Source organism: Chionomys nivalis, chromosome 8 (assembly GCF_950005125.1).
Source record: "Chionomys nivalis chromosome 8, mChiNiv1.1, whole genome shotgun sequence".
Lineage (NCBI taxonomy): Eukaryota > Metazoa > Chordata > Mammalia > Rodentia > Cricetidae > Chionomys > Chionomys nivalis.
In genome coordinates, this window is record NC_080093.1 from 87,226,121 (window position 1) to 87,286,000 (window position 59,880).

The 59,880-nt window shown below is 39.8% G+C and overlaps 1 protein-coding gene and 1 non-coding gene across 2 annotated transcripts; both read right to left on the reverse strand.

Annotated features, from left to right (window-relative positions):
• Positions 1–311: 311 nt before the first annotated feature.
• On the reverse strand, positions 312–42,409 carry Ipo7 (importin 7). Its single transcript, XM_057777607.1, has 25 exons — positions 42,176–42,409; positions 33,986–34,067; positions 31,067–31,220; positions 29,621–29,779; positions 24,487–24,643; positions 22,852–22,941; positions 20,462–20,556; positions 20,269–20,353; positions 17,303–17,437; positions 16,534–16,633; positions 15,834–15,910; positions 15,567–15,683; positions 13,420–13,509; positions 12,864–13,029; positions 12,548–12,708; positions 11,590–11,718; positions 9,948–10,014; positions 9,743–9,868; positions 9,104–9,201; positions 7,811–7,906; positions 7,117–7,337; positions 6,826–7,031; positions 5,681–5,887; positions 2,904–3,020; positions 312–2,275 (listed from the first exon to the last, which is right to left on the reverse strand). The coding sequence occupies exons 1-25, from the start codon at positions 42,257–42,259 to the stop codon at positions 2,178–2,180; spliced, it is 3,117 nt and encodes a 1,038-aa protein (XP_057633590.1). The 5' UTR covers positions 42,260–42,409; the 3' UTR covers positions 312–2,177.
• On the reverse strand, positions 13,119–13,302 carry LOC130880829 (small nucleolar RNA SNORA23). The gene has a single exon (XR_009057634.1). It is a non-coding gene; the product is annotated as a small nucleolar RNA SNORA23 (small nucleolar RNA).
• Positions 42,410–59,880: the final 17,471 nt, after the last annotated feature.

Here is a 59,880-nt window from a genome sequence, read left to right on the forward strand (position 1 = left end):
TCTGTCTGGCTCTACTTTCAGAGTGCTGACAGTTTTTCGAGACCGGGTTTCTCTGTAGCTTGGAGCCTGTCCTGGAACTAACTCTTCTGGACCAGGCTGGCCTTGAACTCACAGAGATCCACCTGCCTCTGCCTCCCGAGTGCTGGGATTAAAGGCGTGCGCAACCACCGCCCGACCTAACAGTAAATGTTCTTAAAGATATGCCAGTACATCTTCTTGAAATAAAAGCCTCGCCGAATGAGAATTTTCATTCTGTGTATGGGACTAACTAAAACCTTTATTAGATACGGTTTTCCGGTAACCTGGATCAATTCAAAGATCAGTGAAGTCTGAAAATTTAAAAATAGATATTAGGGTGCAAAACATAAAAGAATGTTAATATTCAGTATCCCCCCCTGTATTCAATGTTGCATAAATGTAACTACTCCATTTTTATTTTATTGATTTTATAGAATAGTGACATTTCCTTAAGCAACCTAGGGTATACACTTGGTGCCCAACTATGAGACAGTAATAGAAGCACACTCGAATAAGTTTGTACCGACACATTTAGATATCTTTTTCTGTTGGCCAAGACTTTAGTATTAAATTAAAAAATACATTCACTCCTTCAGAGTTAAAATAGAAAACCTAACAGTGCCAACATTAGTGGCTTAAACATTGGTATACAAGAAAAACACAACACCAAAGGGTTTTCTTAATTATGCATTTTAAATATCAATATGTGCATTTCATTTGTACAGTTTATAAATTTTGTTTTAGACAACAGTATGTAGTAGTTTTGAATCCACTGAGATGTTGCTTTCAATTTGAAATATTGTGTATACATGTATATAAAAAATAATCCAATGTATGAGTCATCTGACAGATGTTTAAGATCAGTAAAGGCTTATCATTGAACATGCATTTAGGAAGAGAGGGGAGAAGCCCACCTCGCTACCCTGTTGTTGCTGGCTTGTTTCTGCAGTGGTATCAATAGTGGTTTTTAGAGGGAACCATGTGCCTTCTGTCTACAGTTAGGATAAAGATACCATAATCAAGACAGATAGAAGAGATGAGGAAAGGGGAATGGGCAGGTATTAGTATTAAGTACATTTTGCACTCTTTCTGGTACAGGATAAAAACAGGTCAATGGGGACAGGATTAATTAGGAATAAATTGCAATCAGATCAAGACATAATTGCCGAATTAAGTTCTTTTAATAGATTGCATATATAGATGTTTAGCCATACTCTAGATCAACTCTTTAAGAGTAGAATTTTTATATCCAATTTACATGCTTCAGATATCACCTTTGTTACATAAGGTCTGTATCCAAATGTCCACTTGTACACTGAGAGCTTTAAGGAACCAAAAGGACAGAGGGAGTTGCCATTTTTAGCAGCAATGAAACATCACTAACCCCTTTTTACATACCGAATTCAAGTCACTACCAGAGGTGAGTGCACCACAAAGTCACCAGATACAAAATTGCTAGTTCATTTTTAAATTAATAATTAACCTGAAATCACCCGCCCCCCCCCCACCCCATTACATCCCTTTTTTTATAAACAGCAAACAGTTTTGCTTTTATACATAGGCTAGCAGGCTTGTTTCAATATGAAAGTGCTAATTCATTTACAGATTTTAAAATCAGTTATGTAGTGCTACAATAAATGTCCAATCTACATAGGAACAATCTGATGAATGAAAATGATAAAGACTGAATAAGGCTATCTGATTACCTTATCTTATTTACACATAAAGGATACCCAATGGTAAGGAAGAGACAGAAATCGGACAAATACTTAGAGGTGTAAGAATTACATCTACCTTTGAACTTTATACTGTAAATGAGACATTTTAAATAGTCCTGTAGCCCATGCCTATTTTTTTCCTCAGAAAAAGAAAAGCTGCCTTCATGACATCCCCTCGTTTCAGAATTCCACAGTGTCTCTTGAAGCTTCAGAGTCAGGATCTTACTTTCTTCAAAAAATAAAGAAAATAGCCCCCCAAGTTAACCCCTCCCCAGATCCCTCTAGTTTCTCGTCCAGCGCCAGGTCACATGATCAGCTCCCACCTCCTGGGGTTTCTGTCCATCTATCAGTTAGTAGACAACATGAGCCGGCTCTGGAACCACTACTAGGAGGAACACGAGCTCTTCACTACACTCACACAGCAGGAAATAAAGTGGAAACTCAATTCATCCCTGGTGCCGGGCCTCCAAAATTGAAAGAACTTGGCACAACTGGAGCGCTGAATTTGTATCCTCCATGTTTTTCGATCATTTTGGATTCTAGAAAAGAAGGAAGTGAAGCATTAATGGCCATCGGACCACTTACTGCTTTGGGGAAAAGAAACTGCCAATACCCAGTAACAGATACGTGTACTATGTAAGCTGCATCTAGACTTCTTAGCCAATTTTGATTTACAAAAAAAAAAGCTTTATATTATTTTTCATTGTACCAATCATTAAATCTTAAAAAGGAACAAACCTATCTAATGAGTGAAATGCTGAAATGTTTAAAGATGAAATGTCTGATTTCACTGACAACACAAAATTTGAGATCAATACTATCCATTGCTGGACAGTGGCAGCGCACACCTTCAATCCCAGCACTTGGGAGGCAGAGGCAGGCGGATCTCTGTGAGTTCGAGGCCAGCCTGGTCTACAACAGCTAGTTCCGGGACAGGCTAAAAAGCCAGAGAAACCCTGTCTCGACCCCACCCCCCAAATTACCCAAAATTTAAGCAATTGTATTAAGCTACTACACACTAAGTGTAGTCTAAAGTTATTCTTAAAACAATTCAGTGTGCACACCTCTAGCTGACATACCTTTACACAATGTTAAATCCCTTTACATGAATGAAAAGCTATATGAAGTCATTAATTGCATCAGAGGAAGTTAGGTTAACTAACATACCATGGGCTGCTCTTCTTTGATCAGCCAGAGTTGCTATATCCTGCAACTGTTTCCTTTGTTCTTCATTAAGACCATGAGTCAAAGCCTGATACCAAACAGGATTACGATTTTGAATAGCTGTACAGGGAATAAAAGAGGGTGAATGAAGAACATTAGATATGATAATAACCAATTTTATTTATCTCAAATAATATAGGTCTAGATAACGCATCTAAGAAATAAGGTTTCCCTGGCATTATAGCCCAAGCTTTTAATCCCAGCATGGAGACAGAGACAGGCAGATCTCTGAGTTCCAGACCAGCCTGATTCCCAGGTGTAGTTTAAAAGTTTGAGTCTCATCAATTTTTAACAAGTAACAAATCTGATAGACATCAGAAATAAAGCTAAACTAATTTCCACAAAAGATTTTAAAACCAGGGGCTGGATAGATGGCTCAGTGGTTAAGAGCATTGCTGCTCTTCCAAAGGTCCTGAGTTCAATTCCTGGCAACCACATGGTGGCTCACAACCATCGGGTGCCCTCTTCTAGCCTGCAGAATACTGTATACATTATAAATAAATACTTTTTAAAAAAAGATTTTAAAACCATACGCATTAATCATGTATGATAAAACAGCCTTACAAATACATTCTGTATTTAATGCTTTCCTAACTCAAATCCTGGGATGGGATGTAACTTGGTAATAGAAAACCCTTAACTACCATGGAGACCTTGGATCCAAGCCCTAGGCATGTTATAAACAAACCACACAAATGGATATATATGTGCAAGAAAGGTGACTTTTTCTTAATACATGATTAAATTATAGAAACCATAATTTTTTATTTTATAGACTAAACAGTGAATTTTTAATGTATAAAAAAATTTCTCCAAAATGTCACAAAAATCAAGCTATCACAGGGTTTACAATATATTTAACTCCAGTTCTAGGTGATTTGATGTCTATGGCCTCCACAGGCACATGAATTCACATGTACATGCCCCTACACAAACACACCCACAAATAATTCACAATAAAATTAAAAAATTTTAACACAAAATCATCATTTCTTAATTTTAAGAAAAAAATACTGTACCAAGACATAAAAATAGAATGCTCATATTTTTCAAATATTTGGTTGTTGCGATCCCAAAACTTGTAAGAAAGAGGCAAATGAATCAAAAGTTGAGGGTATTCCTCAGCAACGTAGGTTAGGCAAGGCTTAATTAACCACATAAAACGCTATCTCAAAAACAGTAGGGAAAAGGCAGTAGGGAAAAGGGTCAGCATTGCTTGTGCAGATGATCTGGATTAGGGAGGAAGAAACAGGCAGATCAATGTCAGTCAGGCAAGACCCTGTCTGGCAAGGGGTGGGGGGAGGGGAAGAGAAAGGGCTCTAAACTGATTCATGTATTAGGTATTATTTTTCTTTTTTTAAGGGGGCAGGACTAACATTCAATACATGATTTTCTGTTTTACTGTTAAATCTATGGATAGGTCCTGTAACTGGCATGTTTATCTCTACAAAATAAAACCCCATGAACAGCGAAAGTAAGCAATACTAGCACCAATTAGTTCTTAATACTATAAAGTTCAAATAGTATCAATGGCCTGTACCAAACTGCAGTCAACCTCATGTCGTTATACATGTCTGCAATCTACACGATGGAAGACTGAAGCAAGAGGACCAAAAGTTTAAGGCCAGCCTGCACTGCATTTGTTTGTTTTTGCTTTTCCAAGACTAAGGCTCGGCCTGTGTAACAGCAGTGGCTGTCTTAGAACTTGTAGAGGCTGGGAGGTATGAATCTACCTCCCATGAATCTGGGAGGAGGACCTACCTCCTAAAGTGCTGGGATTAAAGGCATGATTCACTAAGCCTATCCCCTTTAATTTTTTTTTTCCCCTCTTAAAGACCTGGTTTTTAAAGAGGTTGTGAAACCATAAAGTTGGCTGTGCAGTTAAGTGCTTTGAACTGCTCTGCCAGGACTTGGGTCTAGTTCTCAGCACTCATGTAAGGTGGGACACAACCACCTCTAACTCCAGTTTCAGGCGCTCCAATGGCCATTTCTGTACTCTGAAGGCACCTGCATTTACATTCTCACACATATACTGAAGAAAACAAAACAAACAAACAAACAAACAAACAAAAAACTAAGACAAAAGGGCAAAGAAACCCAAATAAATTATGGCAGTGCACACCTTTAATCCCAGCACCTGGGAGGTCAGAGTCAAGTAGATCTGAGTTCAAGGCCAGCCTGGACTTGTAGAACTCGTTCCAGGATAGCTATGGTTCAAAAACCACAAAACAAAAACAAAAAACAAACGAAATTTTGTTTTCTTGAGACAAGGTTTCTCTGAGTAACAGCTCTGGCTGTCCTAGAACTCGCTCTGTAGACCAGGCTGGCCTCGAACTCACTAAGTTCTGCTTGCATCTGTCTCCCAGGTGCTGGGATTAAAGGTGTGCGCCATCACTGCCTGAAGAAAAAAGAATTTAACTCTGTAATTTATGAAACACAATTTGCTGATAATGTATATCTTTCAAATGTACATTAAATGTAGCAACAGAATGAATAAATAAAAGAAGAAGCCAGACATGGTAGTACACACGAGAGGCACAGTGGTACATTTATATGGTCTGCGTAGTAAGTGTCCATCTCCAAAAAAGGAGGGAAAATACTCACACTCAAAAGAAACAAGTATTTTCTACTGCTTTGCCAGGTGAGTGTCTCTTGTCTAAGGGTTAGACACCACAAGAGCAGATCTGTTTAATGAAATATTAATTTAGAAGTTGGCTTACTTTGAAATATAGCTTTAAATATCTGATACTCATCAACAGGGTTGTCTTCATCATCGATGATTGTGGAATAGCCTTCCAGAGCAGTCTCCTCAGCATCATCTTCTTCCCAATCTTCATCATCTCCATCTTCACCTGCTTGCTTAGCAAGAATTTCCAAATATTCCTGCCCATCTTCATCAATATCATCTTCATCACTCCCTAGTTCTTCTGCCAAGACAATTATTTATACAATGAAAAACTCTGTTACTCAGCAAGATGACAACTACTTCAACACTCCTAGATGTCCAGTAAAACCAACTGAAATCAACTGATAAATAAAAGTATTGTTTTATTGAGATAGGGCCTCTCGACAAGCTCAGCCTGGTCTTACAGTATCATGCTCCAACCTATTAACTGCTGAGACTGCAGGTGTGTGTGACAACACCTGGCTCTTTTCTATATCCAAATACAGGTGACAAAAGAAGGGAAATAACTGCCTCATCTCCCAGAGATTACTGTTCCCATGTGCTATATGAGCATACTGAATGGTTTTCTCTTATACTCCATGTTAAAAATCCCAACCCTGGGGAATGAAAGCAAGAAGCAGAGTTCCAGGCCATCATAGGCTACAGAGTAAAAACGTTGTGCACGTTGGGCAAACATTCTACCAACTGACTTACATCCTCAGTTCATCTTCCTAAACTCTTAAGTGAACTAAATATACTCAGCATCTTCATTCCATTTAGTATAATTTGGCTAAACAACACATGCCTTTCTGCCAAGGACAGAAGCTTTTAGGTTTATCTTTTTCAAAAAATATGGTCTATTTTTTTTCAATATTTACAAAAAATATGGGCAGTGGCGGCGGATCTCTGTGAGTTCGAGACCAGCCTGGTCTACAAGAGCTAGTTCCAGGACAGGCTCCAAAAACCAGAGAAACCCTGTCTCGAAAAACCAAAAAAAAAAAAAAGGAGGTCTCCTTAGCTCAGGCAGTCCTTCAGTGAGAGAACACAACAGCTGTTACAGCCTATTAGGCACTGGGTACTATCTATACCTGGCTTTCCCGTGAGTGAATCTAAAACCATTTGGTTATGATCCAATGATGAAGAATTCTATGATGACTTTAAGCAGACACGTTTTGTTTCCACACACCACAAATCCCTTACCAGTTTCATCATCGTCTTCGGCCTCATCGTCGTCATCACTGTCATTTTCATGTTCTGCATGGCAGGCATATGCTCTTTTTAATCCATTAAATAAAAGGATAAATGCTGGCAAAATCTGTCCTGAAACCTGATTTAAAACCTGTGGTATTTGTTCCATATCAATAAGAGCACACAAGCCCAAAACGCACATCTTCCTGTCATGAAGCCTAAAAACGTAAGTAAAAATGGCAATTACACTATATTTTATTTTAAGTAGAATCTGTGATAAAGTTATAATTTATTATCACTTACCCCAGGAAACAGTCAACGTCATTAAGCCATTGTGTAATAAAATGATTTGTAACTGGTTCAACATTATTAGGGAAGCGAAGATTTTCTAAAGTATTAAGCAGTAGATGTGGATTATAATACAATGCTGCAATTGCAACCTGCAGGCACATTGTTCGGAGTTCACTTGTCTTGACCTCTCTCGTCAGTCTCTCTAAAGCTGCTTCCACGAATAATGGAATACACTGTAAAGAGAGATTACAAGATCTTCCAAGATTGTAATAGCATCCTCTCTAGCTTATTATATTAATTTATTCATTACTTTAACTGAACCTTCTAACCCTAAAGGGGACATCTAAAGATGATGAGTTGAAGCACTTTGAATTGTTAAAAAGTACTTTCATGGAAAATCTAATTTTAAAGAAAAGCAAGTCTTCACTGACCTGTGAAAACCTCTGAATCCTAGATTGAGGGTCTTCCCACTTAAAATGACTGGTAATGCAGTCACTGAACCAAACTATGAAAGCTCTTTATCCAAAGCTAATTTACATGAAAATATACACATTAAATATACAGTAATTACATGTAACCTCAACATTTAACGATGTTGGCCATCCAGGTTATAGCTATGTGCAGAATGTACATGCCCCAAAGGCATTTAAATGTACCACAAGAACCAGCACTCCAAAGCCTCAGGCAGAAAATCAGCATAACCAACCTGATCGATGCCACGCCCTTTGCACTGCAGAATGATGACCTCTAATAACTTTGCTGCATGACACTCTGCATCTTCTCCTGCAACTCCAGTAAGAACCTGATCAACACAAAATACAAATGGCAAGAAGGCTTTGTGAAACATTTTAATCAGAGAAATAACTTCCCTCTATGTATCTACAGTTCTACTTTTCATGAACAATTGCGTGTTCACCATAAAAGGAATAGATGCTATTTGTGGGTAATAGCCTACCCTTCTGGCACCCTATTTTTTAAGGTAAAAGCACATGTTCTGAATTCTTATCTTCTAGCATGTTAACCAACACTAAGTTCTCTCATAGAGGTATAAGCTAGAACACTAACTTTTCTCAAGGACATCTGGCTCTTCTATAAAGAACAAACAAAATCTACCACACCCCAAGTGTGGTAGCACATGCCTGTCATTAAAAGTCCTAGAGAAGCAGGGCGGTGGTGGTGCACGCCTTTAATCCCAGCACTCGGGAGGCAGAGGCAAGCGGATCTCTGTGAGTTCGAGACCAGACTGGTCTACAAGAGCTAGTTCCAGGACAGGCTCCAAAGCCACAGAGAAACCCTGTCTCAAAAAACCAAAAAAAAAAAAAAAAAAAAAAAAAAAAAAAAAAAAAAAAAAAGTAGTCCTAGAGAGACAATGGCAGCAGGATGAGCAGTTTTAGACTGGTCTGACACCAAACTTAAGCGTGCGCGCACGCGCGCGCACACACATACACACACACACACACACAAACGATATAGCATAGTTTTGGTTAGGTTTTTGGGTTTTTGTTTGTTTGTCTGAAGGCGGTGCCTTACCATGTAACTCTGGCTAGCCTGGAATTCGCTTTATATGTGAGGGTAACCTCTAACAGTGCTAGAATTAAAGCAGTATGCTACCATTCTCAGTCTGAAATCACCAAGCATTCTTTTTTGTAAACATTTCTAAAGTCAGATGTTTAAGAAATCCCAGGTTCAAAATATTTTGTCTGTTTATCTACCCAGAATCAAGTGTTCTATAACTGAACTGTTATTTCAACACACCCAAAAACATTTCATTCCAATTTTTTGGTCTCAAACTTACTATGTACCCCATAACCTTGAACTCCCAACCTTCTTATATTAACCCACAACTTGAGTAATCATGCCCTTCTATGAAAGAATTTGTTACTTTAATTAAAGCCCTTAATTGATCAATGTGTTCTGTGTTCGGCACAATCTAGGAGCATGTGTATCTTTATCATTTTAGTGTAACATGGTCATGTACCTAGTATTAAAAGGGGCTTACCTTTTTACACATACTATATATCATCTCAAGATACTTGGTATCAGATAGAAGCGTGTCTGTATCAACTGTTACATAGTTATGCAGAAGAGGCATCATGTCTATAGTTAAAAGAAAAAAAGAAAATCAATTTGTACATCATTTACCTGTGGTAATACCCCTCTGCCCACAAGGAAGAATCTCCTATATCACAGGCTAACCTCAAACTAGCTAGGTAGATAATGATGACTTTGAATCTCTATCTACCTGCACCCGTATACTGGTACAGATAAGTACCACGGCACTGGGCTTATACATATTTATAATAAAAAGACTTAATCTTTAATTTAAAGGCAAACCTGTCACGATTATGACTCGATAATAATCGTGCCAAACCTGGCACGATAATAAGTAATTATTATCAATTACTTTAAAAAGAATTCCTTTGCATTAAACAAAATACATACACATACTTACTTCCATTAATTTTGACAATTATGAGGCCCGTGTTTTAAAAAGCAAACATTAATAATAACACAACAATTAATACCCACATGCTATTCTTGGGCATTAATTGTTACTGACGTGTTCAAATTATAAATTATTAGGTAATCATAATGGGGTAGAGGAATAGTAAATATTTTCATGCTGATTTAACCTTACCTGTAAAGTAATCAAAGCCATCTTGCTGAAAAACCTCAAATACAAGGGGGAGTAACTGCCACATCTGTGGAGACACTTGTTGACATGTCAGACTATGTGCCAAAGAGAAGATCTCCTCATAGAATTCTAGAAGAGAATTATCAAGTTGTCAAGACATGCTTACTCATTCTAAATAATGTAAAAATGGTGAAATCAGGCATAATACCTAAGACATGCTGTTGTAAAACGGTCCCAATGACTTGTAAGCAGATTCCCTCAAGCTGCTGGGTTATCTAAAAAAGAAAAAAAAATTCTAAGCAATGTCACATTTTTCTAAAAAAGCACTTTGAATCTATTCTGAAACAACACACATAAAATTACGAACAAGTCTAACAAGGAGAAAAATAAGAAACCACTTGCTTATTTATAAAAAATGGCATAATGGGAAAATACTATAAAATCTTTTTGAGTATGTTGATTACACTCAGTCCAGACAAAACTAAAAAGTCACTGGTTAATTTATATAAAATTGTCTGAAAGAATGCAGTGTTCATCAATGCCAGTAATTCTGGTTGGGCCATTTCCCCATTTTTTCCTATGTTTTCTAAGAGTGGTCCTTACTTAAGTAGGACCTCAAACTGAGTAGCCTTGGCTGGATTAGAACTCACTACGTAGACTACACAAACCTCAAATTCAAAGATCCACCTGTTTCTGCCAGGTTTAATGCATGTTAGCATGCAACAGCTAACAGGCATCTGAAAATATTACTTGTAGATGACCTATATCACCTGTATAAATATCCACATATAATTATCAATACCAAATTCATGTCAGTGCCTGTGGGAAAAGAAGCAGGGTTGAAATTATTGCTAGCTAAGCATGGTGGTAGTCTAGAGTCTAAGAAGATGGAAAGAATATGTAAAACCAGCACAGGCTGTATATACAACGATTTTCAAGTCATTATGGGGTACACACACAGTAAGACCTTATCTCCCAAAAACATGACGTAACCTTTGAGGGATTCTATTTCCTCTATTCACTAGCACTATTTGTGCTAGGCTATAGCTCAATAGCACAGCAATTGCTTAGCACAGAAGAAGCTCTGCCTTGAAGCCAACACCAGAAAACTGATGAAATAAAAAAACTGGCTTCTGATGGACAATAAAATCCAAAGGAAACATGATGAAAATGCTAAAACATTATAAATTTGGGTAAAATCAGTTAGTTATATTTTTATGTTTTAAATAATTCAAGCTTTAATATTCACGATTATTTCTCCTTACATTTCAAAAAGTTAGCAGGTAAAAAGGATGAAGATAATGGTAAAATCAGAAGAATGTTTTATACCTACGTTGTATTTTGTGTTTATCTATGTCCAGGAACTGCACTCAGGCCATCAGCCTTGGAGACAAGGACTCTCCCTGCGAATCATCTCTCCAGTCCAAAAACACCTCCAAGTGAAACTAGTGTATGTTTTCAAAGAAATCACCATATGCTGACTTTAATAAAAATTACCTGCTTCAAAACAATCTGTGTGTAATCTTTTTTTTTTTTTTTTAGTTTTTCGAGACAGGGTTTCTTTGTAGCTTTGGAGCCTGTCCTGGAACTAGCTCTTGTAGACCAGGCTGGCCTTGAACTCACAGAGATCCACCTGCCTCTGCCTCCCGAGTGCTGGGATTAAAGGTGTGCGCCACCACCGCCCAGCTCTGTGTGTAATCTATAACTTAATAACATTTGTATGGTATCAATTTTAACCTTGAAGCCAGAAGTAATTAAGTGATCAAATAAAAGCAGGTGAAACGGCTTTATAACATCCCATAAAATGTGTGCAGCATGAGTCTTTTTCTATTTACTTGTTGACTTTTTACCTCTTTATGATCTTCAACCACACTCAGAAGTGTGTCGATTGTATTTAGAATGCCCATAGCAGTGACGGCTTTGTCATCACTTCCTTCCTCATCTGGCCCAGTCTGGATTACTTGGTTAAATGTCATTGCCTACAATAAAGAGAATGAAATGTATTCAATGTTTTGATTAGAATACTGGGAGAAGAGTGAGGACACAACAGAGAAAGTAGCAGGCAGGCCTCAAAACTTTCTGCCATAGTACTTGGGGATGGCATACTGACACTGTAAGGATAATGACGCAAGATACACAATTTGCTTATCATTAATATTCTTGGTGCCAAAGGACTAAATGACACTGAGTCCAGTGCCAGCCCCAGCAACTTAGGAGATCGTTTCTTTGACTATGCCCAAATACAGGTAAATTAAATCACCAGGGTGCTGATTAGCCTAAAAACACAATTCAGTGTAGGAATGTTTTGATTTCAAATATGTCTGTGGAACATCTGCATGCCTGGCGCCTGCTCACACAGGCCAGAAGAGGGCATCAATGCTGTGGAACTGGGGCTGTACACAGTTCTTAGGCAACATGGAGGTGCTGAAAGTTGAGCCCAGGTCCCCTGGGAGGACAAAAATTGCTATACCTGTTCTGAATACTCAGAAAAGCCCAAAAGATCTGAAACAAACACACCTAAGAGGCTGCAGTGCGACAAAACAAGGATGAATCCCAGGCACGCTACGTTTAGCTCTGGCAAGTAACTCGATTTTTTTTTAACTTCACAATCTTTCTTTATAAAGTAGAAGAGTTATTTCAACTAGAACCATGTAAGAAATAAATGAGGTAAATATTTGTCAAGGGCTTTAGAACATGTTATATAGAACATTTGCATTTAGGAAAAGCAAGACCTTGTGACAAACTACAGGACTCATAGAGCAAGCTAAATTAACATCTTTGCAATAGGAACAGGTTCAAACAACATACCAGATGCTGTGTCATTTCTACAGCAATAGGAGTAACTTCTTCACTATATTCACAGATCATTTTCTGAATTACATTTGTAAGGTCATCATTTTCTGTTTCTCTTATAATATGAAGAAGAGCCTGCATTACAGGTCTGATAAATGGAGTGATGTATTCTTTAGCTGTAATAGAGAGGGGAAAGGAACTTAAACAGGTAAGTAATAAGTTGAATACAAAAAGAGAAAACCCGAAGTGCTTTCACAGATTTTATCAAGCTAGTTCCTAGAATTCTGCTTTGCAGTTATGTAACGGTATCTATGACATACAAACCACTTACCTTTTTCTTGATTGCTTATCAATACTTGCAGAGCAATGGCAGCTTCCACTTTCACAGGCATTTCTCGGTCATCAATCAGACATCTTCTTGTCAGCTCTAAAGCTGTTTGGAGGTTCTGATCACTTTTGAACTTCACTTCACAAAAATAGTGAAGTACCCAGCAAGCCTTTAAATACAGGGGGAAGGGATGGATGCGTGTGTGTGACTATAAACATCTTATAATAGATTTCCCAAAAACAAGCTCTTCCCAGAGTTTTGTGTCTGGGAATTTGGAGGCTGGCCAGTGGGAGATGTGTTCAAGCACACAACACTAAACCAGTACTATGATCCCATGTTACTCTTTGGCTGCACAGTCTTTGTGTGGATAGCAAGATCTGAATGCAAAACACAGACAGACACTGCTACCAGACATAGATGACAACTATGCACACAGTACTACAGCAGCCAGGTAAGACTCACAGAACTGAGACATGTTTTCAAGACAAAGTTTCAATTTTTAATCATTCTTTACAAGACATACAAATAAATACATCAAATATACAACTTTACAACTTACTCTTGCTCTCATGTAGCCTAGCTCACTGCTGAAGAGAGGAAATACATGATTCTGCAACATGTATTCCATTTGATCTTTGTAGATCTTTTTCTGTAAATACAAAAAAGTATCTCAAAAAGTTGTCTGAACACTGTTTCAAGTTGCAAACACACATATTATCAAAAAGTACTAATAGCCGGGCGGTGGTGGCGCACGCCTTTAATCCCAGCACTTGGGAGGCAGAGGCAGGCGGATCTCTGTGAGTTCGAGACCAGCCTGGTCTACAAGAGCTAGTTCCAGGACAGGCTCCAAAACCACAGAGAAACCCTGTCTCGAAAAAAAAAAAAAAAAAAAAAAACAAAACAAAAAAAAAAAAGTACTAATAAAAAGACATAAATTTATTATCCTCCCTAAATCTCATGATACACAACTTACTCATTTTTATACTGTGACTATCTTTTCCTCTGAGACAGGCCCTCAGTATGTATCTAAGTCTGCCGCATGAGTCACGATCCTACTGCCTCCTTTTACTCTTTCCCCACTCCCAGCAAGTCCCCGCAATTATGTTTTAGAATTCCCTAATTAGAAAGCAACCACACCAAGTTTCAATGGAACCTTGTCTGCTAAGAAACTTAGGAGGTTAGAAAAATAGCTTAGTTGGCACAACACATTCAGTAAAACTATTAAGACAATTTTGAGTATAAAAGGAAGCCACAACGACCTATACTTGAGACTCCAGTACACACACGCACGAACGAACACACACACACACGAAACAGTTTATCTTCAATTCAAAAGAAAAATGTTTAAGGAGCACATGAAAACATGAAAAGATTTTCATTGTCATTTTATCAGTCACGACAGACATACCATTCAAGAGAGATGTCACATCACATAAGATGGCTCCAGTCAAAAAACTACGTTGTAGCCTGTTGTGGCGGCCTACACCTCTAAGACTGCCCCTGGGATGCTAAAGTTCACCACCACTGAACCTGGTTCATGTTAGCCTGCGATGGCTATAATGATAAAGAAAGTGAGCACTGGAAACAATAGCGAGTAAACACTGGGAACCTCAGCATTTGAGGGGGCTGGGACTAAAGTGCCTCATGTTTGAGGTTGGTCCTAAATATCAAGAACATCAAAACCAAAAACTAATGATCAATGATAAACATGTGGCGGAAATTAAAGCATTCATATGCTGCTGATGCTAAAATGTAGCAGCCATTTTGTATAACCCTCTTAAATCATAAGGAGCAATTTAGACTCCTAGAAAATGCAAAACAGATACCCTACACTAACTTGTAAAGGGATGTTTGCCAGCACCATGGTTCAGAATAGAAAGGTAGAACCATAAATAATGTATATTAACTGAAACATAGACAAGGAAAATGCAATATTAACATTCAATCCAGTATTTGGTGCCACGAAATAAGCATGGCCACATGCTAGATGAGAAACCTTTAAAACATTACACTAAATCCAAATGCCAGTCAAAGAACACATAACACCCTTCAGTTTGTATGAAAGGCCCAAAATAAACTCATAGAAATGTAGGCTCAGCACTAGGAGACAAGGCATGAAACGGGGAAAGACTTCTATTATAGATATGTGATTTCTTTCTTTTCTTTTATTCATTTCTTGCTTCTGTAAAATAGGGTCCTGAGATTTATGTTGTAGACCTGGCTGGACTTGAACTCACAAAGATCTGCCTGCCTTTGCTTCCGCTTCCCACAGGTGGGATTAAAGGCAAGACAGGATTTCTTTTGTGGTGATGAAAATGCCTTGAAATGAGATAGATGCAGTACTGTGACTATACCGCGAGTTACATGCTCTTAGAATGTTTAGTATTTATTTACAGTATGTTTGCCACAGTGCTACGTGCATGTCAGATGACAATTTCCAGGATTTAATTCTCTCCTACCATGTGAGCCCCAAAGATTGAACTGTCAGATTTGGTGGTTACCAGCTGTAGTTAAATACTTCCCGTAACCCACATCAGCAGGTTCTAACTCTAGCTTCAGTTATCCAACAATGACTTCTGGTCTCTGCAGGTGAGTATTGCACACATTTGTTACACAAGACAGGAAATCTATATTAATAGAAATGATTAATTATATATAAATGTATTATTACAAATATATCAGACTCTTTCGCACACAAAGGAATACCTTCAGAAGTATTTCAGCTAAAGAGCCAATCATATGCAAGGCTCCATCTTTTTTACGAGGATCAGCATTTGGTTCAGTAAGAATCTGGTAGCAAAATCCCATAGTCTTTTGCAGTACCTGAATAAAAGACATCAACACTTTATAGACTAACCAATGGTTCTTGACGAACACACTGACAAAAATAACACATGATTAACATTGAAAAATGAAATATATTTGACAAAAATTGAAACTAATAAAGCAAATGTTATCTATCTGATAACTCACCTCTTTCCTTTTACTACAGGCAGTGAACAAAAGTGTCTGTGCAGCAGTAGTAGGAGAAATGAAATCTTCAAACACATCTAGAGAATAAATGTAAGAAGAAAATTTAGAGGAAATAATAGTTTTCACTTTGTTTTGTAATAGGTCCCCAAATCTTTCAGGAATCCCAGGCTGGCCTTGAATTCCTTATCCTCTTTCCTCAAACTCCCAAATATGAGGATTAACGACATGGAATATGGTGCCTAGCTTACTAATTTTCTTGGCAAAATACATATTCCGTAGTTTATGAACTATGTTCTGTAAAAACAAAGCCCTGGACTTAGATGTGGAGGTGCAAACCTCTAATTCCAGTACCAAAGAGGCTGAAGTAGGAGCATCTTGGGCTCAGGGTCAGCCCCACAGCAGTGCCACATGCGCTTATTCCCAGTGCTCAGGAGGCAGAGGCAGATGCATTTGAAGCCACCAGGTATGTGGTGGTCGTTAGAGGAGGAGATCCCGTGACTCCTCAGGTCATCAGCCTTGGCAGCAAGCACTGGACCTGAGTCATCTTTGTGGACCCTCTTGTTTGTGAGACAGTATCTTACGTAGTTCAAACTGGCCTCAGATTGGTCATGCAACTGGGGGTAACCTTCCTTTTTCCTTCCTAATTTTGAGATTACAGGCCTGCACCACCAAACACACAAAACAAGATAAATTTTCTTACCAAACTTCATGCGTATATATTCATAAGGGTCTTCTTGCCAGAGTTCCTCATCAGCATCTGTATAGCACATCAATGGAAAAATAACATCTTGGATAATGCCCTGCAATTTAAAAGTTAAGAAAAGTAACAGCCTTCAGCTTTCAAATTTAACCTGTCCAATCAGCTTAAGTAGCAAAACAAACTAATTATATATAAAATTTTACAAGCTACAGTAATTTATTTATTTATTTTTAAGTCAACATCCAAGCCACATCTACTTATAAAGATTACACAGAGACACATGTCTACATAGATGGCAGTTATGTAGCTCAGCGATGCTGAGCCTGACCAGCAAGCAGCGCAGGGCCAATCTATAGCACCCCACAAGGCAGAAAAAAAAAAAACAAGCAAAGAAAAAGACAAGCAAATTTTAGAACTCTAAAAGCTAATAAATTAACAAAATAGCAATGTGATGAAATAGTCTCTTGCTAAGTTCAAATCACATGACTAAAATATTAACTGAAATCCAATGGCCAAAGCTTAAATTTTAGCTTGAAATATGAGTTTGAAACTGAAATATAGCAGGAAATTCATAAACTATCTCTCATTTGTCAGAGTTCTCTTCTTTTTCTGCTGCACTATCCAAATAATTACCACTCACACTAGGTAACAAAACTCAGCAATTATTCAACCTTTATGGCAATTAATGTATTTCTATTACAACTGCTAAAAAAGCAAAACCAATCAATCAACAAAACAAAAAAGCCATTCCAGAGAAAAAAATCATTACTTGTATATGAGGTTTCAGGTTCTTCCAGGTGAGAGCATGGGAAACTCCTTGATTAATATAATTCAGTGTCTGCTGTAAAACTCGAGGAGCCATATATTGTTTCTCTTTGTACTGATATAACACTTTCAATAAAACCTTTATAAAAAAGAAAGTTCAATCAAAAAGTCATATAAAATTTAACCAGAAGCTAATAAAAATACAGGTCTGGCCTACCCCGCCCCCCCCCCCCCAGACACAGACAGACAGACACACACACACACACACACACACACACCACTTGGTCTTTTAAAAAGACACTTAAAATTTGTGTGGAGAACTACATTAACTTGCCAGGCGGTGGTGGCACACACCTTTAATCCCAGCACTCAGGAGGCAGAGGCAGGTGGATCTGTGAGTTTGAGCCCAGTCTGGTTACAAGAGCTAGTTCCTGGACATGCACCAAAGCTACACCAAGAAAGCCTGTCTTGAAAAACTATAGGTAGGTAAACAGGTAGGTAGGTAGGCAGGTAGGCAGATAGGTAGGTAGGTAGACAGATAGATAAATGGATGGCACAGTGAGATGGTTCTGGGTTAAAGACACTTGCCACCAAGCCAGACAACCTTAATTATAACATTGGAACTGGCAAATTGTCCTCTGACCTTCACATGCATACAATGTAATAATGCACACTCCTATACACATGTACATGTCAAAACAAATTAAATACAATAAAATAATAAACCGAAGTAAGACTGAGACAAAGGCCTGGTGTCTAGCTAAGTAAACAAGACAAACCCTATGCTACCTACTCAACATACCAACTACACTACTGAGATAGTCCTAGGCCTGATTTCCTTTTATTAAGCCTTACTAAGTTTGTCACCTACTATTTACAATTAACAGATCCAGTTCAACCTGATATTTTAAAATACTGAATTGCAAAGTGAGAGACCCTTTCAGAGGCTCTGAAAGATAAAGGAAAGCTACTGTAAAATATTGTAATATTATCTATTTTACTAAGCCTTACTTTTTAGCCCTACCTGTTACTAAATTATGTACAAAGGAGTAAGTCTATGTGTATCATAGACTCACAGATACATATACTTAAAGTGTCTACAGTAGAAAAGAGAAGCCTGAAGTTCAGGCATGGTAAGGTCCCATGACAAGAAAGCTTAAATGGGAATGCAGGCCACAACACAAGGCAGTTTCTGGTAGGTGTTGTTAGCCAATTTCATTCTATCCCTATATTTATTCTTTGACTTGGAAGCTTCACTGAGAGAACACTATGCTCTGACCCAAATCTCTTAATAGGATCTCCAGCTAAATGTCATGAACAAGTCAGTTTCCGCTGGAGGCTTCAATTTGTCAATATTTCCTTTTTCCCCTGTCCACCATTTGGTAAATTCATTCATTAAAAACTGAAAATTGCCTGGGCAGTGGTGGTGCATGCCTTTAATTCAAGTACTCCAGGACAGTCAGAATTGTTACACAGAGAAATCCTGTCTTTAAAAAACAAACAAACAAAACAACAAAAACAAAAAAAACAAACCCACAACACCAACATCCTAAGCCCTGAAAATATGGCTATCTTAGATCATTTCCTGAAACAGTACAAAATAGCCGAACCCCTCAAATTCTTTAGGCCAAAACTGTTTGAAAACTGCTACAAGGAGCCAGGCGGTGGTGGCGCACGCCTTTAATCCCAGCACTTGGGAGGCAGAGGCAGGCAGATCTCTGTGAGTTCGAGACCAGCCTGGTCTACAAGAGCTAGTTCCAGGGCTGGAGAGGTGGCTCAGTGGTTAAGAGCATTGCCTGCTCTTCCAAAGGTCCTGAGTTCAATTCCCGGCAACCACATGGTGGCTCACAACAATCTGTAATGAGGTCTGGTGCCCTCTTCTGGCCTGCAGACACACACACAGACAGAATATTGTATATATATATAATAAATAAATAAATAAATAAATAAATAAATAAATAAATAAATAAATATTAAAAAAAAAAAAAGAGCTAGTTCCAAGACAGGCTCCAAAAACCACAGAGAAAAACCAAAAAAAAAAAAAAAAAACAACAACAACAACAACAAAAAAAAACCAACTGCTACAAGGGTCAAACACATGGTCTTTAGAAGAATAACTTTAAGCCATACAAGTTTTGACAAACCTGTAAATCCCAGAATTAAGGAGATGGGGGGAAAAGGATTAGAATTTTCAAAAGCTTTTTGAAAAGTAGAGCTGGAGGCAGGCACAGACACACACCAATAGTCCTGGTGCTCCAGAGACAGAAGCCAGTCAGGGTTACACGATAAAACTGTCTTTAAAAGAAAAAGAAAAGTAAAGAAAAGAAAAGGGAAAAGAAAGGGGAAAGGAAAGAGTAAAGAGGAAAGGAAAGGAAACAAGAAGCTTGAAATGGTGGTCCATGCTTTTAATTCCAAACTTCAAGAGGCAGGGGCAGGCAGATCACTTAATGGTCAGCCTGCTCTACAGAGAAAGAAGATCAGGACAGTCAGGACAGAGAAACTATTTTGAGAAACAAACAAGAAAACAAAAACAAATAGCAGCAGCAGCAACAACAAACATGCGACTAGAGAGCCATGTTGGTTAAGAGCAACAGCTACTTAGACAAAGCACTCACGTGTTGGCACACAACCAGTTGCAGGGTATCTGACACTCTCTTCAAGCCTCTAAGGCAGTAGGTCCACCTTCCTCATCTGCAGCCCTTTAATACAGTTCCTCATGTGTGGTAACCCCAACCATAAAGTTTTCATTGCTAATTCTAAGTGCAATTTTGCTACTGTTATGGATCATAATGCAATTACCTGATATTCAAACCCCATGAAAAGGTTATAACTCTAAAGGGATCTCAACCCACAGGGCACAGGAATGTTCAAATGGTTCACAATGCATGCCGAATACCCATTAACATAAAATGAATCTGTTCAGCAATTCAAACAAAAGTGGCATGTTTCTACCTAAATGTTAAAACTTACTTGCTGGACACCAACAGCAAATGCCTTCAGAAAGACTTCAGCAAATTCATTATACTCCTTAGAAACATTCCCAGGGCTTCCATATCTATATAAACATAAAGGTACCCATTATTTCTTTATAATGCTTTACATATATATTCATTATAGCAAAAGCTTGGAAAAAAATAAATTGCTACATATGGACAAGACATACCTTTCAAAAAGTCTTGCTAGAATATGTAAGGCCCACTTCTTACATTTCCACCAGGGCAACTCTGGCCTATCATCTTCTTCAACTTGAAGTGTTTCCTTTAAAGAGACATTTATTTAATAATATTGAGAGACTATAATTTTGAAAGAACTTTATTCATCAAGTAAGAATAGACTCAATCGGGGGTGGAGAGATGGCTCAGAGGTTAAAAGCATTGCCTGCTCTTCCAAAGGTCCTGAGTTCAATTCCCAGCAACCACATGGTGGCTCACAACCATCTGTAATGGGGTCTGGTGCCCTCTTCTGGCCTGCAGGCATACACACAGACAGAATATCACATACAGAATAAATAAATAAATATTTTTTTTTTTTTAAAAAGAAAAGATAGACTCAATCATAACGGAAAAGAATCTAGCATTCAAGCCGGGTGGTGACGCACCCTTTAATCCCAGCACTCGGGAGGCAGGGGCAGGCGGATCTCTGTGAGTTCAAGGCCAGCCTGGTCTACAAGAGCTAGTTCCAGGACAGGAACCAAAAAAAGCTACAGAGAAACCCTGTCTCAAAAATCCAAAAAAAAAAGAAGAAAAAAAAAAAAAAAGAAAAAGAAAAAGAATCTAGCATTCAAAATCAAAGTAATGATTAATAACAAAAATTTTAAAAGAAAGAGCTAGATTAAGACATTCATGACATTTTTTTAAAAGTTTACAACGTGAGAATACAGAACTGAAACCTTCATCCACCGCCACTGAGAATAATGCCAAATCAGGTGCAAGTCACTATGGAAGTTACTATTAATAAAGTCAAACATTCAGCCGGGCGGTGGTGGCACACACCTTTAATCCCAGCACTTGGGAGGCAGAGGCAGGCGGATCTCTGTGAGTTCGAGACCAGCCTGGTCTACAGAGCTAGTTCCAGGACAGGCTCCAAAACCACAGAGAAACCCTGTCTCGAAAAACCAAAACAGTCAAACATTCAGCCATCAGCCATTCTATCGTTCCATATTTATGAAAGAGTAAAAGCATGTGACTATGTGGGGATAATGGGAGAAGGTAGAAGGGGATGGGAGAAGGGAGGGGAGCAGAGAAAAATATATAACTCAATAAAAAAAAAGCACGTAACTGAAAATAGCGATTCATAAACACTTTCATGGACAATCTCAAAGCACACCACTTGAGTATCCTCATCAGCATGGTACAAAGGGTACTATGTGGCAGAGAAAATATACAAATCACACCAAACATGAACAAATATCCTAAATATATTCGGCAAAAGAAATTACAAGCAAGAATATTAATTCTAAATTAACTCTAAATTTAACCACCACAAGGCTAAATTTTTTAAACAAACTGAATATTTAAATTAGAGCAGATGTAGTTGCATTTGTGCTTAGTAAACTGAGTTCTATTCCTAGCACTTGGAAAAATACAAAATTAACCAAAATAACAAGAATGTGATCTCATTCATCCCATTAATAATAGTATTACTCTGTCATAATTAAATACCCTAATGTAGAAGTTTAAAATAAAATTCAAGATTGTTACAGGTAAGGTGCATGAATACTTAAATGTCACCAAGTATTTAACAACCTATTTAATCCCAACCTGCTAGAGAAAATAAGATTAGTAGAAATAATATAACTGTAAAAATCGCCATGTTTAACAGTATAAAAATACAGTTGGATGGCTCTTAATGTATTAAAATACCAAAGTTATATACTTCAAAAGGGTAACTTCTTTGGTGTAAGATTTGTGTATCAGGCTGGAGACATGGCTCAGTGGTTAAGAGCACTTGAGGACCCAGGACCACTTCTAAGCACCATGATCTCTAATAGTCTATAGTGTCCTCCTCTATTGGCATGAAGCATGCATGTGGTACAGAGACATAAATTCAAACAAAATAGTCATACATCAAATTTTTTAAAAAAATAAAAATACACCAGTAAGTCTGCGTTTTTAAAATTATACAAAGCACAAAATTTGGCAACTTAGCAAATTACATTCTTGCTCTGTTCAAGGCCACCTGTCAGATTACTAGGTTACACTCTAATTAATGGGAAGAAAAAAATGGAGCCAGGAGTGTGGGAGCACCCCTTTAAACTCATCACTTGGCAGGCAGAGGAAGGCGGATCTCTGAGTTCTGAGGTCAGTCTGATCTACTTCCAAAACAGTCAGGGCTACAAAAAGAAATCCTGTCTCAAAAAACCAAAGAGAGAACTGAAAGCAGCTTATTTTTCTAGAAATAGCCCTTTGAGCAATAAGGAAACAGAAGAGCTGGTTATGGTGGTACACTAGGGAGGCAGAGGAAGTCAGCCTGGTGTACAGAGTGAATTCCAGGACAACCAGGACTATAAAGAAAAAACTTGTCTCCAGAGAGAAGAAACACAAAAGAACTTACATTAGGTACATCCCTATTCACAACCGTCTTCAAAATTTCCACCCATTCTGTCAGATTCTGTTGGTTTATCAGCTCCAGTGGGAGTGTATACTAAAAAAAAAAAAATCAACAATGAGTATTTTCAAAGTTCCAAGTGCCATTTCTTTGTTCTCTACGATACCTTTCAGTTCCCTCAGTCACCATTTCTACATCAGTACATAGACTAATTTCCTTAGGGAAAGCTCAACAATTCCTGGTTGGGTCGACCACAAGTGTGCACCAACACGACTCACTGACTTATGAATAAAGAATAAAGAAAGTTTTAATAATTTAAGCAGGGAGTGGTCCTGGTTACTCAAGAGACTGAGGCCAGTAGATCATATGAAACTAAGTTCAAGACTAGCCGGGGCTCCCCAGCAGAACCTCCATCTCTACAATAGAAAATCAGTTACACTGGACAGCTAGGAGAACTCTAACTGCCCATTTACAATATCACATCTATTAAAAAACTGCTAGTCTGTTGGAGGCATACTTGTTTAGGCTTTGGACTTGTAATACTAGCAACAAACCTTTTCCTGAGACAGCTCCTCACAGGCTGGTTTCACATGTGCTTCTCCTAACTATAACTTCTAAATGGTGGCATCCAGTCACACTCAAGTTCTTTTTTACTTTTTTTCTCTAAGACAAGGTTCTTCTGCTGTACTATCCAGACAAGACTATAATACACCATATAGCACCGGCTGGCCTCAAACTCATGATTCTCCCGTCTTAGCATCCAGAGGCACATACTACCACATCCAAGTTAGATTGTCAAATTATTAACACAAATGCTAAAATTATTTTTCTAAATAAGGATAAATGAGAACCAGTGTTTACATGTATGTGTATGCATGCATATTCCTTACAAGTAGCTACAATCGTACATGCTTCTAATTCTAGCGCTCAGAAAGCAGAGGCAGGAGGATTAAAGCATTTAAGGCCAGCTTGGGCTACATGATAACGTTTCCAAAAGTAAAAAATTAAGGTGAGAGTGGGGAATGACCCTTGCTCTAAAAAGAACTGGAACAAGTCCACAACCATTGTCACTGTATATAAGCAGCACTAGTTAGACTCTGTGTATTATTTTCTATTTAAAAAAAAAAGAGGCCGGGCGGTGGTGGCGCACGCCTTTAATCCCAGCACTTGGGAGGCAGAGGCAGGCGGATCTCTGTGAGTTCAAGACCAGCCTGGTCTACAAGAGCTAGTTCCAGGACAGGCTCCAAAGCCACAGAGAAACCCTGTCTCGAAAAACCAAAAAAAAAAAAAAAGATAAAGATATGAAGGTAGAAGAGAATATGTCAGGAGGAATCAGGGGAAGTGGAAATAGAGATAGACAAGATATACTAAACATATGTATGAAATTATAAAAGAAATTAAAAATTTTTAAATGAACTAAAAACACTGTTTAAAAAATAGTACCTTCAGGATGGTTAGATGGCTCAGTAGATAAAGATGTCTACTATCAAGTCTGAGTTCAATCCCAGGGCCCAAATGGTGGTGGAAGGAGAGAGTCAACCCCATGCTGTCCTCTGACCTGCACAAGTGTGCCATGGCATACACTAAGCCCCTCCCTCCCACACACAAATAAATGTAATAAACATCAAAAAACAATAGTACCTGAACAAGAGCATAAAAGATCTTGAATATCTGCTTTTGGATTAGGACAGACTGGTCAGACTGATCAGAGAGCAGCTGGATAAAGCGGTCCTTCAGAACTGGCAAGAAGTGCTGCATTGCTGCCACTAATGGACTTCGCTCTTCTGGTTTCTTGTACCTGTAGATAGGAATACAAACTAATTCTGTAAGAATGTACTTCCATAACAGATACATACAAAAATCTGCTTTCACAAGTACTAGCAACAGTTTCTAACCAAACTGAGGACACATAAGAAAAGAAAAGCCTGCTAAGGAAAACAAAAACCACACCCAGCAGTGAAGGCAGGCACTCACTTCCAGAGCACACATACTGAAACTGAAATGAGGCAAAGACAGCTGGCAGGACTCCTGTTTTAGGATGGTAGATTTGTGAAGCATTCCATATTTAAGGGAGACAGGACAGATTTTCTTTAAAAGTTGGATTACTGGGCTAAGTGTGTTGGTTCACTTTTAATGCCAGCAATGGGAGGCAGACATAAGCAAGTATCAGTGCTCTATGACAGCAGTGGCTACAAACTGAGACCCTGGCTTTGTTTTGTTATATCCCAAGCAAAACAAAAGGATTTCCCAGTCAAGCACAGAAGTACACTTCTGTAATCCCAGCATATGGTATTAAGGCAGAATGGTACAGCTAACTTGGGCCAGATTGAGGAGACCTTGTCTTAATAGCAAAAAACTATTAAACAGAGTTTAATGATAACCAAAGTAAATGGTTAAAATAAAAAAATACCAAGAGGACTAAAGAGGTGGTTCAGCCTGTACAATGCTTGCTGTGCAAGCATCAGGACCTGACTTCATTTGCAAAGCTATAGAGATGGCTCAACAGTTAAAATCACTCACTGCTTTTGCAGAGACCAGGGTTCAATTCCTAATACTCATAAGGACACAGTGACTCAACTGCCTGTAACTCCAGTTTCAGGGATCTGATGCCTTCTTCTGACCTCTGAGGGTTCCTGCACATATGGTGCACACACATACACGCCCTATAAAAATTAAGTAAAAAAAATTGTAGGGATAGAAAATTCATATAATTCTATTACTGGGGAGGTATAGACAGGAAGTTCACTGCATCTTTGCCAGCTAGCCAGTTTAGATGAATTAGCAAGCCCCCATCTTTATTAAAAACTAAGGTGACAGGATCATAGAATAGTTCAGGAAATTAGGGTGCTGTAATGACCTGAGTTCAGTTTCTGGAATCCCATGCAGTAGAAAGAAAACTAACATCTACAAGTTGTCCTATGGCCTACACATGCACACTGGTGTGCACATGCTTTTAAATAAATGTTATAAAGTGGGCTGGAGAGATGGCTCAGAGGTTAAGAGCATTGCCTGCTCTTCCAAAGGTCCCGAGTTCAATTCCCAACAACCACATGGTGGCTCACAACCATCTGTAATGAGGTCTGGTGTCCTCTTCTGGCCTGCAGGCGTACACACAGACAGAATATTGTAAACATAATAAATAAATAAATATTAAAATAAATGTTATAAAGCAAACTAACAAACAAACCAGGCCATGGTGGTGCGCACCTTTAATCCAGCACTCAGGAGGCAAGGGTAGTTAAATCTGAGTTCAAGGCCAGCCTGGTCTACAGAGTAGTTTCAGTAGAGCCAGGGCTACACAAAGAATCCCTGTCTCAAAAATCCCAAAAATAAAAAGACACTTGCTATGTGGACCTAAGAACCTGAGTTCCATGTCCATAACCCTTGCTGGGAGGAAAGAATAGGTGTCCTCTAATTCACATGTGCCCTCCACCAACTACACATACATACTATAAACACACTTAAATATGTTTAAGAGATTATCATACTTCTCAAGTCAATAAAACAGTAATAACTTACAAAAGAAATTCCTATAATGTGGGCTAGTAACATGGTCCAGCGTATGGTAAGAGACTGTGCTGCACAAGAGTATCTAAATTTGAATCCCAGAATCCACACACACACAAAAAAGAGCCGGGTGGTAGTGGTGGCGAGCGCCTTTAATCCCAGCACTTGGGAGGCAGAGGCAAGCGGATCTCTGTGAGTTCGAGACCAGCCTGGTCTACAAGAGCTAGTTCCAGGACAGGGAAAGAAAAAAAGAGAGAGATAGAGAGAGAGAGAGAGGGAGGAAGGGAGGGAGGGAAGAGAGAGAGAGAGAGAGAGAGAGAGAGAGAGAGAGAGAGAGAGAGAGAGAGAGAGAGAGAGAAAGAAAGAAAGAAAGAAAGAAAGAAAGAAAGAAAGAAAGAAAGAAAGAAAGAAAGGAAGGCAGGCAGTCATGGCCATACAAATGTAGCCAAGGTGCTAAGGGGAGCCTTTTTTTTTTTTTTTTTTTTTTTTAAAGCTAAGCTCCAGGTTGAGTGTCTCATGGGAATAAGGCAATAGTGACAGAGCAAGGTACGATGCCAGACTTATCCTCTGACCTGTGTATTACTCCCATTGACTATGTGCACGTGCACCTGCGGGCCAGAGAGCTCATACTGAGGTACTCAATCAAATCACCACATACTCAAATACACCACCTGACACTCACATACCTATAGAAAGGAAGAATACCACGTGAACTCTGCAGTTGAACTACATAAACTACAAATTTCCCTAACAATAAAGTTAAGAACTATATTATATACTTCCCTCCTTCCAGCCCGGTTAGTCATCGAAAACATGAAAACTTCTGTGGTAGAATTTCTTTTCCCTTACCTCACTAATCACACTAAATATTAGACAGGGAATTAGTTCGTAGTACCTAATCTAAGATAGTAGCAATTAAAGTAATTTACAGCATAAAATACACTACATACTGCTGAGGCCCAAAGGCTCCTAAACGTGTGGTGTTAATAAGAAGCCCAGTGCTACAAGTCTCCAGTGCCGCAAATGATGACCTGCACTCACAGGCATCCATTAAGTTCAATTCTTTGACCTTTAAATTTTTTTCTTGTTTTAAGAAAGGGTTTCTCTTGTGCAGTCTTTGCTATTCTTGAACTCACAAAGATCTGTTTCCCAAGTGCTGGTATTAATGGCGTGCACCACCACACTTGGTTTAATTTTTTGTTTCTAAATAAAAAGCCAGAGGTTCTTTAATATCTAAAATTCCTACCCTGTCAAGTAAAAACAATTCAACTGATAGAGTTCTGTCTAACATACATGAGAACCCAACTTTGGATTCTTAGCAGCATACAAACCAAGTGTGGCAACACCCAGAACTTGAGAAATCAGAGGCATGGGATCAAAAACTCAAGTCATCCTCTGCCATGGAGGAATTGCAAGGCCAGCTCTGTCCCAGTTACAGACCAAAACTAGTACCCTAGCATCTCACCAGGAGCTGCCTGAACTCCTAACATTTCATGACAAGTTAGCTGTACCCCTAAATTTTCCCAAGGGTTGAATACCTGTAGCAGTAGTGTCCCCCTGATTACCAGATTATGCTTCTGGCTCTCTACCCTTTTACTTGTTTGCCACTACTCTTCAGCATGATGTGACAGAACTTCCTCAGTGTTTCCTTTCACCTCTTCCTACAAACAAGCATTTTCTGAGGATATAAGACGCTGCTGAAGACCAAAGAACAATTTCTTCATGAATTTTCTTAAAATTTCTCCAAGCCACATATCTCTTGTAAATACCTTATATTCTATAAACACTGCTTGAAAATAAACTGAAATTCCAATATTGTAGTTTCCTCCTCTATATTTCATTTAAAAATCCCTCAAATTCTTTCCTGCTAAGGTTATAAGAGAGACTCAAACCCTCTTAATGACATTGCCAACTTATTGCTATTCTCTCTGGCTTTGGTCACTCACTTACCAGAACTACAACTGGCACTCTGATAGAAGTTGGAGCGACAGCTGGAACATTCCTTAGCAGGAAGATGGGTAGCTGGTGGGGACACAAGAAAACACCAGTACCAAGGGTGTAAATGGTGTGTTTCACGCCTACTCAGGACAGCACAGTTCTTTGAAATGGGATCCCAAAAAGGTGTCAGAGGTTGCCTAAAAGTCCCAGAACTAGGGGGCTCACAATGGCATCTATCTAGCTCTTAGGAATGGAGGTCAAGTCACCATATCATACTAAATTATTTTTTATAAATTTTCCATACCATACTTTCATGTACCTACCAATTTCACTGCTTTAACCACATGCTTGATTGAAAAAAATCCTTCACTATTTACTATTCATTTACTATTCTTTTTAAAGTCTTTTTTTATGTTTGTGAGTGTTTCACCTGCATATTGTATGTTCTGTGCACCATTTGCATACCTGGTGCTGCCGGAGGCAAGAAGAGGACTTCGGATTTCCTGGGACTGGAGTTACAGATGGTTTTAAGCCACCATGTGGATGCTGGGAATCAAACTCAGAGCTAAGACAACTCTTTGGTCTAAAATCTTACTAACTTATGAAAATTATTTATATGAGCTATAATTCATTTAAATATTCAGGTTACCGAGTAAGTAGATTACTGTGAATTTCTTAGATCAAGAGCTGGGCTGGTGTCCCACTATAATACTAGTTCTTGGCAGGGCAAATGCGCAAGGATCAGGAACTCACTGATAAAGTGCTCTGTTGCTCACTGCACTCCAATCACCTTCAAACAAGCACACACTCACAAATCTAAAAGCCTGCTATCAGTACTTTAAGGAGCCCCAATTTTATAGACAATTTTTAAATAAGAGTCAATGATTTTAACAAAACATAAGGACAGTGGTCAGGGCAGAGTTTCCCAGTGGCACTGACAAAAAAAAAAAAAAAAAAAAGAAAGAAACATTATGGATTAGAATAAGTACCATGAGCTTGTGGGAAGGCTCTGCAGGGTGGATACCCTGCATTGAGTCAGTCAGCTACGTTTTGGCACCTGCATAGTAGAGGGAGTGATGTCACCAGCTTATCTTCTGGCCTCCATTTGTGCACTGAACCACTTGAACACACATATGCACACACACAAAATAAATAAGTATAATGAAGAAAAATTCAGAATAAGATTCCTACTTCAATAGGAAAATACTAAATTAACATAGATCACTAATTTTCTTATATTAAAAGCAATTTTTTATGTTGAAACTGGTTTAAATTTTCACAATTATCTCCACTTCTCAAAAACTTAACTGGAATTAGGAGGAACACTTACTCATAATTCTTCACAAGCTGATAAAGGCAAAGAAGAATTCCCAGCCAACAAGCACTGTTATCAGACTGAAGATAAAATCCAATCTTGTCCACAATGGCAGTCCAACGGCTCGGGTAGTCATGTTTAATGATATGATGAATGCATGTAGTAAGCTGTACCCTGAAAGTCAAAACTCAACAGTAAAAAAGAAGAAAAAACCTAGATAATACTTTGTCTGGTAACTCAGACAAAGAAAAATAGGTTGGTTCAACAAAGTCTAATTTCAAATAATCCATCAAGTATTTTGATGCACATAAAATGTAGATAATGCAATACTATCAACTCACTTAGCAACACTGTCTCTTCCTACCAATTTAAAAGAAATCCAGCCAGGTAGTGGCGGCAAAAATCTTTAATACCAGCAGTCAGGAGGCAAAAGTAGGCGGATTTAGTTCGAGGCCAACTGGGCTACAGAGCTAGTTCCAGGAAAACCAAGGCCACAAAAAGAAACAAAAAAAGAACTAAAAGCCACCCAAGCTTAACTGCACACACATGCGGTAGAGGCAGGATCATGTATTTGAGGTCAGTCTGAGGTACACAAGACAGTTTTAAAAAGCCTTTCTAGTTTTTATTATTTGTGCTACAGTACACCTGTACAATACTGTGCTAGGACGACAGACAGGATGAACCCTGGACCTTGTGGGCTAATCAAGCCTAGTCAAATTAATAAACTCTGAGTTCAGTGAGAAACCTTATCTCAAAAATCTCAATAAGTAGGCACAAAATAATTAAGACAGCCAGCAATTTGCAAAGTCCTATAAAATAATAGTGGTTGCCAGCCAGAAACACTATTAATCCAAGCATTTGGGAGGCAGGTGATCTCTTTGAGCTCAAGGCCAGTCTGACATAGTGTGTTCCAGGCTAGACAGGGCAGTGATAAGGGCACTTGACTCCCCAAAGCAGACCTTACTTCAAATGCCTGCTCTGCACAGACAGTGGAGATCTTTTAAATCACCAAACAGACTGCAAAACAGTATTCAGAAATTCTTTCCCTACTTTCTTTTTCCTTCTCAGTGCAGAAAAGTTGGGACAGTGTGTGTGTTAAAGTGCTCTACTTCTGAGCCACACCTCTGCCTCTGAAATGCTGACTGCAGCCATGACTACACCAGACTCTGCCATTTGTCTGACCACATAAAATTCAATCACAATACAATGAATCTAAGTGCATTCATTCTATGACAACATGTGATGCAACTTTACGCTATAAAATGTCAAGTTAAGTACTTTTAATTGTAGCACCAGTAGGCAGAGGTCAGTGGTTTTCTGTGAGTTCACGGCCAGTCTGGTCTACAAAGTAAGACCCTGTTTCCAAAAAGAAAGTGGGGGGGGGGGTTCTGAAAAAAGAAAATTTAAATAGACATACACAAAACACATATCTGTAATAATGGATAAATTTTAAAAACATACCTGATAAGCTCGGGTGAGTGGATAATGGCTTCTACAATGTTTTCTCGAATGCAATGTCGGTCTTCTTCTGGAATTGTATATGGGGAGATGTCCCCGGGTGTTGCTTCCCGATCAGGCCAATACTGTGTTATCATATTTTTCAAATAAATAACACCTACAATACAGACCATTCATAAAGTAATGTTTACTGTAAAAACAGAATATCTCTTGGAAACATCAATATTAGGAAGAGATTCTTTTGTAAGCAAAGTAATAAAAAATTATTTCAAGCCAATAATCAAAACACACATTTAACATTCACTTGTAGCCATTAGACACAAAATTATTAAACATACAGCCCAATCCAGAGATCCTGAGTTCAATTCCCAGCAACAACATGGTGGCTCACAACCTCCCTAATGAGATTTGGTGCTCTCTTCTGGCCTGCAGGCAAACATGCAGGCAGAACACTATACATAATAAATAAATAAATCTTAAAATAAGAGGGAAAGCATATAATAATAAAAAAAAATACAGTCCAAAAGAACACAAAATAAACAGTATACCAAAATCATTTTCTAAAGAAAACCCCTAAGCACCAAACCATACAAATACAGTTCCAAAGTGGGGGACACATGGTGGTGGTACAGGTGTTTAATCCCAGCACTCGGGAAACAGAGGCAGGTGGATCTCTGTTTGAGGCCAGCCTAGTCAAAAGAGCATGTTCCAGGACAGTTAGGGCTACACAGAAAGACCCTGTCTTGAAAAACCAAAATTACAGTTCCTACAACTGACTACATAAACATGATCACAGGAAAAAACATAGTATATAAAGGTTCTCAGTGTCTAAATTGATCATTTTTAATCACATAGCACTTCAAATTCATATTATTTTATGAGAAAATTTGCTGTGCTCAAAAACCCTAGATTGTAGTGACTGGGGAAGATGGCTCAGTAGTTAAGAGTACTGGGCTGTTCTTCCTGAGGACCTGGGTTAAATCCCCAGCACACGCATGTTAGTTTCTACCTGTCCGTAACTCCACTTCCAAGGGATCTCATATGATACCTTCATGCCAATGCACATTAAATAAATTATTAAAAAAACAAAAACCCCTAGATTATGATCTGCTGCCAGCCACCATACTGCTACCTTTGCACACTGCTGTCTGACAGTTAACAAGCTGATGACGCAGTGTGATGTATATCACTAACAAGGCTCTTTACTCAACCATCTAGGGAATGTGGATTAAAAATGTGTAATATGAAATCGATCCCTAAATTCTGTAGACTAGCTTTTTGATGGTAAATTCGACCTGAAGTCCAACACCCATTTAAATAAAGGTAACTGAATCTTAAGAATTTAATGAATACTTAATCTTAAGATATTAAAAAAACTAAACTATAACTGCAGTAAAAGATATGGGACTGACATATTCCAGATTAACACTACTATATAATTAGCTTTATCACCCAAAACACAGCAAGAAGAAAAATAGGACCAGGTAATTCTCACTATAGCTAAATATTTCTTTCCATTATAACAAACACAGGAATCTAATGTATACATATTTGATTTGGTAGTGTGAAAGTTTTTCATTTTGACAAAACATAAACAACTGAAAACTACAGTGCAAGTATACAGGATTCAGTCTACCCCAAATGTACTACTATAAAACAAAATGAACTCATCAGTCAAGGCTGGCAGAGGGAAGTACCATAGTCATGCACTACAATTTCAATCAGCCGAAGAATGTCACCCTAAAGTCAACAATTATGTTTTAATTTTTATTAAGTTTACGGGTGGTTACCTGATTGGCCCACATTTTCATCTATTTATTATAGTGCTTGAGATAGAACACAGGGACTTAAACTTGATAACGTGTGCTCTATCACTGAAGTTCACAAATCTCAACTTCATAGTTTATGCTTCCATTTTATACACACTGAAATAATTTAAGTATAATTTAATCTTCTAAAATCCAATTCTAAAATAAAATTCAAGACTACAATGTATTAAGAACCAAACATTAAACACTTTCATTCTAGTAAAATTTGGGAATTAAAGGCTATGTAACCTTCATTTGAGCTGGAGTTTGAGGCAATTGTGATAATAAAACTAATTTTTTTTTTTTAGGAAAGCTCAGAGCATCCAGAAGACCCAGTTCAATTATGAGCACCCACACGGTGGCTCACAAGCATCTCAACTCCTGTTCAAGGGGATGATACCCTTTACTGGCCTCCACAGACATACACATTAAACAAAAAATAAGTATATTGTTAGCACTGGGTCCTCTTCCAGGACCTGGGTTTGATTATCAGCACCCATAAAAGCAGCTCAAATTTCTCTAACACCCTCTGTTGACCTGAGAGGAATGGGTGCACAGACATACATGTATGTAATACCCATACACAAAATATGAAAATAAATCTCAAATTTTCCTTTAAATTCTGCCAAATACCAGAAACTTGTTGTTGCTATACACACCAGAAATAAATGGATTCTCAGGTGTTGACCGAAGAAATACACAGAGGTCTATGTTAATTATAAACTGATTGCCCTATTAGCGCAGGCTTCTTATTAATAACTTATAAGTCACATTCGCCCATAATTCTTGTCTGTGTTAGCCACGTGGCTTGGTACCTTTTTCGGCGAGGCAGTCACATCATGCTTCCTCTGTTTCTGGATGACAACTACAGACTGACTCTTCCTCTTCCCAGAATTCTCCTGTTCTCATGGCCCCGCCTCTACTTTCTACCTGACTACTGGCCAATCAGCATTTTATTAAAATAATACAAGTGACAGGCTAAAAGACCATTGTCCCACAGCACTCGGGGAAGGAAATTACTGAAGGGCCAAGCCACAATACTTCGCTAGTTCATTAACATAACTTTCAATCAATATATTGTTTGTATATTCAAGAAATAATTCAAGAAACTTGCCTGCCTGTCTCACAGGTAAATCCAGTTGTTCTGACATAGTGATCTGGAGCAGTGTTGAAACAAAATTCAGAGACTTGTGTGCCTACAAACAAGCAAGCAAAACAAAGACTTTAAATTTCTGTAGATGAACATAATTTTATTTACTTCGGAGACAGTCTCACTATATAGTCCAGGTAAGCCTTGAACTCACCATCCTCCTTCCTCAGTCTTCTTAGTGCTGGGATTGCTTGGGTATCAAAGACTTAATGTCTACTTTCTGCTATTTTATCTAAGTATATACTGGAATGATTGTATTCTGCTGGGTACAGTAGCTCACACTTTTAATCTCAGTTCACAAGGAAGTACTCAGAGGGTGGAAGCATAAAAATCATGAGTTTGAGTCTCATAACCATTCCCTAAAGAATTCCAGGGGATCACACATCCTCTTCTGGTCTCTAAGGACACTGCACACACGATGTACTCATACACATAAAATTAAAACAATTTAAAAAGATAATATTGGAACCAGGCACGGTCACTCACGTCTTTAATCCTAGCACACGGGAGGCAGAGACAGACAGATCTCTGTGAGTTTGAGGCCAGCCTGGTCTACTTAACAAGTTCCAGGACAATCAGATCTGTTATAGCTGTTACAGAGAAACTCTCTCAAAACACAGAACTATGAGCATCAAGGTTAAGTATTGAGTCACCGCAGTAGTAGGGCCAAGACCAGGCTGAGCCTTTCCACTGGACCCATCTTGCTTTCATCAGATAACAGTAGTATGTACATGCTTCCAAACTAGGAAGGTTTGCTTCTAAATTAAGAGACCAAAAAGCCCACTTTAGAGTTATCATAAAAGTGCCACTCACAGAAATTATATAAATATATAAAAAAATAAATTAAATATATACATATATATTTACAGCCACCTACTACATTTGACAGATGATTTTCTTTTTAAATTGTTTTATGTATACAGCTATTTTACCTTCCTGCATTCTCTGTGTCCCTAGAGGCCAGGGAATGTGATTCCCTTGGAGCAGTCAGTGCTCTTAATTACTGAGCTTTCTCTCCAACCTGTTTTTAGAATTTTTTCTTTATAATTTTAAATGATGACTTTATAGCATTGGTTTAGCCTAAAGACCTCCTAAATCTTTACAAGGCTGTCACTAAGGTCTTGTTTCATAACCAAAGTAGTGAGGGATTTTCCCAAATTCTGAGTAGTATTCTTGGTAATAAATGTTATGAGGGCTGGAGAGATGGCTCAGCAGTTAAGCGCACTGGCTGCTACTCTTCCAGAGGACCCAGATTAGATTCCTAGCATCCACATGGCAGCTCACACCTATATATAACTTTGCATTCCAAGGGATCCAACTCCCTCAAATAGACACCCATGAACGCAAAATACAAATGTACATAAAATAAGTTTTTTTTTTTAAAAAGATTTATTTATTATGTATACAACTTTCTGCCTCCATTTATACCCACACGCCAGAGGAGGGAGCCAGATCTCTTTACAGATGGTTTGGAGCCACCATGTGGTTGCTGGGAATTGAACTCAGGACCTCTGGAAGAGCAGCCAGTGCTCTTAACCACTGAGCCATCTCTCCAGCCCCATAAAATAAGTTAAAAAAGAAAGAAAAAAAGGAAATGATATGAGCCGGGTGGTGGTGGTGCATCCTTTAATCCAACACTCGAGAGTAAACAGGTGCATCTCTGAATTCGAGGCCAACCTGTTCTAAAGAAGTTCCAGGACAACCAGGGTTACACAGAAAAAAACCCTACCTAGAAAAATAAATCAAAGAAACAAACAAAAACAAGTATTATAAATTTTCTGGGTGTGGTGGAGCATAAGCCAGAGAGAGAGGAACAGGAGTTCAAGGTTCAAAACTAACCTAGGTTACTGTCTCAAAAACAAAAAACAAGATTGCAGGGACGCCCGAGCTTGCCAGGCGGTGGTGGCGCACGCCTTTAATCCCAGCAGAGACAGGCGGATATCTGTGAGTTCGAAGCCAGCCTGGTCTACAGGAGCTAGTTCCAGGACAGGAACCAAAAGCTATGGAGAAACCCTGTCTCGAAAAATCAAAAAACAAAAACAAACAAACAAAAAAACCCACAAAAAACAAGATTGAAGGAACACACCTGCTATTCTAGCACTTGGGAAACTAAGGAGAATTACTTCAAGGTTAAGTCCAGGATTCATACACAAGACTGTTTGTTTCAAGCAAATAACGATGTTCAAAACATAGGCAACTCTGGTCTCTCAAAAATATACCAAAGATCCCAATTAATTTCTAGATACACCAAATTATTCTTGAGGAGAAGGTCTTAAGTCCAATGTCCAATTAAGTAACTGTTGGTTACTGTCAAGGTAAGTATGCCATTATTGTACCCTCAGGGTTACCATGTTATAATGGGCATTGTCATAGTTCATAGGCATCCTATGCTGAAAACAGAGATCCAGAAGCCCCTGAGCTGGAACTGACCTTAAAGCCTCCTCCCTGAGAACCAGCTTTCATGGTACCAAAAGAAACCAAGCAAGCTTCCAAATGACCAACTAGGATGCCAGAAGGAGAACATGAGGGAACAGAGTTGGGGGAGGGACAGAGAAGGAGAGCAAAGAAATATCTTGATAGAGGAAGTTGTTAAGGGTAAGGAGAAATCTGGTGCTAGGGAAATTCCCAGGAATCCACAAGGATGACCCCAACTCAGACTCTTAAAAATAGTAGAGAGGGTACCTAAGCGGACCTTCCCCTGTAACCTGACTGATGACTACCCTAATTGTCATCACAGAACCTTCATCCAGTAACTGATGGAAGCATATGCAGAAATCCACAACTAAGCACTGGGCCAAGCTCCCAGAGTCCAGTCGAAGAGAGGGAGAAGGGATTATATGAGCAAACGGGTCAAGATCATGATGGGGAAACCCACAGAGACAGCTGGCCTGAGCGAGTGGGAGCTCACTGACTCTGGACTGATAGCAGGGGCACATGCGCAGGACTGAACAAGAACCTCTGAATGTGGGTGACAGTTCTATGACTTGCACAGTCTGCAGGCCCACTGGCAGTGGGACCAGGATTTATCTCTAGTGTATGAACTGGCTTTTTGGAGCCCACTCCCTATGGAGATACCTTGCTCAGCCTGGAAATGGGCTTTCCATTTTCCTCTGGCTTGGTCCAGCCTCAACTTCACCTGCCAGACTCTGCTGACTCTCCATGGGAGGTCTTACCCTTTCTGAGGAGTGGATGGGGATGGGGGGGGGGTGCAGGGGAGAAGGAAGCGGGAGTAGGAGAGGTAGGGGAACTGTGGTTGGCATATAAAATGAAAAAAATCTAAACAAAAGATTCAGCCTACTAAAGAAGTTGTAAGAGAACAAAAGGTATTCTTAAAACAAAAAAACACAAGTATTCTAGACTGGAGAGATGGCTCAATGGTTAAGAATACCAGTTGCTCTTCTAAAGGATTCCAGGGTTCAACCCCCAACACCTCCATTGTAACTCACAACCATTCATAATTCTAGTTGTAGAGGACATAATGCCCTCTTCTGGCCTCTAAAGCTATCAGGAACATATGGATATGTTAGAGAAATGCATACTGTCAAAACACCCATACACATAATTCTTTTTTTTTCTTTTTCCCCCCCCAAACAGGCTTTCTTTTTGTAGCCCTGGCTGTCCTCGAACTCAGAGAACTCTACCTCTCAAGTGCTGGGATTAAAGGCATGTGCCAAAACCACCACACTCTAAAATAAATTTCTGAAGTGTTCTTTACAGAAACTTGAAGTTTATTGTATATGTGCCTGAGTGTTCAGCCTGTATGTATGCATACCATATGCTCCCTGTGACTGAGGTCAGAAGAGTGCATCAGAGCCCCTGGGAACCAAACCCAGACCCTCTCAAAGATCAACATGGTTCTTAATCACTGAGGTATCTCTCCAGCCCAAATGAATGCTTTTAACACTTCTATTTAGGTTCTTTTGTCTTAAATTCAACAAATACTTCCTGTGTCTATTATGTGCCAGCTATTATATACAGCCAGAACTGTGTCAATTTTCCTGTCAATGCTACTTCACAGTGACCTCAGTGTCCAAAGAAGCATTCCAACCGAGAGCAGTAGGACTAGACAGAAGTCGCAGGCTGCGGCAGGAAACAAACTCTAGAATTCTTGAACTTGTACAGCAAGTGGCACACGCAGTACAAATAACTTGGAGGATGTAGGATGTACTGATGCCACTTCCCCAGATTTTTACATACACCACTTCCTTAAACCACACAACACAAGGCAGATACTATTTCATTATACACACAAAGAAACCAGCACTCGGGAGGTTCCACTGCCAGGAACACAACCTAACGTAGATAGAAATACTTAGGGAGAAAATGCACCACTATTAATACATACAGACTTTTTATCATTTCTTTCTTTCTTTTTTTACTGAGACAGAGGTTTCCTTTGTACCCTTTGCTGTCCTGAAACTTGCTTTGTAGATCAGGCTGGCCTCAGAGATCCTCCTGCCTCTGTCTCCGAAATGCTAGGATTAAAGACCTGCACCAAACTTCTGGCTTTTTCCTTAAACAATACTGTATAATAACTGTTCTTACAATGCACTGGACATTACAGGTGACTAAATATTTAAAGTACAGGGGTGTAGTGATTTAACTCAGTAGTACATAGGCTAATATATAAGTATTATTCCATCTTACATAGAGAATTGACCACTGTTGATATCCTTAGGGAGATATATTGTTGCCTAGGGAAAACTGCACAGAATTTTTAATTTTTTTTTTTTTTTGGTTTTTCAAGACAGGATTTCTCTGTGGTTTTGGAGCCTGTCCTGGAACTAGCTCTGTAGACCAGGCTGGTCTCGAACTCACAGAGATCCGCCTGCCTCTGCCTCCCAAGTGCTGGGAGAATTTTTAATTTTTAAATTACATGTATGTATACATGCTTACACATATTTTCCACAGCACACGTGGACATCAGCAAGATTCGGTTCTCCACCACTCGTGTGATTTAATACACTTTCTAGGCTGGGCATAGTGGCATTGATGCCTGTAATCCCAGTACTCAGGAATCTGAGGCTAGCCTAGACTACAAAGAAACCATGTTTCAAAAAGAAAGAAAGTTTCAAAAAACAAAAAAACCAGTCACTAGTTGCTTAGTCTAATATCATTTCTATGTGATATAAAAAAACAACTAAAATATCCTTTAAGTACAGATGATATTTTGAGAGCTAAGCTTTATAAAACGAGGGAAGGAAAATACATGAAATGTGGACTTCCTCCATGGCAAAAAGACATTTGAAAAGAGACAAAAGCTCCAAGGCTGAGCACACAAGCTCAGTACTGTCATATTTTCAAATTGAAAACTTTGAAAAGCTGGGCATGGTGGGTGCATGCCTTTAGTCCCAGGCAAAGGCAGGGAGATTTCTTGCATTCAAGGCCAGTAGGGTTGACAGCAAATTCCAGGCTAGTTAGGAACTTAGTGAGGTTCAAACCCCCTCAAAAGCAAAAAATTAAAAATAAAAATTAGTAAGTTAAAATAAAAATGCTGGAAACATCTACAGTTTTTAACCAATGATTACCTCACTGATGAGGGGGACTCGTTCAAATACAAGGATCTTTTAACATGAGCAATTTCCAATGTCTAAGGAGCAAGAGCAGCTTTAATGAATGGATGATAGATACATCATGCACTTCACACCACACTGAAAGCAAGAGCCTCAAAATCAAGATGCTCTGTTCTCATCTCTTCAAGACTTATTTGGAATGTTTCCTAAATCAGAGTAAATATCCTAAAAGCTACTTTAGGCAAATTACTTAAAATCTAAATGTAATAACTGAAAGATTATAAGAAATGAAGAGCTTAGAAAAAAAAAGAAAATCACAGAAATACAGAAGCCAGATAATACATTTTCTTTGGCAGAAAAGATTATCAGTGTTTACTGTTCCATGGCATTCCAGAACAGATCAATGGCTGAGTATACTTTCTCCAAGTCTCATGTGAGTGCACACAAGTAGACACGCAAAGCTGGATGTGCTGGTACATGGACTAGGAAGGCTGAGGCAAAAAGGTTACCCAGGAATCAGAGACAGCTTAAGCTAAAGAGTGAAAAACCCTGTCTGAAAACAAAACAAAAAACCTAGAAATACCGTAACTGTTCACAAAATTTGAAGAAAGCATTATTACCCAACCTTTACACAAAAGAAATCAAATCTCTGAAGAAACAATTTTATGAGACACATGTATTCACAATAGAAATACCTAAGACAAAACTTTCAGGTGTTCTTGGTCTATTTTATTTTATGGAGCTATGGTCTCACTCTATAGCCCAGGAAGGCCTCAAACACCTGGACAATCCTCCTGCCTCAGCTTTCTAAGTGCTGGGAGCGAGATATCACACAAAGCTTGGTTTTCTAGGCTATTACATGCACTAACACTTCATAAGGAAAATAATATTCATTGTAAGTAAGGTCCACCTAAAGCAGAACAAGTGACCCCTAACTTATTGTGTGGCTTAATAACATTTTAAGGGGACTATTTTTCCCCCGGTTTTTCAAGACAGGTTTCTCTGTAGCTTTGGTGCCAGTCCTGGAACGCAATCTGTAGACCAAGTAGGCTTCAACTCCCAGGGATGGGACTGTCTCAGCCTCCAAAGTGCTAGGATTAAAGGCGTGGGCCACCACCACCCCACTGGGACAACCTGTTTTTATCATTTTAATGCCCCAGGTAAGTTCTTGTCAAGGTGACTTTGGGTCTAAAAATTTGAGTGCACTATCTTCTAAAATGACTGTCTCATTTACATACACAAGACTTACCTTTTCATTCTGAAATAACTTGAGCTAAGCCGGGCGGTGGTGGCGGACGCCTTTAATCCCAGCACTCGGGAGGCAGAGGCAGGTGGATCTCTGTGAGTTCGAGACCAACCTGGTCTACAGAGCTAGTTCCAGGACAGGCTCCAAAGCCACAGAGAAACCCTGTCTCAAAAAACCAAAAACCAAAAAAAAAAAAAAAAAAAAAACCTTGAGTTATCTGAACTGTGGGTAATCTGGTGGAACTGTAAATTCCTTGAAGACGGGAATATCTAGCACAGAGCTGTAAACTTTGCATCCTCAATTAGTAGTTTCCCTGACGTTTTCTGTAAGTTAATGCTTTAAAATTTCTTTAAACAGAGGTTTCTTTTTACATTCTCACTCACACACACACACACACACAAAACCTCACTGAGACGCAGTAGTATATATGCCAAAATACAGTCGCTCTTACGAACCTCTTAAATTCTTACATAAAACTGCAACGTTCAGAAACAAAGAACAACGATTAAATCAGTACTGTAAAATATCTATGTATACTTTTCCAAGGGGCACTCCTCAAAACACGTGGGAGAGAGACCAACTCTCCGCAAATTATGAAAGATCTATAGGCGGACTTGCACTATCTCACTTGACCATCACAGCAACCCTGCGGTCTAATTTCGTGAATGAGTACAACTCAGGGCCCGGAGAGGTTAAGGGACTTGCCCAAGGTCATTCCAGAAATCTGTGAGGGAGGTACCTAGAAGGTCGCACCTTATCTGACCCTTTCCACTACCTCAACCCGCCTCCCAACTGTAGCGCTGTGACAGAACGAGAGCGGGGAGCGACTATGTAACCCGCACTACCACAGCCCTACCAAGGAGGCGCAGGCTTACATCTGAAATCTGTCCCTAGCAGCTCGCAGGCGAGAAGTTGTACCCGACAGGCAGGTCACTGATTCGCCCAGTGCCGAGACAAGACTGACAGCGCAACCCCCAGCGGAGCAGCTAGCCTTCCCAGGAAGCCCGGCATCCCCGGCGCCGGCGAGACTGGTCTGGGACACGTCTGTACACCCTCCCAGAGTTTCGCCCCCTCCTGGGAGCAAGGAACCAGCTGGGAGAGAGCCAGAGGGCGCCGGGCCACCCGAGCCGGCCATGTGTCCAGACCGTCACGCCCGCCCAGCCCGGCCGGCTCATCACGTTCAGACCGCAGCCAGAGGCCCACTCGGGAGCCGACCGAGGCGGCATGGGCGCCGCGGCCCCACAGCGAGGCACCCGAGCCTAGCACGGCGGGCAGATCTCCGCCCCACCCCTCCAAATGGACCCGTCGACGACGCGGTACGCGCTCCGGGCCAGGCCGGAAGGCTCGGCCTGCCGGTCCACCAGCCAGCAGCAGCCGCTACCCGGCCGTCCTTACTTCATTGAGCTGGCGCTCCGCGGCCTCGCGCAGGGCCGGGTCCATGGTGCCCCGAAGGGCCTCGATGATGGTGTTGGGATCCATCGCCGCGCGGTCGGTCAAACCCGGGACACCGGTGCTACTGAGCCAGAAATAGCGCCACTCACTGCGCACATGGACCGGCCGCGCTCCGCAGCGGCAACCGGCGCGAAAGGAAAGAGAAGCGCCAAGGCCCCGGATAGAACCTTCTCGCCTCGGCGTGGAGGCGGGAGATGCTCCGGCCACTTCCTGTCAGCGCACCCGCGGAGCACCTTGGGAAATGTAGTCCGCAAACGCAGGCACGACCCACGTGGCTGGCTCCAGCTGCTGAAAGAGAAAACGTTTAAATGCCACAGAAAGAAAAGCAAAACCGCTACGAAGATTTATATGATATCCCTAGAGGTTCTCAACCAATGTGTGACACAATCCGTTGTTACTAACTGTATCAGTAAAAGAAAACTTCTGTTTTACTTTTTGAGAGACGGGCTTGCTGTGTAGCCCAAGCTAACCTGAACTGATGCAATGTCACTACCTCGGCCTCCCAAATAGAACTTTCCGAAAATTCATTTGAGATGTATTTCTAAATGCCATAAAAATTGTTTCAATCTGATTCACCAATCTCATTTGTGAGATTTTTATCCTAAGAAAACACTGATCCAATATGCCGGATGGTAGTGGCGGTCAACTCCTTTAGTCTCAGCTCCAACTCCTTTAGTCCCAGTGCTCCGTAGGTAGAGACAGGCAGATCTCTGTGAGTTCGAAGCCAGCCTCGCCTACAAGAGCTAGTTCCAGGACAGGCTCCAAAGCTACAGAGAACCCCTGTCTCGAAAAACAAAACAACCCCCCCCCCAAAAAAAAGAAAAAAACCAGCAGTCTGGACTACATAGTGAGTTCTAGGACAGCCAGAGCTTCACAGGGAAACCCTCTCTCGAAAACACACACACACACACACACACACACACGAAGGATTGAATTGTTTTGTCTATAAAAGATGGCGATTTAAGTATCTGTAACTACAATATACTAAAGTAATGCCTTACCAACGAATGTTCAAATTTCAGCTAGGTCATTATCATTTCTAAATACAGAGTAAATGTATAATGTCTGTGTCTTCCCAGGTATGGGTATACAGCACTCTAACTCAGTAGTTCTCAACCTATGGGTTGCGACCTTTTGAGTTCAAAACTCTTTCACGGTAGTCAAAAGTCAGAGGTCCTGCATATCACATAGTTACATTGCAACTCATAACAGTAGCAAAATTACAACTATGAAGTAGCAACGGAAATAATTTTATGGCTGGGGTCACCACAACATAAGGAACTGTATTAAAGGGTCACAGCGTTAGGAAGGTTAGGAACAACTAAAATACATCTTAAGTCATTTCCAGTTAGAAACCAAATCAATTTCAATTAGAGTCTAATTGAAGTTATATACTGAGCTTCAGGCAGGTCTGGACTACAAAGTACACACCTGTCTCAAAAACAAAGAAACTGGGGCTGGAGAGATGGCTCAGAGGTTAAGAGCATTGCCTGCTCTTCCAAAGGTCCTGAGTTCAATTCCCAGCAACCACATGGTGGCTCACAACCATCTGTAATGAGGTCTGGTGCCCTCTTCTGGCCTGCAGGCATACACAGACAGAATATTGTATACATAATGAATAACTAATTGGTTATGACTACTTGCTCTTTTAGAGGACAGGAATTCAGCTCCCAGTACCCATGTCTGGCTGCTCACAACCACCTGGGACTGAAGTCACAGGGAATTAATGACCTCTTCTACTGCATATATGTGGCAAATACAAATAGAAACAAAAATAAGTCTTCTACTCCTTATTTTTTTTATTACTTTAAGAAAATACCAATCCAAATTCCCACTTCCTCCCCTCTTCCCCCATAAATCTTTTTTTAAAAACAAATAATTCAGAAGGCAGAGGCAGGCAGATCTCTGTGAGTTCAAAGCCAGCCTGATCTACAAAGCAAGTTCCAGGACACCCAGGATTGTTATGCGGAGAAATCAGGTGGAGGGGTAGGGGGAAGCAAAAACAAAAAAACAAATAATAATACTTGTGGAACTGGAGGCTAGATTACATAGTAACATAGTCTCAAAAAATAAAAAAATAAAAAAGTAAATCCCAGTTCCTAGAAATTTAATGCCCTGTTCTCTCTTCTGTGGGCACCCGCACTCACTTGCACAAACTTAACCAGGTATGTTTATACACACATAATAAAAACAGAAAAGCTAAGGGGTTGGGGAGAAGGCTCAATGATTAAGAACACTAGTCACTCTTCTAGAGGACCCTGGTTTGACCACCCACATGGCAGCTCACAACCACTTACGAATCCAGTCGCAAGGGATCTAACAGATCTCTTCTGGCCTTGCAGGCATCAGGGATACAGGTGGTGCACAGACATAACACTCAAAAACATAAAATAATAAAATATCTTTTTAAAAAAGAACATAGTACAGCCATTATTTGTAATATCATGTGGGGAATTAAAAGTAACTTAGAAAATATGACTATTGTATTACCTGAGCCCTAGAGTTGAAAATTAATTTACCAAATATAAATAGATCAATTTCTGAACTCCATCTAGTTTCATTGATCTATTTATCTTCCTGCAATACTATGATATCTTCATTAAAGTGGTTTTCTTCAAACTCCTGAAGCCAGTATGTATAATCCTCCAACTTTGTAATTAATTTTTCAAATGTTTAGATAGTTCTAGGTTATTTTCAAGTATGGAAAATAACACAAGTTAGTCTGTAAATAAAACCTGACGGAATTTTCATAATTACTAAACTTAATCCATAAATCAACTTGGGCAAAATTAACCCCCTAACATTATTAAGTATCCTGATCCATGAACATAATATAGCTCTCTATTTAATTAGAACTTTAAAGTGTTGATTCATTTTTACTTAATGATAATGCATGTCTTGCCTACTTATATGTCTGAGCACCGTGTTCATGCAGAGCTGTCCAAGCCAGAAGAGGTTGTCCAATCTCCTGAAATTTCCTGAAACCAGAGTTACAGGTAGTTGCTAGCTATCATGTGGTCTCTGGGAACCCAACTTGGGTCTTCTGCAACAGTAACAAATACTCTTTTTTTTTTTTTTTTTTTTTTTTTTTTGGTTTTTCGAGACAGGGTTTCTCTGTGGCTTTGGAGCCTGTCCTGGAACTAGCTCTTGTAGACCAGGCTGGTCTCGAACTCACAGAGATCCGCCTACCTCTGCCTCCCAAGTGCTGGGATTAAAGGCGTGCGCCACCACCGCCCGGCGTAACAAATACTCTTAAGTGTTGAATCATCTCTTTAACCACAATTTAGAACTTTTAAAGATTCTCAGCCGGGTAGTGGGGCTGCACACCTTTAATCCCAGCACTTAGGAAGCAGAGGCAGGTGAATCTCTGTAAATTCGAAGCCAGCCTGGTCTACAGAAGGAGTTCTAGAACAGGCTCCAAAGATACAAAAAAAAAAAAAAAAAAGATCCTCTTAGCTATATTCCTATATCCCTAGGTGTGTTTAGATTGGGATTCTTGCTTTTAGAAACAAGGTTTCCAGGTTTCCTCTGGTAGTATAAACAGTCATTAAATCTGTAATCTGTAATCCTGCTCCACCTCCTAAATGCTGGGATCACCAGAGAAGACCACTATTCTTTAATCTCAGCACTCAGGATGCAGAGGTGGTCAGATCTTTGTGAGTTTGATAGGTAGTCTGGTCTACCTATCAAGATCCAGGACTACATACAAGATCTATGGACATACATATATACTCTGTCTTAAAAACCAAATACACACACACACAGACACACACACACACACACACAGAGAGAGAGAGAGAGAGAGAGAGAGAGAGAGAGGAACATACACACAAAAGAAAGAAAAAATAAAACAAAACAAATAAACAAATTAAAAAAACAAAAAAGCCAGACACTATATTCACTTAAGGTTCTAGTGCCTGTAGTGATGTCTTCTCAAATTTGACATTAATAATTTTGTCTACTTTGCAACTTGAAGCTCTACCTGGCATTTTGTTTCTTTTGATGGCTTTTGCTCTGTGTGGTTTTGTTGTTTTATTTTGTTTTCAGGCACGGTCTTGATAAGTTACTCATGATGGTTCAAATTAAGTATGTAACACTGTCTGGTCTCAAATGCCTGATCCTCCTTCCTCCACATTCTGAGAGTTGAGACGGTCTGCTACTTATTAATTACATGTTAGATACTGTCCATGTTATATGGTTGAATAAAGTTTCCATATCTTTCTTTCATGAATACATGACATTGTCCAAAATAGCAGCTGGATTGTTTATTGTTCAGTGAAATAATTCCAGGTTTGGTTCCACTTTTTTGGATTGCTTTGTTTTGTTATTTATTTTTGAAACAAGTTCTCATGTAGCCCAGGCTGACCTCACACCTATCAGTATGAATGAATGACCTTAACTTTCTGGTCTTTCTGCCTCTATTTTCAGAGTTCTGGGATTATAGGTGAATACCATTATGATGGTCAGAATGAGAAATAGCCCCCATTGTCTCAGGTGTTTGAAACTTAGTCCTCAATTGGTGGCAATGTTTGGGAGGTGCTGTAGGTGCAGCCTTGCTGGAAAAAGTATATCATTGGAGCTGGGATTTTAGTGTAAAATGTCTAGCTACTTGCAACTTGTGGTCTGTGCTTGGTGTCTGAGATGGATTCAGCCTCATTTAATACTCAAGCCAAGACTTAACAATTATCCCGATTTTCTCAAGGTTCCCCCAAAGACTTAAGTGGCCCCAAAGAATAGGGAGTAGTCTAGAGAACAATGCTCATATTCCCCACCCAAAAAATGGGTTAAGGATGTTTATTATCATTTAAGTGGGGGGTTGGTTACATGCTTATAAAAAAAAAAAAAGGTGGCGCACGCCTTTAATCCCAGCACTTGGGAGGCAGAGGCAGGTGAATCTCTGTGAGTTCGAGACCAGTCTGGTCTACAGGAGCTAGTTCCAGGATAGGCTCCAAAGCCACAGAGAAACCCTGTCTCGAAAAACAAAAAAAAACAAAAAAAAAAAAATTAAATTCAAAGATTTTTTTTAGAAAAAAAAGGGGGATATAATATAGAAATGATGAGGTAAAAGAATAGATTACTGAATATACTTTAATAATCCAAAAAACAACTATTAATATCACAATATTTTACATTGATATGGATTTTGATATATTAATACAAATTTAAAGTTATTTCTGTTATACTGTATGTATGTTTCTACTCTTGTTTGGAGTATTGTGCTTTTACAACTCATTTAAATTATAATGTATAGCCGGGCAGTGGTGGCGCACGCCTTTAATCCCAGCACTCGGGAGGCAGAGACAGGTGGATCTCTGGGAGTTCGAGGCCAGCCTGGTCTAGAAGAGCTAGTTCCAGGACAGGAACCAAAAAAGCTATGGAGAAACCCTGTCTCGAAAATCAAAAAAAAAAAATTATAATGTATAATTAAGAAATACAGACTAATTGTAATCTATAATAGTCAAACTTATAGTCAGGTATGTTTTCAAGGACATACACAGATATAATTAGATAGATAGTCTTCAAACACTTCAAAGATCTACAGAATATGGCATGTAAAATGTTTAATAACCTAAAGATTTTTATGATACATCTTCTCCTGAAAGCACCAATTTACTTCAAAGAAGATGATGGGCATCAAAGAAACTCCATGTGAAGCTTACTTCCTTTATGGCAAAAGCTAGCCATATGGGCAAGGAAACTGTCCTTGCTTCAATTATTGATAGTATACTGTCCAAATTGGACCATCAGGATGAAAAAGAAGCAACTGCCGGGGCTGTAAAGATGGCTCAGTGGTGAAGAGCACTGGCTGCTCTTCCAGAGAACCTGAGTTCAATTCCCAGCAATCACATGGTGGCTCACAACCATCTGTAATGAGATCTGGTGCCCTCTTCTGGCATGCAGGCATATATGGAGGCAGAATGTTATATACATAATAAATAAATCTTAAAAAAAAAAAAAAGAAGCAACTGCCAAATTTTGCCAAGACAAGTTAGGATAGTCCTTCAAAATTCTCTGCTTCTCAGAAACATCTCACAGATATACCCGGCCTGTGGGCCAAAGTTGGATGCTCCAATATTATAGAAGAACCTAAAGTGATTGTCCAGGCAGCCAAATGTCCCTGTTGTTAGGTAACATTTCACCCTTCTGAGGTTTTTGATAGCGTTAAAGTTAGTTATAGTTTTCCTTAGTTATGATTTAAGGTAAATTAGTTACATGAGTCACAAAGATAAAATAGATAATAGAATATTCCCTATTTTTTTCAAATACAAAATAGACTAGGTATTAGAACTATAATTCTTTTAGTTTTTTGGTGGTTTTTGTTTTGTTTTGCTTTGTTTTTGAGACAGGATTTCTTTGTGTAACAGCCTTGGATGACCTGAAACTCCCTTCATAGATCAGGCAGGCCTCAAACTCACTGAGATCTGTCTGCCTCTGCCTCCCAAATGCTGGGATTAAAGATGTGTACCACCACTACCTCTAGCTTCACAACTGGTTTTTGTATACAATCCTACTATGTTAAAGTTAAAACCTTCCTTTTTAATTAGACAAAAAGGGGGAAATGCTGTAGAATAATTCTTTTGTACACTGTGTAAATTTGTCACTGCGATTGGCTTAATAAAGAACCTGACTGGCCAGTAGCTGAACAGGATAAGTTAGGTGGGAAAGCCAAAATGAGACTGAAAGGAAGAAGAAGGGCCGAGTTAGTAGAGTCTCGAGGAGACACAGAGAGAAGCAAGATGGTCATTCTGTACTAAGAAAAGTTACCAAGCCACATGGCAAAACATGGATAAGAAAAAAGGATTAGTTTAAATGTAAAAACTAACTAGTAACAAGCCTGAGCTAAAGGCTGAGCATTTGTAATTGATAAATGTGTGGTAATTTGGGAGCAGGCTGCTGGGACAGGAAAACTCTGCCTACTCTGGAGTTTAGGGTGTGAATGCTCAGCTTCCTCCTCTAGCTACGATGCCTCTGCTCTGCCATGGACTCACCCCTCTGAAATCTACAACCAAACTTTCTTCCATAAGTTGCTTTCTTCCTGGTCTTTTATCACAGCAATAGAAAAATAACTATACAATCATAACAATCATGGTTCTGGGGATCAAATTTTTACACATCCTAAGCAAGTACTCAACCAAGTAAGCCACATCCCTTGCCTTTAATTATTTTTTTAAAGATTTTTTAAAAATTATTTAAACAAGCCGGGCGGTGGTGGCGCACGCCTTTAATCCCAGCACTTGGGAGGCAGAGGCAGGTGAATCTCTGTGAGTTCGAGACCAGCCTGGTCTACAAGAGCTAGTTCCAGGACAGGCTCCAAAGCCACAGAGAAACCCTGTCTCGAAAAACCAAAAAAAAAAAAAATTATTTAAACAGGTGGCTGAAGAGATAGCTCAGAGGAATAGAGCACTGGCTGCTCTTCCAGAGGTCCTGAGTTCAATTCCCAGCAACCACATGGTGGCTCACAACCATCTGTAATAAGATCTGGTGCCCTCTTCTGTACTGCAGGATACATGAAGGAAGAAACCTATATACATAATAAATAAAAATCTTTAAAAAAAATTATTTAAACAAATACATGTATGATGAAGTGGGGGTTGCAGTTACATGCGCATGGGTGTGGTTCCCTCAAAATCTAGAAGAGGGTATTGGAGCACTTGGATTGAAATTACAGGCAATTGTTAGCTGCTTGACATGGGTGCTGGGAACTGGATTCAGATCCTCTGTCAGAGCAATACACACCCTTAACCACTGTGTCAGCTCCCCAGCCCTCTTATTTTTATTTATTTGTTTGTTTATGGTGTGGCTCTACCTGCTTCTGCCTCCTGTGTAACAAGTCCTTTTCTATCCTGCAAGCCAGCTCCCAAATAATAACATGGAGATATCTTAATAATTATGAAAGATCAGCCTATAGCTTAGGCTTGTTCCTAACTATCTCTTAAAACTTAAATAATCCATTTATATTAACCTATGTCCTATCATGTGGTATTACCTCTCTTCCATCTTGCACCTCCTGTTTCCTCTCCCTGTCTCTTGGTGTCTCTGGCATCCCTAGATTCTTACTACTCTTTTTCTCTCTGTCTGCAAGTCCTACCTATACCTCCTGCCTAGCTGTTAGCTATTTATATTTTTATTACGCCTGTCACAGCAAAACACCCTCATACAGTGTACAAGTATAGCACAACACTCCTGAGCATTGAGATTGAAAATAAAACCACATGACCAGTCTTATTTTTTATCTGTTTGTTTGTTGGTTAGTTGGTTGGTTTTTTGAGTCAGGGGTTCTTTGTGTAGCTTTGGCTGTTCTGGAACTCACTTTGTAAGCCATACTAGCCTTGAACCCACAGAGATTTGCCTGCCTCTGCCTCCACAGTGCTAGGATTAAAGGCATGCACCACCATGCCTGACCCCTATTTATTTTTATTTTTTGTTTGTTTTGTTTTTTGTTCTTTTTTTTTTTTTTATTTTGCGACAAGATTTCTCTGTGTAGGTTTGGCGGTTCTGGAACTCCCTCTGTAGACCAGGCTCCACTGCACAGAGATCAGCCTTTCTCTGCCTCTTGAGTTCTGGGATTAAAGGCATACACCATCACTGCCCAGCTTTCTTATTTTTTTTTTTTTTGGTTTTTTGAGACAGGGTTTCTCTGTGGTTTTGGAGCCTGTCCTGGAACTAGCTCTTGTAGACCAGGCTGGTCTCGAACTCACAGAGATCCGCCTGTCTCTGCCTCCCGAGTGCTGGGATTAAAGGCGTGCGCCACCACCGCCCGGCCCCAGCTTTCTTATTTTTATTTTTAAAAATTAGTACTGTAGCCAGGCAGTGGTGGTGCATACCTTTAATCCCAGCACTCAGGAAGCAAAGGCACGTGGATCTCTGTGAGTTTGAGGCCAGCCTGGTCTACAAGAGCTAGTTCCAGGATAGGCTCCAAAGCTACAGAGAAACCCTGTCTTGAAAAAAAAATTACTGTATTTTTCAAGACTAAATCTAGAGCCTTGAGCAAACTAGACAAATTCTCTACTACTGAATTACATTCCTAGCCCAGCTCATCAATTTTTATTGCATCTATTTATTTTATTTGTGTATGTTCACACTTGTGTGTGCCACAGTGTGTATGCAGAGATCAGAAAACAACTTGTGAAAGTCAATTTTCTTTTTCCAAATGTGGGAACTAAAGGTTGCAGTCAGGTGGCCAGGGTTGGGAATAAGGTCCTGATAAAATCTCCTTTATCCAGAGTCTTCTTTTGGCCATGGCCCCTGTTCCATTACTCCTGAAAGCTCTGGGAATTATTCAGCTACTAGATTCCTTTGTTTTCAAGCAAGAGACTTGAAAGTTACTATGTGAAGGTAAATATTCTATCCTTTTTAAAATTTGTTTTCTTTTAACCCTGAGAGTCAAAAAGAGAATTTATAAAATCAGACAGATTATTATACTTATAATAGAAAAATTTCCTTTCTATGCCTATGTGAGAAAGATGTACTTACTTTGCATAACACTCTAATGTAGATATTTAACCCAATAGGAAGACTCAAGAGAAAAATAATTAAGAGTATATTTGCAGTAGCTTTAGTCTTAATAGTAGTCAGAAATCTCTGATAAAAATTATGAAACTGAGCCGGGCGGTGGTGGCGCACGCCTTTAATCCCAGCACTTGGGAGGCAGAGGCAGGCGGATCTCTGTGAGTTTGAGGCCAGCCTGGTCTACAAGAGCTAGTTCCAGGACAGGCTCCAAAGCTGCTACAGAGAAACCCTGTCTCGAAAAAACAAACAAACAAAAAAACCAAAAAAAAAAAAAAAAAAAAAAAAAAAACAAAAAAAAATTATGAAACTGCCTGGTGGTGGTGGCGCACGCTTTTGATTCTAGCACTCAGGAGGCAGAGGCAGGTGGAGGAGGCTAGCCTGGTCTATATAGAGAGTTCCAGGGCTTCACATACTGCACATAAAAACCCTATCTCAAAAAATCAAGAGAGTGAGTAAAAAACATGAAATCAAGGATGGTGCACATCTTTTGTCCTAGCAGTGATGAGGCAGAGGCAGGAGAATTTCTGAGAGTTTGAAGCCAGCCTGGTCTTCATAAGGAGTTCAGAACAGCCAGGACTATATAGAGAGACACTATACAACTATCCAAAAAAAGAGAGAAAGAGAGAGAAGAAGAAGAAAGAAAGAAAGAAAAAAAATGAAATACGAAATCAGATTATCCCATCTCCCAAGAAAAAAAGAGTGAGACTGAGGATTTGATACTCTTTGCTTGTTTTTTTTTCCTTTTTTTATTCAGTTTTGTTTGTTTTGGTGCTGGTGGTTGGGTGGTTTTTGTTTTGTTTAATTTTTATTTTTATTTAATGTATATGAGTGTTCTCCCTACCTGTATGTCTGCACCCAATATGCATGCAGGGCTTGATGGGACCAGAGAAGAAGGTGTCAGAACTGAAGTTAGAGATGGTTGTGATTCCATGTGGGTGCTAGGAATTGAACCTGGGTCCTCAGGAAGTGCTCATAACTGCTGAGCCATCTGTCCAGCCCTGTTTTTGTTTACTTTTGTCTTTTTTCTTTTTTGTTTTTCCTTTTTAATTTTTTGCCCCAAGACAGGGTTTCCCTGTGTGGCCCTGGCTGTCCTAGAACTCACTCTGTAGATCAGTTAGGCTGACCTTGAACTCAGCGACCCACCTAACTCTGCCTCAGAGTTAGGCTGACCTTGAACTCAGCGACCCATCTAACTCTGCCTCAGAGTACTGGGATTAAAGGTGTGGGCCAAGGCTTCCAACCTGGGTTTTTGAGTCAGAATCTCATGTACTTCAGGCTGACCTCAAAATCACTAAAGAGTTCAGTATGGCAATATGATATTCTGAAAACATCTCTTTCACCCTAAGAGACTGGAATTTTTGCTGAAGTTTACATTCAGAGTTAATAATACACTTTGAAGTCATGTAAAATTAAGACTGCTAGCCTATTGTGATGGCTATTCTTGTTGTCCACTTGACTATGTCTGGAATTAACTAAACCCTGAATGACTGAGCACACCCATGAGGGATTTTTGTCAATGTTGTTTTGTTTTGTTTTGTTTTTTTCAAGACAGGGTTTCTCTGTGTAGCTTTGGAGCCTGTCGTGGTACTCACCCAGGCTGGCCTTGAACTCACAGAGATCTTCCTGTCTGTGCTGGGATTAAAGGTGTGCATCACCACCAACTGGCATGGTATTTTTTTTCCCCTTAATTAAATAATTTGAAATGGGAAGACAGATTTCTGTTTTTTTCTTTTTTTTCTTTTCTTTTTTTGGGGGGTGGGGGTTGAAACAGGTTTCTCCGTAGCTTTGCAGCCTGTCCTGAAACTAGCTCTTGTAGACCAGGCTGGCCTCAGATTTACAGCAATCTGCCTGCCTGTGCCTCCCAAGTGCTGAAATTGAAGGCATGTGCTGCTACTGCTAGGCAATTTCATATTTTCTTATCAGAAGATTCACCTTTAATCCAGACCTTTAGAGATGGAAAGACCTACCTGTAATTGGGACCACGTCCTCTGCTAAATAGGAAGAAGGAAGCTAGCTCTCTCTTGCCTGCTTGCTCTTGCTAGTAAATTCATTCCTTCACTGGTATTAGAGTCAGCTTTGGGATTGTAGCATACCATGAAAAGCAGATGAGATATCCAGTGTAGTGGTCTATCCTGTCCCTTTAAGAGACAAGCCCCGCCCACTCCCTTCCCCATCCACTAAAGCTTCCAGTCTGAGCTTTTCCTTTAGGTCTCTCTCCCAAAGAGGCAGCTTCTGCCTTGCTCCCTTCTCCCCATGTCTCCCCCCTTTCTCTTTCTTTCTCTCTGCTGCTCACTATTCTTCTCCCTTCTTCCCTTCCCCTTCCCTTCTATAACACACTAAATAAATATCCAACCTCAGTCTGCATGGAGTGCCTATCTCTCTTGGTCTCTCATCCACCATGAGGCTCCCTGCCTGGAACTTGCTCCTCTAGGTCTTTACCTGCCACGCAGCTCCCTGCCTAAGACCCACTGGCCCTCATGGCCCATGGGCCACTCAGGGGGGTCCCTGCCTGGGACTGGCTGCCTTCGTGGCCTGCCATGGTCTTGTGCCCGCTTCCCACTGCTGCCACTCGGGGACCTGCGGTGTTTTATTTTTACCATAACATCCAGCATCATGGACTAAACAACTCCTGGATTCTTGGACCTTCTGTCAGTAGACAACCATTGTTGGAATAGTCAGACCATAAGCCATCCTGATAAATCACCTCCCCCCTTGTCTAAGAGAGAGAGAGAGAGAGAGAGAGAGATCATTCTATAAGTTTGGTTCCTCTAGAGAATCCTGACTAATACACCTTATACTCTCTTTAACCTGTCTTTAAGAGAACAGTGTAACAAGCAACCTTGCTCATCTTGGAATTCTCATGTAATCAACTTTTACAACTTAAGCTAATGAGTAGCTTCTATCTCGAGTTTTGTACTCTACCATGCCCCTGACCTAGTTAATACATTTGCTGAAAACAGCAAGTACAGAAGTTGAAAGAAACTGTAAAATCTAACATGAGGGTCAAAAACAACTATTTTAGGTATTGGTTTAATAAAAAAAACAATGGTATTCATTTGGTTAAAAAAAACAATATTCATTATCTGGTCAGTTGAGATTAGTTGGAGCCAATGATTTAACCCTTGTAAAATTCTGTTCAAGATTTTTGCAAAGTTCCTCATTCCTTCTCCATGTGATTGTTTCAATGTTTAATAAATAGAGCCACACTCCTCCCAGACAGAAACAGACACACTGGAAGAGAAACAGGGACAGAGACAAACAGATTCTAAAGACAGCCTTCACAATATACAGCAAGCCAACAGCCAACATCAAACTAAATGGAGAGAAACTCCCAGCGATTCCACTGAAATCAGGAACAAGACAAGGCTGCCCACTCTCTCCATATCTATTCAATATAGTTCTTGAGGTCCTAGCTAGAGGAATAAGACACGAAAAGGAGATCAAGGCGATACAAATTGGAAAAGAAGTCAAACTCTCACTATTTGCTGATGATATGATAGTTTACATAAGCAACCCCAAAAATTCTACCAAGAAACTTCTACAACTCATAAACACTTTCAGTAATGTAGCAGGATACAAGATTAACTCAAAAAAAATCAGAGCCGGGCGGTGGTGGCGCACGCCTTTAATCCCAGCACTTGGGAGGCAGAGGCAGGTGGATCTCTGTGCGAGACCAGCCTGGTCTACAAGAGCTAGTTCCAGGACAGGCTCCAAAGCCACAGAGAAACCCTGTCTCGAAAAACTAAAAAAGAGGGGCTGGAGAGATGGCTCAGTGGTTAAGAGCATTGCCTGCTCTTCCAAACGTCCTGAGTTCAATTCCCAGCAACCACATGGTGGCTCACAACCATCTGTAATAAGGTCTGGTGCCCTCTTCGGCATACACACAGATAGACTATTGTATACATAATAAATAATAAATAAATATTAAAAAAAAGAAAAACTAAAAAAGAAAAGAAAAAAATCAGTAGCCCTCCTGTACAAAGATGATAAAAGGGCTGGAGAAGAAATCAGAGAATCAACACCCTTCACAATAGCCACAAATAGCATAAAATATCTAGGAGTAACTCTAACCAAACAAGTGGAAGACTTGAATGGCAAGAACTTTAAATCTTTGAAGAAAGAAATGGAAGAAGACACCAGAAAGTGGAAAGACCTCCCATGCTCTTGGGTAGGCAGAATTAACATAGTAAAAATGGCAAGCTTACCAAAAGCAATCCACAGATTCAATGCAATGCCCAGCAAAATCCCAGCAAAATTCTTCACAGACCTTGAAAGAATGGTACTCAACTTCATATGAAAAAGCAAAAAACCCAGAATACTCAAAACAATCCTGTAGAATAAAAGAACTTCTGGAGGCATCACAATCCCAACTTCAAACTCTACTACAGATCTACAGTACTGAAAACAGCCTGGTATTAGCATAAGAACAGACAGGAGGACCAATGGAACAGAAGAGAAGATTCGGGTATCAATCCACACATATTCGAACACCTGATTTTTGGACAAAGAAGCAAAAATTATCAAACGGAAAAAAGAAAGCATATTTTAAAAATGGTGCTGGCATAACCAGATATCAACATGTAGAAGAATAAAAATAAACCCACATCTATCACCATGCACAAAAATCAAGTCCAAAGCCGGGCGGTGGTGGCGCACACCTTTAATCCCAGCACTTGGGAGGCAGAGGCAGGTGGATATCTGTGAGTTCGAGACCAGCCTGGTCTACAAGAGCTAGTTCCAGAGTATGCTTATAACTTTGTCTATATTGTATTGATACATCTACCATATTACAATGTACCTCTAATACTATTTATATTGTATTGATACATCTACCATATTACAATGTACATTTCTACCTCTGATACTATTTATATAATAACATTGTTTACATTTGATATGTAATGATATTACACAGTTGTTTATTCTCTTAGTCTTCAAGTTAAATAGGTATTGAGAATTATATGTTTGTCATATTTATTTTTAGGTTAATTAGGTTTTTTAGATACATAGAGATTATATTTAATGTAAATAGCATGATCTTCAGCCTCTTCGAAGAGCTGTAGAAAAATGGTCTTTAATCTAACCTAAAATTCCGTGCCAACGAGACACAAACACTCCTGGCATCACTGCTCTACTCCCGAGAAAACGTTGAGCACCAAAGACACTCCACTGGGAGCTTGTCTTCTTGGCAGAACTGGCCTTTGTGTTAAGAAAAGCCCATACCTCAACTACTGACAAAGATACAGAATATCCAGAAATGGATAAAACAGGATTGTCTTATCTTGCCAAGACAGGGTAAGATAGTTCTAAGAAAGTTCCTTGCCTTTAATAATGGTATGTCAGTTATGTTACACCTTAGCCAAAGTTGGTTGACTCAACATTGCAAACGAAATTTTGGGTGATTGCCCAGGCAGTCAGTTGTCTCTGTCAATTGTTACACATTTTGAATATCTCTCCTTTGTTAGGTAATATTAATTCCCTTCTCAGATCTTTGACGGAGTTAAAGATTAGATAATTGTAGTTACTCTCTACATTATTTAGATTCTTTAAAATAGAACGTTTAGTATATTTATTATTTGTTCCTATTGTATATAGTTATATTTGGTTTGGCTCTATCTTATTTAGACAAAAAGGGGAGATGTAGGGGAGACCCAGCCAATCACCTTGCTAGCAGGGGGCGGGGTCTCCCGAGGATATTTTTTACTTATAAAGATTGCGGGCCTGCTCCCAGCTGCCCCTTCTGCTTTCCTGTTCTCCGCTGGAACTTCGGTTCTATGAGTCTTTCCCTAATTAAAGCTCAATATTTTATTATAATTTCCATCAGCTGTTCATTTACGCCGCTACACTAAAAGACTCTTGAGGGCTAGGGAATGACTCCGTAGGTAAAGCACCTATGAAGACTCTTGAGGGCTAGGGAATGACTCCGTAGGTAAAGCACCTACAAAGACTCTTGAGGGCTAGGGAATGACTCAGTAGGTAAAGCACCTACAAAGACTATTGAGGGCTAGGGAATGACTCAGTAGGTAAAGCACCTACGAAGCAAGCATGAGGACCAGAGTTTGGATCCCCAGAAGCCACAAAAAAGCAAGGGGGTGTGGCAGTTTCCTGAACACTGGACAAGCAGGCTAGCTAGAGCAGCTGGAATCCCAGAGGCCCAGATTCATTGAGAGACTCTCCATTGATAAATAAAAGTAGAGAAAAGTTAAAGAGGAATCCCAACATCAACTTCAGGTTCATGCCCACAGAAGTGCATGCGTGGGCCCACATACACAAGAACACACACACACTGAGAACTTTACCTCCTGAAATACTGCCTTTGGTAATACTTGTGCACTCATCTCTCCCACGTACTACAAAGCCCTGTCATCTAGTTTACCTACAAGCTCACCAAGTCAACCCTCCTATTGTCACTGGGGTCACTATTCCAAAATAACAGGTAGTAATCTAGTTCAAATAATAGCAATTATAATGATAAGGAATAATAATAAGGGCCAGTGAAATGACTTAGTAAAGGTGCATGTCACCAAACCGATGACCCGAGTTCAGTCTCCAGGTTCCACATGATGGGAAAAAAACCAACTATTGCAAGCTGTCCTCTGACTTATGAATCACACACACACACACACACACACACACACACACACACTCAATAAGTAAAATGCAATAAAATTTGAATAATAGTAAATTGAAGTGAAGTAAACATTCAAACCACAGTACTACCCATAAGAGTTTTTTGGTAATTATCTGTTCAGATCCCAGCACCTCCATTTTTTTTTTTTCTGAGACAGGGTTTCTCTGTGGCTTTGGAGCCTGTCCTGGAACTAGCTCTGTAGACCAGGCTGGTCTCGAACTCACAGAGATCTGCCTGCCTCTGCCTCCCAGTGCTGGGATTAAAGGCTTTTTTTTTTTTTTTGACAGGGTCTCAACTAACCTAGGTGTGGTGCTTTGATTAAGAAAGGCCCCCAGGGCTGGAGAGATGTCTCAGAGGTTAAGAGGTTAAGAGCATTGCCCACGCCGGGCGGTGGTGGCACAAGCCTTTAATCCCAGCACTTGGGAGGCAGAGGCAGGCGGAACAGGCTCCAAAACCACAGAGAAACCCTGTCTCGGGGGGGGGGGGGAGCATTGCCTGCTCTTCCAAAGGTCCTGAGTTCAGCAACCACATGGTGGCTCACAACCATCTGTAATGGGGTCTTGGGGCCCTCATCTGGCCTGCAGGCATACACAGAGACAGAATATTGTATACATAATAAATAAATAAATAAATATTTTTTAAAAAAGAATGGCCCCCATAGGCTCATATATTTGAAGGTTTAGTCGTCAGGGAATGGCATTATTTGAAAGGATTAGAAGGATTAGGAGGTGTGGCCTTGTTGGAGGAAGTGACTCACTGAAGGTAGGCTTTAAGGTTCTAAAAGCCCAAGCAAGGCCCAGTATCTCTCTCTTCCTGCTGCCTGAAGATCTGAATGTAGAACTCTCAGCTACTTCTCCAGTACCATGTCTGCCTCTGTGCTGCCATGCTCCCTACCACGATGATAATGGATTAAATCTCTAAAATTGTAAGGGAGCCCCAAGGAAGTGTTTCCTCTTGGAAGAATGGCCTTGACCAGGTGGTGGTGTCTGATACCTTTAATCCCAGCACTTGGGAGGCAGAAACAGGTGAATTTTTGTGAGTTTGAGGCTAACCTGGTTTACAGAGTGAGTTCCAGGACAGCCAGGGTCACACAGAAAAACCCTGTCTCGAGAAACAAAACAAAACCAAAATAAAAAGAATGCCCTTGCTCATCTCATTTCTTCACAGCACTAGAACATTGACTGGGACACCAAGGTATCAGCTGGCTTCAAGTTTGCTCTGTATCAGGGTCTAATCTTGAGACCCATTCCTCTGTGTCTATCTCCTATGTGCTGAGATTACAGGCATGTACTACAATGCTACCTGACCCACTTTTCGTTGTTTTTCTTTTTTTTTTTTCTTTTATTTGGTTTTTTGAGACAGGGTTTCTCTGTGGTTTTGGAGCCTGTCCTGGAACTAGCTCCCGTAGACCAGACTGGTCTCGAACTCACAGAGATCCGCCTGCTTCTGCCTCCCAAGTGCTGGGATTAAAGACGTGCGCCACCACTGCCCGGCCTCGTTGTTTTTC

Bases quoted from the DNA above. Each gene is read 5' to 3' on its own strand.
- Ipo7 (XM_057777607.1), bottom strand. From the start codon at position 42,259: ATGGATCCCAACACCATCATCGAGGCCCTTCGGGGCACCATGGACCCG. The intron at 15,911-16,533 runs GTAAGAAAATTT...TTTATTCTCTAG, and splicing joins ATATATACGCATGAAGTTTG to ATGTGTTTGAAGATTTCATT. The intron at 9,202-9,742 runs GTAAGGTTAAAT...TTTTAACTATAG, and splicing joins TGGCTTTGATTACTTTACAG to ACATGATGCCTCTTCTGCAT.